Source organism: Schistocerca cancellata, chromosome 8, assembly GCF_023864275.1.
Source record: "Schistocerca cancellata isolate TAMUIC-IGC-003103 chromosome 8, iqSchCanc2.1, whole genome shotgun sequence".
Taxonomy (NCBI): Eukaryota; Metazoa; Arthropoda; class Insecta; order Orthoptera; family Acrididae; genus Schistocerca; species Schistocerca cancellata.
This window is the reverse complement of record NC_064633.1, coordinates 599,931,740-600,003,828: the sequence shown is the minus strand read 5'-3', so window position 1 is coordinate 600,003,828 and position 72,089 is coordinate 599,931,740. Positions and strand designations below refer to the sequence as shown.

At 43.1% G+C, this 72,089-nt stretch overlaps 1 protein-coding gene across 1 annotated transcript; it reads right to left on the bottom strand.

The window, feature by feature from the left end:
- Nucleotides 1-18,011: 18,011 nt before the first annotated feature.
- On the bottom strand, nucleotides 18,012-64,017 carry LOC126095704 (acetylcholinesterase-like). The gene is made up of 5 exons (XM_049910455.1): nucleotides 63,894-64,017; nucleotides 54,778-55,115; nucleotides 34,948-35,265; nucleotides 28,964-29,310; nucleotides 18,012-20,485 (listed from the first exon to the last, which is right to left on the bottom strand). Exons 1-5 carry the CDS (start codon nucleotides 64,015-64,017, stop codon nucleotides 20,107-20,109), a joined length of 1,506 nt encoding a protein of 501 aa, XP_049766412.1. The 3' UTR covers nucleotides 18,012-20,106.
- Between the last annotated feature and the right edge of the window lie 8,072 nt (nucleotides 64,018-72,089).

The following is a 72,089-nucleotide window of genomic DNA, read 5'->3' as shown; positions in this document are numbered from 1 at the left end:
AGGAACCAACTCAGCATTTGCCTGAAACAATTTAGGGAAATCATGGAAAACCTAAATCAGGATGGCTGAAGACAGGTTTGAACCATGCTCCTGAATGTGAGTCCAGTGTGCTAACCACTGCGCAACCTTGCTTGGTGGAAGTTTACGCCTTGGGGATTGTGAGAGTATAGGACATGCCGGAGAGACAATCGGCATCTATATTCTGCAATCCACAGTCATGTGCATGGCAGAGGATATGTACCATTGTCCCATTTATTAGGGTATTTTCCTGCTCCATTCGCATATGGAGTGCAGAAAGAATGACTGTTTAAATGCCTCTGTGCATGCAATAGTAATTCTAGTCTTATCCTCATGATCCCTATTGAGCAATACTAGGAGGTTGCAGTGTATTCCTAGAGTCATCATTTAAAGCTGGTTCTTGAAGCTTTGTTAACAGACTTTCTCAGAATAGTTTATTTCCATCTTCAAGAGTCTTCCATCTTCGAGAGTCTTCCACTTCAGTTCCTTCAGTATCCCTATGACACTCTCCCATGGATTAAGCAAACCTGTGAGCACTATGCTGCCCTTTTAGATTAGATTAGATTTACTTTCATTCCAATTGATCCGTAGTGAGGAGGTCCTCCAGGATGTGGAACACGTCACAAAAACAACAATACATGATAAATATTTACAACTAAAACAAATAAGCTAATGTACCATTCCACAGGTCCCAAGTGGAATGATCGTCATTTTTTAATGAACACTAAGAGTCATTTTACAAATACTAATGCACTGAATTTAAAATAAAAAAGTTTTTTATTTATTTATAAGGTAATAAACATGTAATACAACTACTGTAATACTTATTTACAATAAACACATTACTGCACTGAAATGGTGCAGAAGTTAGATTATACTTACACACACACACACACACACACACACACACACAGATACAGACACAGACACACAAATTTTCAGTGAACACATTACTGCACTGAAATTGTGCAGAAGTTATATTGTACTTATATACAAATCAGTTGGTTTTACTAAGAAATTCATCAATGGAGTAGAAAGAGTTGGCCACCAATAAATCCTTTAGGCTTCTCTTAAACTGAATTTCATTGGTTGTTAAGCTTTTTATGGCTGCTGGCAAGTTATTGAATATGTGTGTTCCTGAATAATGCACACCTTTTTGTACAAGACTAAGTGACTTTAAATCCTTGTGAAGATTATTCTTATTTCTAGTATTGATTCCATGAATTGAGCTGTTGGTTTGAAAAAGTGATATATTTTTAATGACAAATTTCATTAAGGAATAAATATATTGGGAAGCTGTAGTTAGTATCCCTAGTTCCCTAAACAGGCTTCTGCAGGATGTTCTTGAGTTCACACCACATATAATTCTTACTGCACGTTTTTGTGCCCGGAAAACTTTAGCTTGGCTTGATGAATTACCTCAAAAAATAATCCCATATGACATTATGGAATGAAAGTAAGCATAGTATGCCAGCTTTTTCATTTTTATATCCCCTATGTCTGACAAAATTCGCATTGCAAACAGAGATTTGTTAAGACGCTTCAGCAGTTCTGTGGTGTGCTCCTCCCAGTTGAATTTATTATCAAGCTGTAATCCCAAGAATTTAACACTGTCCACTTCTTCTATCTTCTTGTCATCATATGTCAGACATATACTCTTTGGACACCCCTTACAAGTTCTGAACTGCATGTAGTGTGTTTTTTCAAAGTTTAGTGACAAAGAATTGGCTAGGAACCAGTGATTAATGTCCACAAATATTTTATTGGCTGATCTTTCTAAGACTACACTTGATTTGCTATTTATTGCAATGTTTGTATCATCGGCAAACAAAACAAACTTGGCATCTGGTAATGTTACTGATGAAAGGTCATTGATATACGCAAGAAAAAGTAAGGACCCCAAAATGGAACCTTGTGGAACCCCACATGTAATTAGTTCCCAGTTGGATGATGCCTGATAGCTTGATACATGTCTCTTTCCTAATAACACCCTTTGTTTCCTGCCTTCTCTGTATACATTCAATATCTCCTATTAGTCCTATTTGGTATGGGTCCCACACATCTGAGAAGTATTCTAGGATGGGTGACATAAGTGATTTGTAAACAATGTTTTTTTCCAAACTGATTGCACTTCTCCAGTATTCTACCAATAAACTGAAGTCCATCGCTTGCTTTATCCCCAAATGAGCCTATGTGATCATTTCATTTCATATCACTGCAAAATGTTCATCCACGTATTTGTAGGAGTTGACTGATTCCAGCAGTGAGTCACTGATATTATAGTCATAGGATACTACACTTTTTGGTTTTGTGAAGTGCACAATTTTATATTTCTGAACATTTAAAGCATGTTGCTAATTTGCACTACTTTGAAATCTTATCAAGTTCAGACTGAATATTTATGCAGCTTCTTTCATATAGTACTTCACTATCTGCAAAAAGCCTGATGTTACTATTAAAATTGTCTGCAACATCATCAGTATACAACATGAACAACAAGGGTTCCCCCCCCCCCCCCCCCCCCCCCCCCCCCCCCCCCACACACACACACACACACACCAGAATGTCCTCAGTCCAGTCACAAATTTCACTTGATGCCCTACATAATCATACTTTTGGTAATAAGTGTAGGAGTGGTACTCAGTCAAATGCTTTACGGAAATCAAGAAATATTGCATCTACACGATTGCCTCGATACAAAGCTTTCAATATGCCACGCGAAAAAAATGCAAGATGGGTTTCACATGATTGATTTTTCAGAATCCATGCTGATTGGCATTGAGGAGGTTATTCTGTTCAAGATGCCTCATTGAGTTTGAGTTCAGAATATTTTCTAAGATTCTATAACAAATTGATGACCAGGATATTGGATGGTATTTTTTTCGATCACTTCTGCTACCCTTCTTGTATCTGGGTGTGATCTGTGCTTTTTTCCAAGATCTGGGCATGATTTTTTGTCTGAGGGATCTATGACTGATTATAGTTAGAACAGGAACTAACTCAGTTGTAAATTCAGTACAGAATCTGACAGGGATTGCATCAGGCCCTGGAGCTTTATTCAGTTTTAATAATTTCAGCTCTTTCTCAACACTACTGACACTAATACTTATTTCATTCTCCTTTTCAGTGGAAAAAGAATTGAAGTGGGGCAATTCTCCTGGATTTTCCTTTGTAAAGGAACATTTGAAAACATTTCACTTGCTACGGACTGGACACTAACTTTGGTGCCACTAACCGCCTTTACATATGACCAGAATTTCTTTAGGTTCTGGAAAGATCATTCGACAATACTCTGCTGCGGTAGTCACTGAAGGCATCACGCATTGCTCTCTTGACAGCCCAACGTCTTTCATTCAGGATATATATATATATATATATATATATATATATATCCTCCCCACTCCACCAAGAGTGTCTTTCCGCCGTCCACCTAACCTTCGTAACCTCTTAGTTCATCCCTATGAAATCCCCAAACCACCTTCCCTACCCTCTGGCTCCTACCCTTGTAACCGCCCCCAGTGTAAAACCTGTCCCATGCACCCTCCCACCACCACCTACTCCAGTCCTGTAACCCGGAAGGTGTACACAATCAAAGGCAGAGCCACGTGTGAAAGCACCCACGTGATCTACCAACTGACCTGCCTACACTGTGATGCATTCTATGTGGGAATGACCAGCAACAAACTGTCCATTCGCATGAATGGACACAGGCAGACAGTGTTTGTTGGTAATGAGGAACACCCTGTGGCTAAACATGCCTTGGTGCACGACCAGCACATCTTGGCGCAGTGTTACACCGTCCGGGTTATCTGGATACTTCCTACTAACACCAACCTATCCGAACTCCGGAGATGGGAACTTGCTCTTCAATATATCCTCTCTTCCCGTTATCCACCAGGCCTCAATCTCCGCTAATTTCAAGTTGCCGCCACTCATACCTCACCTGTCATTCAACAACATCTTTGCCTCTGCACTTCTGCCTCGACTGACATCTCTGCCCAAACTCTTTGTCTTTAAATATGTCTGCTTGTGTCTGTATATGTGTGGATGGATATGTGCGTGTGTGCGAGTGTATACCCGTCCTTTTTTCCCCCTAAGGTAAGTCTTTCCGCTCCCGGGACTGGAATGACTCCTTACCCTCTTCCTTAAAACCCACATCCTTTCGTCTTTCCCTCTCCTTCCCTCTTTCCTGATGAGGCAACAGTTTGTTGCGAAAGCTTGAATTTTGTGTGTATGTTTGTGTTCGTTTGTGTGTCTGTCGACCTGCCAGCACTTTCATTTGGTAAGTCACATCATCTTTGTTTTTAGGTATATTTTTCCTTCGTGGAATGTTTCCTTCTATTATATATATATGTGTGTGTGGATGGATATGTGTGTGTGTGCGAGTGTATACCCGTCCTTTTTTCCCCCTAAGGTAAGTCTTTCCGCTCCCGGGACTGGAATGACTCCTTACCCTCTCCCTTAAAACCCAAATCCTTTTGTCTTTCCCTCTCCTTCCTTCTTTCCTGACGAGGCAACCGTTGGTTGCGAAAGCTAGAATTTTGTGTGTATGTTTGTGTTCGTTTGTGTGTCTGTCGACCTGCCAGCACTTTCATTTGGTAAGTCTCATCATCTTTCTTTTTAGATATATTTTTCCCACGTGGAATGTTTCCTTCTATTATAACTATATATATACCCATATCCTTTTGTCTTTCCTTCTCCTTCCCTCTTTCCTGACGAGGTTTTTAGGTATATTTTTCCTTCGTGGAATGTTTCCTTCTATTATAACTATATATATATATATATATATACTCCTGGAAATTGAAATAAGAACACTGTGAATTCATTGTCCCAGGAAGGGGAAACTTTATTGACACATTCCTGGGGTCAGATACATCACATGATCACACTGACAGAACCACAGGCACATAGACACAGGCAACAGAGCATGCACAATGTCGGCACTAGTACAGTGTATATCCACCTTTCGCAGCAATGCAGGCTGCTATTCTCCCATGGAGATGATCGTAGAGATGCTGGATGTAGTCCTGTGGAACGGCTTGCCATGCCATTTCCACCTGGCGCCTCAGTTGGACCAGCGTTCATGCTGGACGTGCAGACCGCGTGAGACGACGCTTCATCCAGTCCCGGGGATCTTGCTGGCCAGGGTGGCACGGGATACATGCGGATGTGCATTGTCCTGTTGGAACAGCAAGTTCCCTTGCCGGTCTAGGAATGGTAGAACGATGGGTTCGATGATGATTTGGATGTACCGTGCACTATTCAGTGTCCCCTCGACGATCACCAGTGGTGTACGGCCAGTGTAGGAGATCGCTCCCCACACCATGATGCCGGGTGTTGGCCCTGTGTGCCTCGGTCGTATGCAGTCCTGATTGTGGCGCTCACCTGCACGGCGCCAAACACGCATACGACCATCATTGGCACCAAGGCAGAAGCGACTCTCATCGCTGAAGACGACACGTCTCCATTCGTCCCTCCATTCACGCCTGTCGCGACACCACTGGAGGCGGGCTGCACGATGTTGGGGCGTGAGCGGAAGACTGCCTAACGGTGTGCGGGACCGTAGCCCAACTTCATGGAGACGGTTGCGAATGGTCCTCGCCGATACCCCAGGAGCAACAGTGTCCCTAATTTGCTGGGAAGTGGCGGTGCGGTCCCCTACGGCACTGCGTAGGACCCTACGGTCTTGGCGTGCATCCGTGCATCGCTGCGGTCCGGTCCCAGGTCGACGGGCACGTGCACCTTCCGCCGACCACTGGCGACAACATCGATGTACTGTGGAAACCTCACGCCCCACGTGTTGAGCAATTCGGCGGTACGTCCACCCGGCCTCCCGCTTGCCCACTATACGCCCTCGCTCAAAGTCCGTCAACTGCACATACGGTTCACGTCCACACTGTCGCGGCATGCTACCAGTGTTAAAGACTGCGATGGAGCTCCGTATGCCACGGCAAACTGGCTGACACTGACGGCGGCGGTGCACAAATGCTGCGCAGCTAGTGCCATTCGACGGCCAACACCACGGTTCCTGGTGTGTCCGCTGTGCCGTGCGTGTGATCATTGCTTGTACAGCCCTCTCGCAGTGTCCGGAGCAAGTATGGTGGGTCTGACACACCGGTGTCAATGTGTTCTTTTTTCCATTTCCAGGAGTGTATATGGTTATAATAGAAGGAAACATTCCACGTAGGAAAAATATACCTAAAAACAAAGATGATGTGACTTACCAAATGAAAGTGCTGGCAGGTCGACAGACACACAAACAAACACGAACATACACACAAAATTCAAGCTTTCGCAACAAAGTGTTGCCTCATCAGGAAAGAGGGAAGGAGAGGGAAAGACGAAAGGATGTGGGTTTTAAGGGAGAGGGTAAGGAGTCACTCCAGTCCCGGGAGCGGAAAGACTTACCTTAGGGGGAAAAAGGGACAGGTATACACTCGCGCACACACATATCCATCCACACATATACAGACACAAGCAGACATATTTAAAGACAAAGAGTTTGGGCAGAGATGTCAGTCGAAGCAGAAGTGCAGAGGCAAAGATGTTGTTGAATGACAGGTGAGGTATGAGTGGCGGCAACTTGAAATTAGCGGAGATTGAGGCCTGGTGGATAACGGGAAGAGAGGATATATTGAAGAGCAAGTTCCCATCTCCGGAGTTCGGATAGGTTGGTGTTGGTGGAAGTATCCAGATAACCCAGACGGTGTAACACTGCGCCAAGATGTGCTGGCCGTGCACCAAGGCATGTTTAGCCACAGGGTGATCCTCATTACCAACAAACACTGTCTGCCTGTGTCCATTCATGCGAATGGACAGTTTGTTGCTGGTCATTCCCACATAGAATGCATCACAGTGTAGGCAGGTCAGTTGGTAGATCACGTGGGTGCTTTCACACGTGGCTCTGCCTTTTATTGTGTACACCTTCCGGGTTACAGGACTGGAGTAGGTGGTGGTGGGAGGGTGCATGGGACAGGTTTTACACCGGGTGCGGTTACAAGGGTAGGAGCCAGAGAGTAGGGAAGGTGGTTTGGGGATTTCATAGGGATGAACTAAGAGGTTACAAAGGTTAGGTGGACGGCGGAAAGACACTCTTGGTGGAGTGGGGAGGATTTCATGAAGGATGGATCTCATTTCAGGGCAGGATTTGAGGAAGTCGTATTCCTGCTGGAGAGCCACATTCAGAATCTGATCCAGTCCCGGAAAGTATCCTGTCACAAGTGGGGCACTTTTGTGGTTCTTCTGTGGGAGGTTCTGGGTTTGAGAGGATGAGGAAGTGGCTCTGGTTATTTGCTTTTGTACCAGGTCGGGAGGGTAGTTGCAGGATGCGAAAGCTGTTGTAAGGTTGTTGGTGTAATGCTTCAGGGATTCCAGACTGGAGCAGATTCGTTTGCCACGAAGACCTAGGCTGTAGGGAAGGGACCGTTTGATGTGGAATGGGTGGCAGCTGTCGTAATGGAGGTACTGTTGCTTGTTGGTGGGTTTGATGTGGACGGACGTGTGAAGCTGGCCATTGGACAGGTGAAGGTCAACATCAAGGAAAGTGGCATGGGATTTGGAGTAGGACCAGGTGAATCTGATGGAACCAAAGGAGTTGAGGTTGGAGAGGAAATTCTGGAGTTCTTCTTCACTGTGAGTCCAGATCATGAAGATGTCATCAATAAATCTGGACCAAACTTTGGGTTGGCAGGCCTGGGTAACCAAGAAGGCTTCCTCTAAGCGACCCATGAATAGGTTGGCGTACGAAGGGGCCATCCTGGTACCCATGGCTGTTCCCTTTAATTGTTGGTATGTCTGGTCTTCAAAAGTGAAGAAGTTGTGGGTCAGGATGAAGCTGGCTAAGGTAATGAGGAAAGAGGTTTTAGGTAGGGTGGCAGGTGATCGGCGTGAAAGGAAGTGCTCCATCGCAGCGAGGCCCTGGACGTGCGGGATATTTGTGTATAAGGAAGTGGCATCAATGGTTACAAGGATGGTTTCTGGGGGTAACGGATTGGGTAAGGCTTCCAGGCGTTCGAGAAAGTGGTTGGTGTCTTTGATGAAGGATGGGAGACTGCATGTAATGGGTTGAAGGTGTTGGTCTACGTAGGCAGAGATACGTTCTGTGGGGGCTTGGTAACCAGCTACAATGGGGCGGCCGGGATGATTGGGTTTGTGAATTTTAGGAAGAAGGTTGAAGGTAGGGGTGCGGGGTGTCGGTGGGGTCAGGAGGTTGATGGAGTCAGGTGAAAGGTTTTGTAGGGGGCCTAAGGTTCTGAGGATTCCTTGAAGCTCTGCCTGGACATATATATCAAGCTTGGAACATAACCCATTCACCAAAAAACTGCTTGCAAATTCTGTAAATGCTGTACTGTTGTGAGCCAATAATCCAGATGTCATCCAGATAGTTGACGCTGTGTGGACTGTCTTTGATACATTGCTAAGGAAATGCTATAATATTCATGGAGCTGATCTCCCCAAATGGCAACCAGTTAAACTGGTACATCCCAAAAGGAGAATTCAACACTAAAATCTACTGAGACTCAGAGTCCAATGATTGTTGCAAGTAGGCATCTCAGAGGTCAATTTTGGAAGAACACTGACCACTGGCTAACATAGCAAACAACTCTTTAGGACATGGTAAGGAATAAGCATCTGTTTAACTTTGTGCAGTGATCATATGCTTGAAATCACCACAAAGTCTACCATCACCATTGGGTTTCTGTATCATGACCATGGGGATGACCTAGTGGCTTGATGAAACATGTGGCACCACTGTGAGATTCTGTCATCTGTTGAGTTCTGCCCTTACTTTATCTTACATAGCAAAGGGCAAGCAGCAGGCTTGACAAAACTTAGGAACCGCTGACAGAATCAATATAATGTGGGCCGCAAAATTGTTGGCTCTACTCTGATCCTTACAAAAGTCTGTGTAAATAACTGTCGCAGTGCCTCCAGATTCTGAAATGGCACTACCTGAAAAACTAGATCCACTCTGTAACTATTCACGCTTTCCTGGCGAGATCTTGACATGCAAAATAATCGGGTCTAGTGCCGGATGTTTGTGTCGCTCTGGCACAATATTTTGGCCACGTAACTCGTTGCCTTCTTCAGGTGCTACCTGAGACTGCTGTATTGAATGGGCCTCAGACAGCTGCCACAACTGCAGCTGGTGGACGAGGCGGGCGCAGACATCCGTCGGAGCACCAGGGAAGTGCCAACACTTCAGGAGCAGTGCCAAACAGGCGCAAACCATGAACAGAATGCCAAACGTGGGTCCAGCCCCAGACAGCTGCCATGACCAGAGATGGTGGACGAGCTGGGCGCGGATGTCCATGGGGGCACCAGGGAAGGGTGAAAACCTCAGGAGGAGCACCAGGCAGGCACGGACAGCAAAGAGAGCACCCAGCGCCCTCTGGGCATAAATACTGGACAAGATCCTCCAATACGGCAGTCTCAGGTAGCACCTGAAGAAGGCAACGAGTTACGTGGCTGAAATATTGTGCTAGAGTGACACAAACATCCGGCAGTAGACCCGATTATTCCACATGTCTAGATCCACTCTGTCAAATACAAAAATATTTTTGCCAATTGTGAATTGGCAACCAGAAATTCAAGATAGCATTTCACATTTTTGTATTTGGCTGTGAATAGTAGTTGTCCCCACAAGGGAATCTGCTGTCCACTATCAGATACTACTTGGTGCTGAAGGCACTGTAAGGGAGGGTACCCTAACCAGTGATAAGCAAATTGATTAGAGTGGTCAAAGCCCCTGTGTCTAATTTGAAACTTTGTGCTTCACCCAACAATCTCCAAGTCTACAAGGATAATGTGCACCTGCAGGTCTACTGATGTGCTTGTGGAATCGATTGTGAACCGGAAATATTGTCCCTTGGTGCAGCTTGCAAATGTTATCCACACATGGCTGCTAAATGTCCTGGCATCCACAATAGGTTGCAAAGGAATGGAGGCATTATAGTGACCATTAGTCTGGGCAAGACTACTTCACTTGCAGTGATGTGTCTGGTGCCATGGTAGAAATGTTGTGAACTTGATGGAAGACTCATGCTGCAGTGACAGAGTGATCAGGTGTGGGACCCATCGCCATAGCAGACCTGCACTGGAATGCTGGAGTACCAATTCTGATACTAAGCCCATCCAGTCACCTCAACAACAAGATCTCTGAAGCTTGAACTACTTCTGATGTGGACCCATCTGTATGGTGTGATTCATCATGTTTTGCCACATGATCACATATCGCCAATGTGCATTTTAACTGAAGACATTGAAATATCTTGAAAACTGACATTGGATCAAAAAAATTATAATTCCAATCTGTTTGTCTCAGAGGGGGCATAAAATGACACCACACACAACCCCTCACTCCACCCTGTGCATTGGTGGCAGGAGGTAACTTCAAAATCTTCGTTGGGAAAGCCCATTTTTTACTGCAGATTATGATTCTATAACAAAATCTAAATATGGTTTTATCTGAAGCATTTTCTTCATTTTGCCACAGATGACACTGATGTGGGTGTGCTAACTGTAAAAATTGTTAGTTCGCCTAAACAGATCATTCCGAAGGATTTAAATATGCTAAATCTCATGTTAGTAAATTGTTGAAGTGTTTGTAGCAAGAACCCCAATTTACTCTCTGAAATAAACAATAGTAATGCCAATATTGTATTAGGTACCAAAAGCTGGTTGAAACCAGACATAAATAGCAGTGAAATTTTGAACTAAGATTGGACAATATTTAGGAAGGATAGGACTGATGCTATGGGAGGTGGTGTGTTCATTGCACATAAAAGCTATTTAAATGCAGTTGATATCAATACTGGATCAGACTGTGAAATAGTCTGGATAAAGCTGTTGTCAATTAAGGAGTGACCATTGTGTTAGGATGTCTTTATAGATCACCAGCATCTGCAACAAATGTCACAGAACATTTCAGAGAAAGTCTTGAGTATATAGGAAATAAATATCCAAATTATCCATTAGTTGTAGGTGGAGATGTTAATTTGGCATCCATTGACTGGAAATATTACACATTTATCAGAGGAGGCAGAAGCAAAGCCTCGTGTGAAGTTATCCTAGGAGTGTTCTCAACATACAACGTTGAGCAATTGGTTAGAAAACCAACTCAAGATGGGAACATATTAGATACCTTGGTGACAAACAGGCCTGATCTTTTTGAGGAAATTAATCTAGAAGAAGGTATTAGCAAACATAATGTCACTGTGGCTTCTATGTCAGTGGAAGTTGCAAAAAAACCAAAGAAACAGCGTAGAGTTTTCTTGTTTGGGAAAGCAGATAAAAGTGTCATTAATGAATATCTTCATAGTCAGCGCCATGCATTCACCGCGGGACACAAATATATTGAGCATCTTTAGTCAGAATTTAATGGTATTGTCCACCACATGCAAGAGAAATATGTGCCTAGCAAAAATATAGGGGAGGGAAAGGATCCACCTTGGTTAAACATACGTTTTAGGAAGTTGCTGAGAAAGCAGAGAATTTTGCACAGTTGTTTTATACATAGTCGCCGCCCCATTGACAAACAGAAATTATGCAAAATGACAGAAGCTGTCAAAAGATCAATGAGAGATTCTTTTAATGAATTTGAAAGCAGTATTTTATATGCAGATTCTAAAAATAACCCCAAAAAATTTTGGTCATACATAAAATCTATGAATGCTACAAATAATTCAATGCCTTGTCTTGCTAATGGTATGGGTAATGTAATGGACGATGATAAATTGAAGGCACAAATCTAAACCTAGCTTTCAAAAACTCATTTATGGTAGAGGGCTGCAGCACCATTCCCCCTTTCAATTATCCAACAAATGCAAGGACGGCTGACATAGTGTTCAGTGTATCTGGGATAGTAAAACAGTTATGATCTGTGGATGCCAGGAAGGTATCTGGCCCAAATGGTATCCCCATAAGATTTTAAGTTGACTATGCTACAAATATAGCACCATTTTTATCCATCAACTATCAGAGATCATTGGAACAACAGAAAGTTCCACAGGACTGGAAGAAGGCCCAGGTCATAGCAGAAAATTGGATTTACATAATTACCGGCCAATTTCAGACATCGATTTGTTGTAGAATCATGGAACATATTTTGTGTTCAGACATAATGACCTTACTAGGCTCTGAGAAGCTCATCTGCAGAAACCAGCACAGATTTGGAGGAGCAGCAGTCATGCGAGACATAGCTGGTCCTCTTTGTGCACGATGTACAACAGGCTCTAGATACCAGCTCCCAGGTAGATGCCATATTCCTCGACTTTCAAAAGGCGTTTGACTCGGTTCCACACTGTCACTTGCTCCAAAAGGTGCATGCTTATGGTCTATCTAATGACATATGCAGTTGGATAGAAAGTTTTCTAACAGACAGAGAGCAGTATGTCATCCTGAATGGGGACTTCAACAGAAACAAGCGTAGCATCAGGTGTGCCCCAGGGCAGCATAATAGGTCCACTGCTTTTTACGATTTACGCAACGATCTGGTTGATGGTATTGAAAGCAGCATTAGACTGTTTCCCGATGATGCTGTGGTCTACAGGAAAGTAGTATCACGTGAAAGTTGTGAACAAATCAATGAGGATTTGCAGATAATAAATGTGTGGTGTAATGACGGGCAGTTATCTCTCAATATTAGTAAGTGTAACCTACTGCATATAACAAAGCAAAAAGCCCCATTAATGTAAGAGTACAAAATAAATGCGCAGTCTTTGGAAGTGGTAACTTCTGTCAAGTATCTGGGTGTGACTATTCGAAATGATCTCAAATGGAAAGATCAGATTACACAAGTAACGGGTAAGGCGAACTCTAGATTGTGGTTTATCGGTAGAATCCTGAAGCGATGCAGTCCTTCAACAAAGGAAATTGCTTACAATATGTTAGTTCGTCCAGTCTCCGAGTATTGTTCATCTGTATGGGACCCTTACCAGTTGGGTCAGATTCAAGAGATTGAGAAGGTCCAAAGAAGAGCGGCACGACTGGTACATTTAGCCACTGTGAGAACATTAAAAATCTCATAGAAAGTTTGAAGTGGGACGCACTTGCAGATAGACGACACGCTAAATGGAAGGGGCCGCTCAGTAAATTCCAAAATCCAATCTTTGCCGAGGATGTAGAGCGTATATTATTACCGCCAACTTTCAAATTGCGCAGTGATCACCATTCAAAGATAAGGGAAATTAGAGCTCGTACAGACGCGTTTAGACAGTTGTTTATCCCTCGCACGATCTGTGAGTGGAACAGAGGGGGGGAAAAATGATTTTGGCGCAAATAGTGCCCACCGCCACACACCACTTGGTGGTTAGTGGAGTATATATGTAGACGTAGATGGCACTGTAGTACGAGTCATAGAAATGGGTACACAATCATAATTTACGACATGCTACTCAATGGCCCCTGAATATCCGATGGCACACGAGACCCCGACTCCATGCTGCGAGGGTAGGACACGCCAGCAGGAAACCCCATTTGCAACGTCGTATTCCTCTGACATATCAAACAGGGAACTACTCGACAGGGCACTGTAGCCATAGGTCAAGGAGAACACTACTCTACTTTTCCAGTTACAGTAAGTGTTCAAACGTAGTACTGCCAATGTCAATAAACTTAGTGATCAACTTTTCAGATGACTACACAGGACAGAAGCGTACCTGTGGAATGACAGTAAAGGCATCACTGACGTGGCTGGCCACATCTTCACAGCCTGTCGGCACTTGCTGGTACACCTCATCTTTTTAATATCCCCACAGAAAGAAATCCAGCGATACAATGGCCCAATTAATAGGATCACCTCTGTCAATCCACTGACCGGTGTAAACACAGTGGAACACTCCCTTTGCTTCAGTTGTGTAATGTACTGGGCAATTGTCATGCTGAAACAACTTACACTGTTGAATGTCCACGGCAATGTTCCGCAACAGTACCGGTAGTTCCTGTTCCAAAAATTTTCAACATTTGTGTCCATCCAACATGTAAATAAAATACAGACCATTGAATTTTTTCTCCACGATGCCACACCATTTGTTAACTGACCGAGGACATTGATGGTCAGCTTGTCATAACCAGTGGGGATTGTCTACACTCTGTGATGAAGCAAACTAGGATAATTTTTACTTCCCCTCTCATTTTGCCATCTGCCTCCTTAAAATTCATTTTGTTCTTAACTAATTACCATTAACATGCGTGAGTATAATCTGCATTTTCATAAAAGAGAATGGTTGGCCCTCAGTCTACATCTGTATCTACATTTATACTCTGCAAGTTACCCAACGGTGTGTGGCGGAGGGCACTTTACGTGTCACTGTCATTAGCTCCCTTTCCTGTTCCAGTCGCGTACGGTTCGCGGGAAGAACGACTGCCAGAAAGCCTCCGTGCATGCTCGAATCTCTCTAATTTTACATTCGTGATCTCCTCGGGAGGTATAAGTAGGGGGAAGCAATATATTCGATACCTCATCCAGAAACACACCCTCTCGAAACATGGACAGCAAGCTACACCGTGATGCAGAGCGCTTCTCTTGCAGAGTCTGCCACTTGAGTTTGCTAAACATCTCCGTAACGCTATCACGGTTACCAAATAACCCTGTGACAAAATGCGCCACCCTTCTTTGTATCTTCTCTATCTCCTCTGTCAACCCGACCTGGTACGGATCCCACACTGATGAGCAATACTCGAGTATAGGTCGAATGAGTGTTTTGTAAGCCACCTCCTTTGTTGATGGACTACATTTTCTAAGGACTCTCCCAATGAATCTCAACCTGGCACCTGCCTTACCAACAATTAATTTTATATGATCATTCCACTTCAAATCGTTCCGTACGCATACTCTCAGATATTTTATAGAAGTAACTGCTACCAGTGATTGTTCCACTATCATATAATCATACAATAAAGGATCCTTCTTTCTATTATTCGCAATACATTACATTTGTCTATGTTAATGGTCAGTTGCCACTCCCAGCACCAAGTGCCTATCCACTGCAGATCTTCCTGCATTTCGCAGAAATTTTCCAATGCTGCAACTTCTCTGTATACTACAGCATCATCTGCGCAAAGCCGCATGGAACTTCCAACACTATCTACTAGGTCATTTATAACAGTCCCCTGTGGCACGCCAGAGGTTACTTTAACGTCTGTAGACGTTTTAAAGAACATACCATCAGATCTAATTTTGTGCTTAGTTTTATGTATGTAATTGATTTTCTAATTTTTTTTACTATTGTTAAAGGGTGAAACAGTAATTGTTTCGTAACTTAAATTCTATTGTTGACATATAAACAAATATAAATTCCGTACTAATTATAAACATTTGTGAGATGAACTTATAGTATTCTTAAAGTATTTATTTGGCTCTATTCGAAAACATGTTAATTCGGAATTAATTCGGAAGTAATTCCCAATTTCATTGAAAGTGTTGTTTGTGTAACTATATATGTTAATTTCATCATTTAAACAATTAATTTGACCTAAACCTTGCAGTAGAAGAAATTGTTAAAAAGACAGAAGTTTTCAATGTATTCAGTTAATTTAATGAGTTAAGTTTTAATTGTAATTTTGTAAATTAAACATCGAACAATGTATAGTTTCAGCACCTATTATGTGAGTGTTTATATAAGGGCCCAATTTTTGGTCCAGAGACAGTCCATGGCCGAGTTTCAGACAAGAAACCTGTGTTAGAACCACAACAATGCATCAACGTAACTGTGAAATAAGTGTAACACAATTAAGCCATGTGTTAAAACAATGACAGTGTCTGTTCCATGCGTACCTGATTATTCCAAAATAACTGTGAATTATGTGGTTACATTTTTTTTACTGCTCGTAGATATTCAACAGTAAATTATTGTAGCAGTATGTGGATGTTCACCTGAAAACTATCAATGAGGCTTATTGAAAGTTAAACAATAGTGCACTGGCAATGTTAAATGTGTATATGGGGGATTGCGAAAAGTGACAGTAAACAACTTTGAAACACAAAAGTGCACCTGTTGGTTACATCATTTACAGTAGACAGTACTGCACTTCCACCCCCTATTTTTCCAGCCAGTACATCGACACCGAGGATGATCAATGACGAGATAAAGCAGGAAAACATCACAACTACAGTAATGCACTTTATGCTGGTTAACACTATCATGGTTTGTGAATGTAGACTCATCAGAAAATAGTACCTCAGCAAAGAACCTGGGTGTTGTTCGCGTTTGCTGATGTGCCCATTCACAAAACACTATTCGGTTATAGAAATCAGAGCCATGAAGTTCTTGATGCAGTGACATGTGGTATGGATGATACTTATCATGATGCAGTATTGTGACTGTCCTGCCTATGACATACCAAAGCTATTTCATTAGCTTCTTCTCAACATGTTTGCTTTATTTCCCTTTGCCAGTCTGTATGCTGCCATCAGACATAAAGGCATTCACAACCTTGTAGAAGAACAAATGAGATTGAGCTTTCTCTGGAAAATGCTCAGTATACAAACAATAGTGGACTCATCATTTCTCCTACATTCTCCGTAAATCAGAATCATTTCAAGTTTTTCTTCTGTGGTTGCATCATTCATCATCCACTTGCATGTCTGTTCTCTAAATGATAGGTAGGTGAGCAGGCAATAAACACTGTGCAAGTATTGTAATGTGTCAGGCCACTATCTGTTCTACGTCTGCATGTCATGTGAGCTCCGGTTGCAGTGTACTGCCTGTTATGATACGTCGAGGGTCGCTATACAGCCATGGTGGTACACGAGTTGTCCCCTGTTCGATATGTCAGAGGTATACAACATTGCAACTGGTATTTCGAATTAGAAGTTATGAAATACTGGCCTGTCATATCCTCACAGCATGGAGGTGGGGTCTCCCTCGCCGTTCGATATTCAATGACCATTCAGCAGCACATAATAAATTACTATTGTGTTACCATTACTATTCCTCTGATTACAGTGTGCCATCTGTGGCATAACAAAGAAAATGCTTCAAACAAAACTTACATAGATTTTGCTGTAGAATCGTACTCCGCAATAAAAAATGGGGGTTCCCATTGATGATTTCAAAGTTGCTCCCTCCACCCATGCAAAGGGTGAGGTAGTGGGTCGAGTGTGGTATCGTTGGATGTCCCCCTCTGATACAAACAAACTAGAATTATGACTTTTTCTGATCCAATGTGTAGTTTTCGAGATATTTCAATGTATTCAATTAAAATAAATATGCTGAATACCAAGTATTTAGAAACAGTTCATAGAAGAAAAGTATTGTATCACAGAATCATAAACAATGACTCAATCACACAGTTTTAGAAAAAAAAAATTATGAGGAACACTGGATAGAAATTTAAAAAAGCAGATTGCACTTTCTTACACATATTTCTACAGCATAATGAGTCTCATTCTTCCTTTTTAAAAAAAAAAAAAGAGGAGGAGGAGGAGGAAAAACAGGAAAAAAGAATACAGGAAAAAAGGTAGTAACATTGAACAAAGCAAGGATAAGTGATGGGTAACTTCTAGGGTTAAATTATCTTATGCTACAACAACTGTAAATCTCCTGCAATTGGACATTTCTTTTGCCTTGAAATGGTCATAAAATGAAATGTTGCAGTGCATCTCCACTTTATGAGAGGGTTGCACCTTTTGTTTTGACAATTCTAGTGGCATTCTATGACACTATGGAATGGGCTTTTCAAAATGTACGTGGATGGCAGATGAGTATCTACAAACAAACAAAAAAATTAGTTTATAACTTTATTTTTTTAAGCTGATAATTAAAACTTCGAGACTGTAGCTCATAATTATTCTTAACTCTTACCTGAACTTTTTACTTTACTTTTCAGGAACACGTTCATTCATCAACATTAAAATATAACATTAAGTATGAAGCCATATTTATTTCATAACAAATGCTGTACAATATGAACATACATACAGTAACATAAATATAAAAATGCACGCTGTGCCTTCAGGTACTTTTAATACATCAAATTAATGATACCCCGCAAGTTTTTCTTTTTTTTTTTTTTTGTGATTTCTCACAGCCACTGTGAAATGATGATGTGAAATATTTTATGCCTTCTTCAGAAAGAAATGGCACACTCATTGTTTATGTATGATATTTCAGTACACCAAATTTTGTGAATTTTACAGTTCTTTAGTGTTTGCAATATTATTGATTTTCCAATTCTACCCAAAGTGTGTAAACTGCTTGAATTTGAAAGAAGTCTCAGCGCTAAAGGCTACAAATAACAGTATTAGAATGAAAATAGGATGAAACATAATAGAATATCACAGCCCATGTTAAAATGATGTATGTCTCAAAAACCCACGTAAAAGTACAAGGTTTTAAGTATGCTTCATTTCTAATTATTGTAATAGTCAGTGGGCAAGCAGACTGTGGTTCACATTTTCAACAATGTATCATGACTCTGTTCCACAGTGCTTTTTCAATTGATGCTGGTAATTGTCATAACAGATTTTCAAACAGAGACTCACATGGTAATGGCAGAAAACCAAGTTCGACACCTCATGGACAGCACTTTTCTGACCCCAATGAACACTGCCATGTTCTGTAACTTCAGATGCTATCCACTTCTGAGCATAAAATTTTCATAAAAGGGCTGTTTTATAACCTCCTTTGATTTCTGCAACTTGTGCCATATTTTACAAATCTTTTATAGCATTTGTCAGTCAACACTGTTCAGGACTTGTGGAAAGTCTGTGTAATAGTGATGAAGATTGGACCAAGAGAATTAATTCTTTGTGTCAAGCACAATACTGTGAATAAGATCGCCAGTATAGCCTTACCCTCATAGCTACTAGTCTCACAGGAGAGTAGGAGATACTCAGCAGAATTTAAAAGGAAGGGAGAGAAGTCTGTGGCAAGTTGAGACTTTCAGTTGGTTCATGAGACATGCTCAGATCCTGCTTCACCACACAGCCTTAACTTGTCACATGCAGTTGAGGTACTAGATGTCAGCAGGGCAAAGGTGAGAGGCCAACTGAAAGAAAATACATGAAAGAAATGTAATTGAAAACTAGAGAAAGGCAAAGAAACAAGTGAAAAACAGCACAGAGTCTGATACGGGCAGAGGGTGGGAGGGGGGCAGTGGAGGCAGAAAGGATTATGTTATACTGATAGGCAAGCAGCTCTAGATTGGGATGTAGGTGAAACAAGTGGTGGAAAAATTATCCAAATCCTTGTTACTTTATGCAAAATGCTCACAAACAGTACGTTGTACATCACTAATGTACAGTTATCAGCAGCCATTCATTCCAAAAGTATTTTTCTTTTCTTCTTTCCTTCCTTTTTTCCCTCCACATGTCTGTTTACTGTGCTGCAGTATTTCATATTTCATTATGCTTCTTCAAATAGTATGCCAATGCCCTTGCCACAGTGGTAACACTGGTTCCCATCGGATCATAGAAGTTAAGCACTGTCATGCTTGTCTAGCACTCGGACGGTCACAGTCTAGGTCTGCCGAGAGCTGCTGGCAAGCTGGCTGCACTCAGACCTCGTGAGGCCAACTGAGGAACTACACGACTGAGAAGTAGTGGCACTGGTCACAAAAACTGACAACAGCCGGGAGAGCGGTGTGCTGACCACGTGCCCATCTGTATCTGCACCTGGAGACACCTCAGGTCTGAGGATGACATGGCAGCTGGTTTATACTGTTGGGCCTTCAGGGCCTGTTCAAATGGTGTTTGTTTTTTATTTGTTCTTCAAATACTGTTAAGATTCATTACTAAAGTTTATTCTGAGACATTTACAAAATAAATGGAATGAGGCAGTTGCCTTCTGCCTTTATTATGGTGTACAAATTATTTTCAGCAGCACTATCTCACTTTGTTACTCACATTTTATCCACGAAACATTCATCTTGTAGTAAGAGTTATTAAGTCAATCATAACAATGGAACTAATGCATTAGTTATCCGTCATGTAGGTAGCATATTTCAGACTAACACTGTCTGAATCTTCTTCACACTACTGCAGACATAACATTCTCATTAAATTGGTCAGATCTTACAATATCTCTGAGGATGGATGCAACAGACTGAAAATCACACAGAGAGAAGGGCTATCTGGCAGACTTCTCACTACTGTGGCATGTGTTCATTGGCAAGCAGTCCCTTCGATTTCCTTATGTACTGGAGGAAAAAGTAGCTAATCGTGACTAGAGCTACCCCGAGGACGACAGTGAACGCAATGAGGACACTTATGGCAGGACAGCGAGCTGTTGTGCAAATATTCATTCTCGGCTGGTTCTTCTTTCTTCCGCAACTGCACCCTTTTTTGAGAGAGGCCCGTAACAGACTCGGAACGACTGTTCCCCAGAAGTCGGCATCCCGTGACAAGAACTCGGTGTTCTTTGTTCGTGAACCGTTCAGTGTGAATACGTACATTTGTCTTGAGCTGTCAACAAATGGTGGCCAAATTTGTGTGGTGGTTGAATTATCTTCATCTAGATTTGGATTCCTGAAAAATAATACAAAGCATTTATTAATTAATTGAATTCGCCACACTGTTCAATTAATCAGTGAAGTTATTTGTAATTTATACATAAAAATTATCATTCTAAGGAATGTAGTTCATTATGCTATTTATGTGTGGTTCAGGGGTCAGCTGAAAATCCAAACGTTTAGCTCTGACTAATTGTAGAATTTGTTGCATCACATATCACTTCTCTTACGCCATGTAATGGTTTGTGTCTGGAAAATTATTAAATGGCTCCATGATATGGAATCCATATGAAAAGTGACAAAATAATACACACGAACAGTCAGATGTTGGTGTCCAATGGGCACAATGTTTTGGCAAGTGACGGCACTGCCATCAGTAATTATGTTGATGAGCTGACTGCTTAAGGGTTGGCACAGCACTTTGATCTCTTGGCCCCTCCTTCCAGGCTGTTGCTATGTTGGCTGTCCATGCCCAGCATATCCCCCCCCCCCCACCCTCCTCCTCCTCCTCCTCCCTGCTGACACTCTGTTCTGCCCTCGATTTGCCCCTTGGGACACGTGCTCGTGGCACCTCTGATGTTGCTCCACTTGCCCTGAGATTTAGTTCATCTAGGTTAAGAGGATGGAATATTTCCTTCCTCTTCTTAATAAGACTAAGTACAGGTTCAACGGCCTTACTAATGATGTAGCCACTACCATGATTGATCAGTGGTTCCCTTACTCTAATCTCAATAGATTCTTTAAAGGCACAGTCCCTGAAGTTACATCTGTGTCAGAACCTTAGTATGGTCATAATCCATTCCTTGTACATCCAGTAGGCAATGTTCAGTAACTGTTGACTTGTTAGGCTGCTAAAACCTGATGTGCAGTTGATGTTCTCAGCAACAATATTCTACAGTACATACTGTCTAACCTACACGTCTTGCCTCATTGGCGGGGCATTTGATAGACCCTGGATTCCTGTAGTCTAGGTCACGTTTGACACTACCAATCTGTGTCCCTATTTTAGCTGTTGGCCAGAAGACTATCTTGAGTTCATACTTCGGGAGAATTCATCCTACCCTTCTGGCTAATGAATCACAAAATGGAATAAATGCCATGGCTGTATCCTGCTGAGGCTACAAGGAGTAGCATCACCCACTGTAAAACTGACAGAAACAGAAGAGGAACCCCAGGAGGGAGTGGCCATTACATTTATTCCATTTGATGGCACATTATATTTCCCTAGTATTCTGCCAATGAACCAAAGACTTCCGCATGCTTCGCTGTGACTGAGCCCACATTATCATTCTCTTTCACGTCGTTGCAAATTTTTATGCTCAGGTATTTGTAGGAGTTAACTGATTACAATTGTGACTCATTGATATTGTAGTCATAGGCTAATATGAAACTTCCTGGCAGATTAAAACTGTGTGCTGGACTGAGACTCAAATTTGGGACTTTGCCTTTCGCTGGCAAGTGCTTCTGTGAAGTTTGGAAGGTAGGAGATGAGGTATTGGCAGAACTGAAGCTGTGAGGATGGGTCGTGAGCCGTGCTTGGGTAGCTCAGTTGGTAGAACATTTGCCTCTGAAAGGCAAAGGTCCCTAGTTCGAGTCTCAGTCCAGCACACAGTTTAAATATGCCAGAAAGTTTCATATCACCACACACTCCACTGCAGAGTGAAAATATCATTCTGGATAGGCTAACATTTTTTTTTTTTTTTTTTTTTTTGGGAAGTGCATAATTTTACACTTCTAAACATTTAATTTAAAGTCTTTGCACCACTTTGAAGTGTTATCAAGAGACAACTGAATGTTTTTTGTAGCTTCTTACAGACAGAACTTCATTACAGATAACTGCCCACCTGTGACAAGATTAAAGCTACTATTTACATTGTACAGAAAGTCATTAACATACAACATGAACAGCCACAGTCCCAACACATATATCTATCGACACCTCTCCATCTGAGGTAACATGTGGCATCTTTCCTACCCAGAAATTGTCAATCTAGTGACAAATTTCACTTGATAACCCATACAACGGTACTTTTGATAATCCTGTTTTTCAGAAATCATATGCTGCAACTCTGTGCTGTGGCTTTCAGGATGTCATGTGAGAAAAGTGAGAGTTGGGTTTCACATGATCAATGTTTTCAGAATCCATTCTGATTGGCATGGAGGAGGTCGTTCTGTACAAGATACTCCACTGCATTTGAAAATAGCTGTCTCAGTTGATAGTCAGCAGAGGGGAGTGACAGGTCTACAGTTGCTTGGTTTGACAGCTGAAGTAGAGCACCACTTCAGGTGGCACAGTGAGACTCAGTAATATTGTGATGGCAACACCAGTGAGAACCATATTTCGACTGCAGCAAACGTAATTTCATCTCAACATCCTGAATGAGACATCCCTAGTTCTGTGCCAGCTGGAAATGGTAGAAGTCAGCTGACATCAGCCCACAGGTGTTGTGTGTCCAGCCTATTTAAACATTGGTCACCTAACAATAGAGTGCCTGTGTGCTCTGTAGCCATTATGAAGCAATTCTTGTGTTGTGCCACGCCAAACCAGTAAACATTTGTGCAGCGTGAACACGGTGTGGTGATAGTGCAGCTAGCGTGAACATGATGTGATAGTGCAGCTTGTTCCCCTCTTAACGCCACTCTCCCTGTGGTTTGCTGTGTTGTGCTTTGGTATGAGAGCTCATTTCCTTCACTCCTTGCACCCACATAAAATCTTATTCAACCTGAATCATATAGTATATCCACAGGAGTTGTGGATTTGAGAATCTGTGGATGGGGGTTCAGTTATATGTCAGAAAGTAAAGAAAGTAGATCTCGGCACATGCAGTATGTCCAAAGGAGTTGTGGATTTGAGAATCTATGGATGACGGCTCAGTTACATGGCACAAAGTAAACAAAGTAATCCTCATTATGTTCTACTAATTGTGTACTTCAAGAGGACACTTAGCAAGGTGGCTGATGATACAACCAGAATCAACCAGTCACAAGAGAGCGTGAGGTGACTTGACTGATATTCCCAAACACAGAAAACACTGATATCAGTCACAGGATACAACATTTTTTTGGTTTTGTGAAGGGCACGGTCTTACATCTGCTACAATTTTACGTCTGCTTTCGTATAAAAATGCATATGACATGGTAAACTTGGTGCTGTCTGCTAACAATGCCAGGTTACGTTAGCAGTGAGGGAAAGCTGTAAGTGCTGGTTGCATACCTTCAGTTTGTATCAATTCAAGTAGCCCCCATCAGACAACATGCCAAGTGCCCTACAAAGGGACTGTGACCACTGTTCTTCGATATTTCCAAATTAATGGTACACATAGAGCGTGGCCAGAAATGAAAGTGAGAGAAGTGAGAGCTTCAGATGGCCGGGGGCTTAGAAAAAAATAGCATTTCTTGCACAAGTTGGATTTATACTACCATAGGTTCCTGGCAGCAGTTGGTGCAGTGGAAATTGTTTGTAATGGTAATCCAAAAGATCATTGGGTCAAGTCCCTATGCAGAAGTTGTTTTCAGTTTTTATGGTACATTGCAAATAAAGTGAAATAAAGCACAATAAATTGTTTGTTAATCTATATACATAAACATCAGTTGCCCCATGTATGAAAGTTCATCACTGGAGAATGGCTCAACCAATTTGGATGACCTTTTTTTTCCATAATTTTCAGGACAAGGTTTGTATGAAATTTTTTTTGGAAAATCCACTGAAAGAGTCAGAGATTTGAATGGTATTCTTGTATGAAAATCTCAATGAAAGAAATGTGATAGTCAATTTGACAGTTCAGCTGTCACATGTTTTCATAACAGTGGCAAATTCGGCATTGAATCTTGATTTTTGTGAAAAGAATACAATTGAAAGCAATATTTCAGTGTGTTCTGGGTGATGATCTCTGGTGTTTTGCAAAGATTGGATTGATGTCAGTTCATGGTATTTGATGTGTTGCAAATATTTAACTGATTTCAATTTGTGGTTTATTTCTTTGGGGAAAAAAATGCCATCAGTGAGACATCGAAATATTGATGAGCATACAAGCAGTGAAAGCCAGCTACACGTATGTCGAGTCAATGAGACTGGCAAAGAGCATACAGAGTGTTTGGAGACAAATCGAATAAGAATTTTTTGGGTGCTGGGAGGAAATAGATGTAAAGAAGGGGAAAGAGATTATGGACAGAGAGATGAGAGAGGAGGAGATGGATAGAGAGAGTGTGCAGTAAGAGATATACAGTGAGTGGGAGGAAGGGAATGGACAGAGATAGGGGGAGGAGGAGGATGTGGGCAAAGGGAGGTATAGAGCAGAGAGAGGAGGAGGTTAGGACACATATCCAATAGCCATACATATCCAGCAATTGTGCAGCATTGCTGGGTTTACTAGTATTTTCATAAATGGCACAAAGAGGAAAGGCAGCAGAATATTTGGGATTGCAAGTAAATTTCCTGGACGGGATTGTAAGGCATACATGAGAACTTCCTACATAAAATTACATACTTTTATTACTTAACACTTAATTATGTTGGGGTGATATTCTTCACAAAAAATCAGAGGAAGCAATAATTTTCTTGGCATCTTGCACACATTACAAACACCGTATTTTCACTATTACCTGGAGTCTTTAAAGTTTATATAGAAAAATAAATCTTGTTTATATTCATAGAAACTTCTCTCTCATTGCACAATTTGGCAGCACATTAGTAAAGTAAAAAATTGTATAAGGTTCTGATTTTGTGAAGTAGAGACGACATACCCGTATTTTATCACGTACTTATCCAGTGTTTTTTTGAATGCTCTGTCCAAAATGAAGCTCTGCCTTTTCTTTTCATGTCATATGAAAATTTTTATAAATATTTGAGTATTATTTCATTTAATTTGCAGTGTTAGTAACATAAAAATTCAACGTAAAAAAAATGTTTCCACATAGACACTCAAACTCATGACCTTCCAGTTACCATTCTGCGCTCTTTCTGTTGCGTCAACTGGTACCTGGAAACTATGGTAAGAGAAATGGTTCATGCCTTGCCTGTGGCAAAAATGTTATTTTTTCAAAATACTTTGCCACCTGGACTCCCACTTCTGTCATTTTCATTTCTAACCAACTCCTGCATATACCACAAACTTGGAGAAAATAGGTCATGAACCATGGACCTTGCCGTTGGTGGGGAGGCTTGCATGCCTCAGCGATACAGATAGTCGTACCGTAGGTGCAACCACAACGGAGGGGTATCTGTTGAGAGGCCAGACAAACGTGTGGTTCCTGAAGAGGGGCAGCAGCCTTTTCAGTAGTTGCAAGGGCAACAGTCTGGATGATTGACTGATCTGGCCTTGTAACAATAACCAAAACGGCCTTGCTGTGCTGGTACTGCAAACGGCTGAAAGCAAGGGGAAACTACGGCCGTAATTTTTCCCGAGGGCATGCAGCTTTACTGTATGATTAAATGATGATGGCGTCCTCTTGGGTAAAATATTCCGGAGGTAAAATAGTCCCCCATTCGGATCTCCGGGCGGGGACTACTCAGGAGGATGTCGTTATCAGGAGAAAGAAAACTGGCGTTCTACGGATCGGAGCGTGGAATGTCAGATCCCTTAATCGGGCAGGTAGGTTAGAAAATTTAAAAAGGGAAATGGATAGGTTAAAGTTAGATATAGTGGGAATTAGTGGAGTTCGGTGGCAGGAGGAACAAGACGTCTGGTCAGGTGACTGCAGGGTTATAAACACAAAGTCAAATAGGGGTAATGCAGGAGTAGGTTTAATAATGAATAGGAAAATAGGAATGCGGGTAAGCTACTACAAACAGCATAGTGAACGCATTATTGTGGCCAAGATAGATATGAAGCCCACACCTACTACAGTAGTACAAGTTTATATGCCAACTAGCTCTGCAGATGACGAAGAAATTGAAGAAATGTATGATGAAATAAAGGAGATTATTCAGATAGTGAAAGGAGACGAAAATTTAATAGTCATGGGTGACTGGAATTCGAGTGTAGGAAGAGGGAGAGAAGGAAACGTAGTAGGTGAATATGGATTGGGGCTAAGAAATGAAAGAGGAAGCCGCCTGGTAGAATTTTGCACAGAGCACAACTTAATCATAGCTAACACTTGGTTTAAGAATCATGATAGAAGGTTGTATACATGGAAGAACCCTGGAGATACTAAAAGGTATCAGATAGATTATATAATGGTAAGACAGAGATTTAGGAATCAGGTTTTAAATTGTAAGACATTTCCAGGGGCAGATGTGGACTCTGACCACAATCTATTGGTTATAACCTGTAGATTAAAACTGAAGAAACTGCAAAAAGGTGGGAATTTAAGGAGAGGGGACCTGGATAAACTGAAAGAACCAGAGGTTGTACAGAGTTTCAGGGAGAGCATAAGGGAACAATTGACAGGAATGGGGGAAAGAAATACAGTAGAAGAGGAATGGGTAGCTTTGAGGGATGAAGTAGTGAAGGCAGCAGAGGATCAAGTAGGTAAAAAGACGAGGGCTAGTAGAAATCCTTGGGTAACAGAAGAAATATTGAATTTAATTGATGAAAGGAGAAAATATAAAAATGCAGTAAATGAAGCAGGCAAAAAGGAATACAAACGTCTCAAAAATGAGATCGACAGGAAGTGCAAAATGGCTAAGCAGGCATGGATAGAGGACAAATGTAAGGATGTAGAGGCTTATCTCACTAGGGGTAAGATAGATACTGCCTACAGGAAAATTAAAGAGACCTTTGGAGATAAGAGAACCACTTGTATGAACATCAAGAGCTCAGATGGAAACCCAGTTCTAAGCAAATAAGGGAAAGCAGAAAGGTGGAAGGAGTATATAGAGGGTCTATACAAGGGCGATGTACTTGAGGACAATATTATGGAAATGGAAGAGGATGTAGATGAAGATGAAATGGGAGATACGATACTGCGTGAAGAGTTTGACAGAGCACTGAAAGACCTGAGTCGAAACAAGGCCCCCGGAGTAGACAACATTCCATTGGAACTTCTGACGGCCTTGGGAGAGCCAGTCCTGACAAAACTCTACCATCTGGTGAGCAAGATGTATGAGACAGGTGAAATACCCTTAGACTTCAAGAAGAATATAATAATTCCAATCCCAAAGAAAGCAGGTGTTGACAGATGTGAAAATTACCGAACAATCAGTTTAATAAGCCACAGCTGCAAAATACTAACACGAATTCTTTACAGACGAATGGAAAAACTAGTAGAAGCCGACCTCAGGGAAGATCAGTTTGGATTCCGTAGAAATACTGGAACACGTGAGGCAATACTGACCTTACGACTTATCTTAGAAGAAAGATTAAGGAAAGGCAAACCTACGTTTCTAGCATTTGTAGACTTAGAGAAAGCTTTTGACAATGTTGACTGGAATACTCTCTTTCAAATTCTAAAGTTGGCAGGGGTAAAATACAAGGAGCGAAAGGCTGTTTACAATTTGTACAGAAACCAGATGGCAGTTATAAGAGTCGAGGGACATGAAAGGGAAGGAGTGGTTGGGAAGGGAGTGAGACAGGGTTGTAGCCTCTCCCCGATGTTATTCAATCTGTATATTGAGCAAACAGTGAAGGAAACAGAAGAAAAATTCGGAGTAGGTATTAAAATCCATGGAGAAGGAATAAAAACTTTGAGGTTCGCCGATGACATTGTAATTCTGTCAGAGACAGCAAAGGACTTGGAAGAGCAGTTGAACGGAATGGATGGTGTCTTGAAGGGAGGATATAAGATGAACATCAACAAAAGCAAAACGAGGATAATGGAATGTAGTCTAATTAAGTCGGGTGATGCTGAGGGAATTAGATTAGGAAATGAGACACTTAAAGTAGTAAAGGAGTTTTGCTATTTGGGGAGCAAAATAACTGATGATGGTCGAAGTAGAGAGGATATAAAATGTAGACTGGCAATGGCAAGGAAAACGCTTCTGAAGAAGAAAAATTTGTTAACATCGAGTATAGATTTAAGTGTCAGGAAGTCATTTCTGAAAGTATTTGTATGGAGTGTAGCCATGTATGGAAGTGAAACATGGATGGTAAATAGTTTGGACAAGAAGAGAATAGAAGCTTTCGAAATGTGGTGCTACAGAAGAATGCTGAAGATTAGATGGGTAGATCACATAACTAATGAGGAAGTATTGAATAGGATTGGGGAGAAGAGAAGTTTGTGGCACAACTTGACCAGAAGAAGGGATCGGTTGGTAGGACATGTTCTGAGGCATCAAGGGATCACCAATTTGGTATTGGAGGGCAGCGTGGAGGGTAAAAATCGTAGAGGGAGACCAAGAGATGAATACACTAAGCAGATTCAGAAGGATGTATGTTGCAGTAGGTACTGGGAGATGAAGAAGCTTGCACAGGATAGAGTAGCATGGAGAGCTGCATCAAACCAGTCTCAGGACTGAAGAGCACAACAACAACAACAACAACAACAGGTCATGTCGAGTAGATATGGGCCCCTCGTTAGAGGAGTGTGCAGAGTGAAGCCGGTCTCGTGTTCTCACCCAGTCTTGACGAAGTTGGCCCACATGTGCAGCATCTCGTCGGCCAAGTGGCGCTCTTCATCAGATTCGTCATCGCCACCATCGGCCGGGAAGAGCGCCGGTAGCTCGTCGCCAGGCACGGCACCCATGAAGGCGGGATGGGGGGATCGTGCGGGCCGCACCGCCACCTCGAAGCGCCAGATGGTGGCGCCACGCTTGGCGAGCGCACGAGACAGCTGCTCGGCACGGCCTCGCCCGTACAGCAGCCCGCAGAAGCGCAGTGCCGCCTCCCGGAAGCCGCCGCCCCCGGCCTGCCCCCACGGCCGGTACTCGTGCACCGCCGCGTCTATCACCGACTGGTCGCGGATCTGTGCAGCAAACGTCTCTGTCAAAACCACTCGTTATAGGCCTATTCAGCTGGATGTTACTGGAATGGATTGAAAAGCAACACCACTGTGTGTAGTGTTCACACTGGATGGAATGTTGGCTTAGCACAGTACTGAATGGTGAAAGTGAGGGTATGAAGTACCAGCCATGATGCAAAATGTCAGAAAAAAGTAACTGAATTAAGTAATTGGCCTTTCCCCTGTCTGCAATAGGCTGAACATGTTGTGCAGGCTCTACTTGGGGAATTTAGTGACGACTAACCCAGAAATTGTACAGGAATTTTTGGTTTAAATTGTACAATGTAGTAGTAAAGATTGATTATTTAATTTTAAATTTTACTACAAAATTTACAATTTAATGAATTGAAGAAAATATAAAACAAAAAGCGTTGATATCATTAAGGTACTCAACATGATGTCCAAAAGAGCAGACGCCATTTTTATCCAGCATGCCACTATGAATCAAGATGAAAATGAATTAAAGACATTAGCTGCCAGTGGGCAGTGATTTATATCAATGGGGCGAGCTGAAAATTTGTGCTGGATCAAGATTTACACTGTGTCTCCTACTTACTAGGCAGATGTGCTGACCACTACACCATCCAGACTCAGTGGTCACCACAACCGCACTGACTACCCCAACATGCTTCCTGTCAGACCCAAATTCTCAACTTATATCACACACTACTGATGTAGTGCCCCTGAGCCTCATGAGAATTTATCCCACTGATATACAGGGTTATTCCAAATGATGGACCCTTTTTCAAAAATTAGTATGTATTCAAGTACAAATCCAAAATGAACAAGCATTATACCAATGAAAATAGGAAGTTTCGAAGTTTTTGGCGGGTGGCGGTGGGTGGGCAGTGACGGTTTCAGAAGTGGCTGGTAGAGTTCGCATGGCAATAGGGCCATTATTCTGTTTCACTGTCAGTTATGAGTGAGATGGCGACTGTGGAGCACAAGGTTTTCTGCATTTTTGAGTTCCTGAAAAGTGAGTCGCAAATTGCAGTACAGTGGGCATTTCATACCAAATTCGGTATTCGACCACCAACTTGCAAAACCATTAGCCGTCGGTTTAAGCAGACTGGGAGTGTGTGCAAAGGGAAAACTAAAGGCCAACCGCACGTGTCAGAGGATGATGTCCGACAGATTCGAGAAAGTTTTGTGTGCAGTCCCAGTAAGTTTACCAATAGAGCCAGCCGAGAATTTGAAATATGCCAACGAACTGTACGGAAAGTTCTGAGATGGCATTTGCTGTACAGGCCCTACTGGTAACAACTTGTCCGGGCTCTCAACCCCAATGACAAAGAGAAGCATCTCGCAATTTGTGGATATGTGCTGGCCAAGATGGAGGATGACGCATCTACAGCATGTAATTTTTAGCAATGAAACAGTGTTCCACCTTAGTGAAAAATTCAGCAGACACAATGATAGCATATGGGGCTCGGAAAGTCTACATTCACCGTTGCAACACGAAAGGGATCCACCGAAGATCGACATGTCGTGTGCCTTATCCCGTACAAAGGCTTATGGACCATTTTTCTTTGTAGAAAGAACTGTAACTGGAATGGCGTACATGTTGGAACAACACGTTATGTAAGATTCCCAGGACTTCATTTTCCAACAGCTTTGCCCCATTGGTACTGTGACGTACGAGGCTTTTCAAACTAATCCTTCCTCAGGGCTGGATCAGTGACAGGCGACTTGAGGGCCTGGCTCTGCACTACTGGCCACCGAGATCTCCCGATCTCACACCCTGCGACTATTTCTTATGGGGTTGTTTGAAGGAAGCTGTTTGTGACCCGCCTCTACCAACCACACTGAATGATCTGCGGAACCGGATCACTGCTGCCGTGCACTCGGTAACGGCAGATACACTTTCGTGTGTCTAGGACACGTTTGGCTACCACGTCGATGTTTGCTGTGCAGCCAACAGTGGCCACATTAACACTTATAGCATTTATAAGTATTAACTAATTATTAAAAATTATTAATTACAAATTACGAAATTTATTACATTAATATCAAACATTATGAAAAAAAACTTTGAAACTTCCTCTTTTCATTGGTATAAAGCTTGTCCATTTTGGATTTGTATTTGAATACATACAAAGTTTTGAAAAAAAGTCCATCACTTGGAATAATCCTGGAAATCAATGCCCACTGGCAGCTACTGTCTTTAATTCCTTTGTGTCTTTATTCACGGTGGCTGCAGGATCGAAATGGTGGTGAAGACCAATGATCCTTTGTGCAGATGCACATCAAGCTCAAACTCTTGCAGTAATTGGCGAGATGGGGCTAATGACCAGGGCAGATGTGATTTGAGAATTTCGATCTGACAGCAGGCATGCCAGGGTAGTCCATGTGGCTATGTGGCGTAGTGGTCAGCATATCTGCCTAGTAAGCAGGAGACCTGCTTTCGAATCCTGGTCTGACACAAATTTTCAGCTTGCCCCATTGATATAAATCAATGCCACCTGGCAGCTAACATCTTTAATTCCTTTGTGTCTTGGATAAGTATTTTAATACTGTGAAGCTGACCTCGGGGAAGATCAATTTGTGTTTCATAGAAATTCAGGACCACTTGAGGTAGTACCGACTCTACGGCTTATCTAAGAAGAATAGGTCTTTTCTATTCTCTCCTCATCCGTGTTGGACAACATGCATGTTTTGCTCTCCAATTACAATTTTTACCTGTCCCACACCATACTTCCATCCACCGCCAAACTGAGGATCCCTCGGTCACTCTGATTTGTTCTATCACCCCTTCTTTCTTTGACTCCAGTTGTGCCATAAATTTCTTTTCCCCCTATATGTGTTAGTAACTCTTCGTCAATTAATCTATCGATCCATTCAGTCCACAGTATTCCTCTTTAACACAACATTTCACACATGTATGCTCTTCTCTCATTCGAATATCATTCAAGTATTACTTCCGCATAGATATAAATGCCAGACAAATATTTTGAAAAAAAAAGCTTCTTTTTTACACTTAAATTTATATCCGATGTTAAAAAATTTTCCACTGTCAGGAACGCTTTTCTTGCTATTGTCAGTCTGCATTTTATTAGGTGCAACAATAGAGTAATTACACTGATATGAAAAAAAAATGTTGCTCACCATTTTAGTCAAGTTTAGTGTTGTCTCCTTCAGAGTAGTTCCCTACTAAGTGCACACAGTTTTTCCAGCGCTTCTGCCGTTGATGGTAACATTTCTGGAACTCATCTTCTGTAATATCCTCCAACACCCTCGTCACAGCTTTTTGTACATCTTGTGTTGTTTGAAAATGGTGTCCCTGGACCACCGTTTTGACTCTTGAAAATAGAAAAAAGTCGCAAGGAGCGATATCTGGCGAATAATGTGGCTGTGGTAGTACTGAAATTTGGTTTGAGGTTAAAAATTGCTGTACTGACAGAGCAGCACGGGATGGCGCATTATCGTGATGCAGAATCCAATTATCAGCAATGTTAGCTCAGACACGAAGAACTCTTTTACGAAGCTTTCTAAAATTTATTTGTAGTAATATTGGTTAACTGTTTGTCCAGGAGGCATCCACTGTTTATGGATAATTCCCTTGGAATCAAAGACGCACACAAGCATGCATTTCACATTTGACTTTGACATGTGAGCTTTTTTTGGTCTGGGTGAACCCTTTGAGCACCACTGCGAACTTGAGCTCTTGACATAACCGACTCTCCAAAAGGCTTCTGAGGCTTACTGTAAGTTGTCGTCACGTTTTCACCCAATTTAACTCAAAGAGAAATGGCATACCAATGCGCAATATTATGTGGTTCCATTTGTGCGACAAGAGATACAAACACGTGTTAACTTATTGCAGTACAACTTACGATTGAGCAGTTGCATCGATGTGCCGCTTGGACTAGAACAGCTTATAGACCGAGGTCAAAGATATTGTGCCTACGCAAGCCTGCAGGGTTGCCACACCTTGCAAAGAAAATCAGTCTCATTAGTTTATTGTCACACCTACTTCGGTCATCATCAGTTATTTTGCTGTCCAAATAGCAAGATTCATCTACTATTTCTAATTTGTTATTTCCTACTTAATTCTCTCAGCACTGATTTCACTCGCTTAATTTCCACTATGCTTGTTTTACTTTTGTCAATGTTCTTCTCATGACCTCCTTTCAACGTAATATCCTTTAAATTCGAGTTCCCGACGGTAGTACAATTTCATTGGTTTTTATTCCTTCACAATTAACTCAACGTACAGATTGGAAAGAAAAATAACAGGGATAGGCTACAACCCTATATCACTCATTTCTCAACTACTGCTTTCATTTCATGTCGTTCAACTACTATAATTGTAATCTAATTTCCCTACAAATTGCTGAATACGTCTGACTCACTGAATTTTATTCCCGATAGTTTCAGAATAAATGAGCTTAGACCAGAAGACCTTGTCAAAAGTTTAATCTAAATCTACAAATGCTGTAAGCGTAGGTTCGCCTATCTCCAATCTATCTTCTACGGTAAACTGCAGGCTGGAGACTGCATCGTGAGTTTTTCCATTTCTCCAGAAGCAAAACTAATCTTCTCTTGAAGCTGACTCCTACCAATCTTTCCATTCCTCTCCAAATAGTTTGTGTCAGTGATTCAAAACTATAACTGATTAAAATGATGGTTCAGGAATATGCACATTTCTCAGCACCTGCACTCTATGGAAATGGTATTACTACATTCTTTTTTTTAAGTTGGAAATATCTTGAATACCAGGTGGAATAGTTTTGTCATGGTTTGTTCTACAAATAATCTCACTAATTCTGAGGGAATGTCAAGTACTCCAGGACATCTTGTTTCGACTTAACTGTCCAATGTTCTACCAAATTCTTGTAGCAATATCAAATATTTAATTTCTTCCTCACATGCTTCCCTTTCCATTTCTACAATATCTGTTTCTACAACATCTATCTGTCGAGCAGTGTCTGGAGAATAGTGTGAGTATTAATTGCCAAGTTTTGTAATTAGGGTCAAGCGTTGTCATGCTGCAAAATCACCTTCTCATGTCTGTCGCCGTATTGAGGAACTTTGTCTTTCAGTGCTCGGCTCAAAAGTATCGACTGCTTCCGATAACAGTCACCAGTGATTGTTTCTGTGAGTTTCAGTAGTGTCGAAAACCTTCTCTCTTCAAGCGCCAAAATCCGGAAGTTTTGAAACCATTCTCTGTACGTTCTTTCACTAATAGGTGCCTCACCATAGGTTTCAGCCAGTATTTTTTGAGCCTCAGCCGCAGATATCTTGATGTTGAAGCAAAAAACTAAAACCTCCCACAAATGACGAGTGGCTTTTAATTTGACATATTCAGTCAAGAATAGCTTTATGATGCAATCACGAATCGACTAATATTTTGATGGCGTTACGTTTAGAAATTTCTACGCTTACTGTATGACACGACCCACCACCACCTGCACCACCATTTGCCACTACTGCCATCTATTGCAAAACGGTGGAAGCAAAGTTGAAGACCCGGTGTTACGTAACCCATATGAAAGCTTACAGTCTACCCGAGCCTCTTCCAAGTACACAGCCACCATTTGCGATTCTTAAAACGAATGATAGCAGTGATTAAATCGTGCCCCGTGAGCAGAGAGTACTCACGTTGGCGAAGTCGAACAGGTGTTCAGCGACGAGGTCGGCGAAGTCCCTCCTGGTGAGGTTGTCGGCGGCGATGGCGGGCCAGAGGCGGCGCTCCAGCAGGAAGTGCCGCAGCAGGCAGAGCGCGCCCTCGCCCGCCGCCTCGCCCACCATGAGCGCCGCCCCCGCCGCCCCCGCGGCGCCGCCCATCCAGCGGCGCACCGCGCGCAGCGGCTCTGCGCTGAAGAGCTCCCCGTCCAGCACAGGCCGCCAGCGCCGCCCAGAGGCCTGCGCCGCCTCCGTCAGCGCCTCTAGCGGCGCCTGACGCAGGCACGACACCGCCTGCAACCACAGCAGCGCAGCTCACTGACAACATGCCGGACAGTTCGCCATATGCCAGAGAAAGCTAGTAGTAGTAGTAGCAGTAGCAGTAGCAGCAGCTTTATTCATCCGTAGATCTCTTTTTACAAGGATATTACCGCAGTCTGAACATAACAGTCGCGAAACTTCGCCTCGATTTTGTTGCCTACCGCGCCAGCAACGCCCCAAGCGGCCAGTAATTTAAACTGTGAGTTCGGCGCGATCGTGAAAGCCAATAGTGGTTGTTTATTTTGATTTCTACAACGGTTTTTACAAGCGGGAGCTTTTGTAGCGCAATAAATTGCAGCAACAACAGGAAGAAGACACCACAGCTGTCTTCTTTAGGTTTCCTAAGGATCCTGAGAGGTATATACTATAATGTTACTAAACTGTATCGTCAGGATTCACTTACAAACTACATGTGTATTAATGATTAATGTTTCGTTTTAGGAGCAGAAAATGACTAGTTAATAGCAGACGAGAAGACCTTTTCGAACAAAACCAGTTCATGAACCCAGACAATAATAAAGTCGTGTGGAATGCAGTATCCACACTGTTTGACATCCCAAATAAGCCACCACAACTGACGATGAAGAGGAAACTGCCACAAAGATTCGACAATCCATCTAAAGCTGTAAAACAGTCCTGTGACACAGGAAGCAGCCAGTTCAGATCTCCATGTATCAGTGCCAGATTAGTGTGAATCGTCAAAACAGACCTGCTTTGACGATGAAGTGGTTAGATTAAGTGCAGTTATTCGTGTCTTACAAAATCGTAATTTTTGGTATGTATTTCATTCACTTCTGTTGTTAGTCACATAATTTTCCTTGCTTCCTTTGTGTGATGACATTTTGTTAGCACCTTGTTCACTGACAGATTGTTTCAAAATTATTCAAATATTTGGTTTTGCATGAAATGTAATGTAATGTAATCAGCTAATTATAATGTTTTCAACATATTTCACCCACTATTTGGCAGTTGCTTGTTCCACTTAGAATAATATAAAGATGAAGGTCGTACTTGTAGCAACAGGCGACAATGACAAACACAGTAGGCCTACAGAACGATAAATGAGCTGTCGATCGCTTTTGCATGTAGAGGTACATGTCTGTGCTTCTCACATGTGAATCTGTGTGTTTATATTCTTTTGATATCAACAAGGTAAGCTGTAATTCTATCCAACGTCACAAGTGTGTCTTCACGAATTCACTCGATTCATGGTTTTTGTCCATTATTGCGCTTATTTTAGAATAATTTTTCCTAACATATATGCCTTATGATACTAGAAAAACCCTTGGAGGCAAGAAAATAACTCAACTATTTCGTAAATTACGTAGGAAATGGATGCAAAATAAACATTATGCTTACAACGCGTCTGATGTTCACCTTACTCGCCGCTTAGAGCGCTATTGTCGTTCATCTGTCAAACGGTAACAACTTTTATAGCAGTGACTGTCGCGACTGTTATGTTAGACTGTGATATTACCTCGTAACAGACTGACGAGTCTGTTTTAGAAAAATTCAACAACAAACCCCATAGTCAGTTTATGTAATGGCATAACAGAAACCCGTTTTATACAAGTGACTTTCTTGTTTCAATCGAATACTCTTTCTTCCCGTTGCAAGTGACTCTGCTTCAGCGCCACTGGCGTTCTATTGCTGTGCTGTGTAAGCATATTATAATATCGCTGCCTATCCCGCATGCTGATATCGATAATAGTCTCTCTGGTGACCAGCACAAAATACAAATATCAACTTCGTACAGATGGCTCAAAAATGGGAACGTAAACTCATAACCGGATGCGCTTCCTTCTGTTCAGAATCTACAGAAGAGAAACATTCAATTACCATGCGATGTTTCCATACTTCTCACTGAAACTTTCGCTATTATTGAAGCAATCAAGTACGCAAGAGCTCTAAAAATACCCAAGGGCGTAATAATCACCGATTCTCCAAGCATTCTGACAATTAGTTACAGGACAAATGTTACCGTGCACCAATACATTTAAATTGTGATGGCTAAAAAGTTTCTATGGTAGAAGCCAATAAAATAATAAAATATATAAGTATCTACGGAGTGAGCATTAGGAAGCACATAACGAGAATTCCGCCCCCAGCTTCTCCTCCAGCTCGAATCACGTGATTTTGAAACTTCTTATTTTTGACCGCGTAGCGGAGGAGGAGGAGATTAGTGTTTAACGTCCCGTCGACAACGAGGTCATTAGAGACGGAGCACAAGCTCGGATTAGGGAAGGATGGGGAAGGAAATCAGCCGTGCCCTTTCTAAGGAACCATCCCGGCATTTGCCTGAAGCGATTTAGGGAAATCACGGAAAACCTAAATCAGGATGGCCGGGCGCGGGATTGAACCGTCGTCCTCCCGAATGCGATCCGCGTAGCGCTTAGCGTATTTTGAGAGTGTTACCTCGCTGCTACAGATAAGTCACCTTCAGAAGCACTGCGAAACTTTGTATATGCGTTTTACAGATGTCTTAACAATTTTATACCGAGAAGTGAAGTTCGCTTAAAGGTGTGAAGAGTAATGGTATTGTCCTTTTTTGCCACACTAACGTAGCTCAGATTCCACTTTATTTACGTTTTTTCGGTAACGTGTTAACAAATGACAGCCAGTAACCTTTTTTTTATTGCACTTACTCATAGTGTCGGATCTCTGTTCTAGTTAATTATGCTAAAAGACACTGTATGGAAAACTGTCTCATACAAGAATATTTAGATACACAAAAGGGGTTGAGAGGCTGCATAAATTGGTGGAAATTAATCAGACCGTTATGTATAAATTTTATGTCCATATGAACATAGCACCAGTATGTATACAGTGACTCGCACATCACTCAAGCACATTTGCAAATCTATCTAGTACTTGTCTCGTAAACACATGGCCATCTTTACATCGGAAGAAACTACGGATAAATTCTAGTGTCCAATTCCAATCGTCGGCTTTGAGCAAGAGCCGGTCGTTGTTTCCGAGCGGTTCTAGGCGCTTCAGTCCGGAACCGCGGGATTGCTACGGTCGCAGGATAGAATCCTGCCTTGGGCATGGATGTGTGTGATGTCCTTAGGGTAGTTAGGTTTAAGTAGTCCTAAGTTCTAGGGGAATGATGACCACATACGTTAAGTGCCATAGTGCTCAGAGCCATTTGAACCATTTTTGAGCAAGGGATTTACACAGAGGCAACCTTTGAAAGCAGCGGATGATATTAGCAAACAAACGAATGTAGCAAACAATAAAATTATGATCACAATTCACGCGATTTATTTATTGAGCCACGAATTATACCAGAACAAACAGAAGGTAACGGAAGTAAATAAGAACAAAACAAAAGGGAAACATGCCGTATACATGTGCGTGTGAAATAAATTATTGCGGTAAGTTATGTAAGAAAAGCATAGATAACCTTTACATTCCTCTGAAGTACAGCATTAATTTATTATAACAATAATTATTGAATCTAAGGCACTACCGCGGGAAAGTGGGGGTTTTGTACGGGGAGAAAGTGCAATCTAACCCACCAACGCGAAAATTAAGTAAATGATAACGCATTTGAAACAATAGCATAAAATGTTGAAAAACCGACTCAGAAATCCTAAAAAATTTAGACAAATAATGAAAACTCACAAAAATTAACAAATATTGGAATCGATAGCCAGAATTGACATATACACTCCTGGAAATGCAAAAAGAACACATTGACACCGGTGTGTCAGACCCACCATACTTGCTCCGGACACTGCGAGAGGGCTGTACAAGCAATGATCACACGCACGGCACAGCGGACACACCAGGAACCGCGGTGTTGGCCGTCGAATGGCGCTAGCTGCGCAGCATTTGTGCACCGCCGCCGTCAGTGTCAGCCAGTTTGCCGTGGCATACGGAGCTCCATCGCAGTCTTTAACACTGGTAGCATGCCGCGACAGCGTGGACGTGAACCGTATGTGCAGTTGACGGACTTTGAGCGAGGGCGTATAGTGGGCATGCGGGAGGCCGGGTGGACGTACCGCCGAATTGCTCAACACGTGGGGCGTGAGGTCTCCACAGTACATCGATGTTGTCGCCAGTGGTCGGCGGAAGGTGCACGTGCCTGTCGACCTGGGACCGGACCGCAGCGACGCACGGATGCACGCCAAGACCGTAGGATCCTACGCAGTGCCGTAGGGGACCGCACCGCCACTTCCCAGCAAATTAGGGACACTGTTGCTCCTGGGGTATCGGCGAGGACCATTCGCAACCGTCTCCATGAAGCTGGGCTACGGTCCCGCACACCGTTAGGCCGTCTTCCGCTCACGCCCCAACATCGTGCAGCCCGCCTCCAGTGGTGTCGCGACAGGCGTGAATGGAGGGACGAATGGAGACGTGTCGTCTTCAGCGATGAGAGTCGCTTCTGCCTTGGTGCCAATGATGGTCGTATGCGTGTTTGGCGCCGTGCAGGTGAGCGCCACAATCAGGACTGCATACGACCGAGGCACACAGGGCCAACACCCGGAATCATGGTGTGGGGAGCGATCTCCTACACTGGCCGTACACCACTGGTGATCGTCGAGGGGACACTGAATAGTGCACGGTACATCCAAACCGTCATCGAACCCATCGTTCTACCATTCCTAGACCGGCAAGGGAACTTGCTGTTCCAACAGGACAATGCACGTCCGCATGTATCCCGTGCCACCCAACGTGCTCTAGAAGGTGTAAGTCAACTACCCTGGCCAGCAAGATCTCCGGATCTGTCCCCCATTGAGCATGTTTGGGACTGGATGAAGCGTCGTCTCACGCGGTCTGCACGTCCAGCACGAACGCTGGTCCAACTGAGGCGCCAGGTGGAAATGGCATGGCAAGCCGTTCCACAGGACTACATCCAGCATCTCTACGATCGTCTCCATGGGAGAATAGCAGCCTGCATTGCTGCGAAAGGTGGATATACACTGTACTAGTGCCGAATTGTGCATGCTCTGTTGCCTGTGTCTATGTGCCTGTGGTTCTGTCAGTGTGATCATGTGATGTATCTGACCCCAGGAATGTGTCAATAAAGTTTCCCCTTCCTGGGACAATGAATTCACGGTGTTCTTATTTCAATTTCCAGGAGTGTATAATTTAATTCTAAGTATCGAGCCCATATCAGTTACTTTTTCGCTGTAGTTCACAGAGCAGTTACAAGTGCAGAAATCTTATTACATTTCAGTGTACGCACCTGCCGTAAAAACCACCCAAATAATGAACCAATGAATAGTTGGAAATGGTAACTAGAACTGAAATGTATAGGAGGCCATTTCTATTTACCGTTTCCAACCATACCAGGGTTCATAATGTTGTACGTGTTAGCAGTAAATTTCTAGAGTTCTTATTGATCTCTGAACCACTGCGAAAAGGTTACAAATATTGTAGGTAGCGATTACAAGTTGCTTTTCCTTTTTCACAATATTGAAGAGTGTAATACCAAACATAGAAATCCTTAACACTGCAGTGCACACAATTCTTGCGAAAATTGTCTAAATAACGAACCTGGATGGTGGGAAGCGGTAGCTAGAATTATTCTATAAAGGACAGTCCTAGTTACCGCTTCCAACATTCGTTACCTTTTCACAGTAGTTCAGAGAGCAATTACAAATGCTGAAACCTTATTACATTTCAGTGCACAAACTTTATTGAAAAAGATCAACCATGAAATGATTGGAATTGGTAACTAGAACTGACATGCAGTATATAGCGGAATTCTAGTTACCTATTCCAACATTTGTTACTTTTTGTGAATTTTCTTTACTTGTGTAGGCCCTACTGCCTGTTCTTTTAGGATTGCTCCTCATTTCATGCTGCTGTTCTTGTTGTGTATCTTGTATGTTATTATTTATTTCATATTCTGTTGTTGTGTTATGTTTTAGTTTCTCCCCGCCCACAGCCTCTACTTTTCCGCAGTAGTCACGTTATTGTTATTAGAAATCAACGTTATTTTACAATACTGTGACTTTACCAAAAGCTATACCATTATAGCTATACCATAATAAACTGCGATAGTAATTTATTTCAGACAAACATTTCATTTTATTGTTATTCATTTTTGTGATCTTCAATACTTTTCGATATAATTCGTGAGTACGTAATTAATCAGGGGACCTGTGTTTGTAATGTTAGCGTACACAACAGTTGTACAGCAACAAGGGCGCCAGTCCGTTGTTTGTTCGGGTTGCCTACATCAAGGGTAGGTACGCACTCAGGGGCAAGCCTATCGTTCTCCTTTGATTGACACATACTTAACCTATTGTTCCCTCTCCCCCAATCCCCACACCTCTCAGGACCCCCCCCCCCCCTACATCCCTCACTGCTACAAGTACACTTTCAGGTCTGAGTTATTGGAATAGCCCCATTCACTCTTATCAATTTGATTGACTACTTAATTAAATTGATCAATTAATTAACCACTACCCCCCCCAGAAATTGGTGGGAAGTTCAAATTAAATCAGGACAATGCAACACACCACAGCTTCCTGTACTAACCTAAGAAAATGGCGGGGAAAAAGGTCACTTGGGCTATCTCCACTAACTAAAGAAAAAGAAGGTGGACAGTGCTTCAACACCGGCGGTATCAGTAATTTGGCGGGTAAATTCAATAAGAGCCAATCATAATACTCCATTCATTCGCAAGACGGAGGCAAGGTACCTACGGAAAGTTCTGAGAGAAAAGCACTCCGTCTTTAGGCCACGAGTGGCCTACCGGGACTATCCGACCGCCGTGTCATCCTCAGGGAGGATGCGGATAGGAGGGGCGTGGGGTCAGCACACTGCTCTCCCGGCCGTTTTGATGGTGTTCTTGACCGAAGCCGCTACTATTCGGTCGAGTAGCTCCTCAATTGGCATCATGAGGCTGAGTGCACCCTGTAAAATGGCAACAGCGCATGGCGGCCTGGATGGTCACCCATCTAAGTGCCGACCATGCCCGACAGCACTTAACTTTGGTGATCTCACGGGAACCGGTGTAGCCACTGCAGCAAGGCTGTTGCCAAAGTTCTGAGGAAGTAAGTGTTCAAAGACAAGTTGAGGCAGACCGTCCATCTCTGGCAGGGATGTCATCACTCATCTGCCACTGTGGCATCAGGACATCTCCAGACCAGTAACTGTAGGATACCGAAAATTACCACCATTTTTCTCTTCTGCAAGACAGTGTTACAAATCCTGTTTGCATAATTGTTCTGATTCCCCCACTCCCCCCCTGTCTGTGCTTAGACAGTGCTCTCTTTCCAAACAACAAGAATGCTTTTATGATTAACAGTGTTTTCGCGAATGTGCACAGTCATGATGAAGGCTTTTAGCGGTGAGAACGTTTAATGTTTCTCAGATGTATGTTGACACCACGACTAACATTTCATGGTGATGCGTCAGCCACACTGGGCAGGTAAGCACGCGTGCACGGCTAGACTTAGCTCACATGTCCTGTTAGGATCGCTAGGTACAATGCACTCTGTGCTATTCTGGGAAGCATTGGAAAATATTTCTATAGCGCAACCTGCGACGTTAGTATCCACAGGTTTTGCACTCGTGGGCTAAATGCGTCTCACATGTCCCATTAGAACTGCAAGGTAGAAAAAGCAGTTGATGTTATTCTGGAACAGATTTCTATAGCGTATTCTGTGACGTCAGTATAACATTGCAAACCTTTTAGCTGCTATGCAAAACATCACTCTCGGTGCTGGACCCACACCGCAGCTATGCGTCATTGCATCAGCAACGGTGCCTAGGTGAACACTTATTTCAGCAGGAATTTCTCAGGTGTCAAGTATGAAAGGGATGTCACTGCCTCACACTTGCGGGACCCAAATGTACACCTGTCAGTGGCTTAGCAGCTGACAGCCGCATCGTCACTTTGCGGGGGCTACCGGTGTATCCCGGCTGCTGGGAGCGTGCGCGGTAGCATCCTGTGCAGTCCAGTGGACAGGGGGTGTCAGGCAGTGTGTGTGCACGTTTGAGTTCTGTGATGCGTTTTTAACATGCACTGAGTGTTTGTGCAGTACATTATTTTCGGCTGTTTACGCATTGTGAGCGTGTTTACATAGCGGTACACATCAATTATTTTTTGACAATTTATGAGTTACTTGTACGTCTGTATGCTGTGTACTGAATTATTTCACTAATTTACGAGTTGTTCGCATGCACACACGTCAGTGTACTGCATTATTTTGGTGATTTACGAGTAGTTTGCAGGCCTGTAGGCTGCGAATTGCAACCCCAAGCATGTCAGAGCCTCTGTTTAGTATCAGTGCAATAAATAAACTACATGAAATCCCGACCTAAATACTTTGTTCCAAAATAAATAAAGTACACTCCTTCTTTCCAGCAGCTCAGCACAGGCTGAGTCCTTTTCCCCATTTTTCTCCCTCCAGACCGCCATCTTTGATTACGTTGCAGAAGGGACGACAGCACCCTCCGGTGGTAGTATTGTGTACTAGGTCAGTTGGACTCTGGACCTCGTGGTGGACAGACTAGATGGAGGTACTGACTCTAACTGTTTAAATAAAGACTGCCTGCAAAATAAAGTACACTCTTTCCTCTCGCCAGCAGCCCAGAACAGGCTGTCCTTTTCCCGCCATTTTTCCCTTCCAGACCGCCATCTTGGATTACACCATGGGAGGGATGACAATGCCCTCTGGTGGCAACAGTATGTACTAGGTCAGTTGGACACCTGATCTCATGGTGAACACACTGGAATGAGGTCCTGCTTCAAATTGTTTGAATAAAGACTGAAAATAAAGACTTACATCCATCCTCTACAGCACAGGATGAGTCCATTTCCCGCTAATTCCTAGGAAGAGGTGGTGGTCGGATGACTTAGGTTAGTGGAGATAGCCCAAGTGACCTTTTTTCCTGCCATTTTCTAAGGTTAGTAGAGGTAGCCATGGTGCATTGCATTGTCCTGATGGAATTTTAACTTTCCACCATTTTCTGTAGTGGGAATGGAGGGGGAAGCAGAGTGGTTAATTAATTGATCAATTTAATTAAGTAGTCAATGAAATTGAAAAGAGTGGGAGGGCTATTCCGATAACTCAAACCTGAAAGTGTACTTGTAGCAGCGAGGGTGGGGGGGGGGGCTTTCCTCAGAGGTGGGGTGGGTGGGAGAGGGGGAAAATAGGTTCAGTGCCTGTCAATCAAAAGGAAATATCATTTTAGCAGAACAATAGGTTAAGTACCTGCCAATCAAAGGAGAACAATCGGTTAAGTACCTGTAAATCAAAGGAGAACAATCGGTTTGCCCCTGAGTGCATACCTGCGCCTGATTTAGGCAACCCGCAATAACAAAGTGGACTGGCGTCCTTGTTGCTCCACTACTCGCAACATTCGTTTGGGTACAAATATGATCAGTTGGTTTCAAAGATTGCCTCTATGAGCGTCTTTGCTTTAGATACTACATTACTGCTCAAAGTCGATTGGTGGAATCAGACACCAGAATTGACCCATATCGACAATACTGAACCATAGCTGTTCCTAAAACTGAAATTTGCAGAAATGTATATAAAAGAAGGTGAATACGTGTAATATTCAAATTTCGCTATTACTGCAAATTATATATGAGCCGCATCGTTCCAAAATCACGGGACTAAACTGCTTTAATGTTCAGAACATGTGCAGTAGATTGTGCTCACTTCACATATATACCTACTCTATGGCGTCCTCACCATGGAAGTAAAAAAAAAGAAGATGACACTATAGACTTACGTTGTTTTGAAGCCAGATTGGGAGGAGCCCGCCGCCATTTTAAGTTGCCCAAAACATTAGGAGACCATTGATATTCATTACTTCTGTCGTGTGCTTGTAACACCTGTTTTACAAACTAAAACCTGTGGAGCTTACACGAATAAAATAACGTCAGAAAGGCAATTTCGAGCGTTTGCCTGTTCTTGAATGTGTATTTGTTCTAGTAGTATGACAAGTTTGGCCTCCTTAACTTTCATTTTGCGGCTATATTTTGGATAACCAGACGGAGAAGGTATCATACTTTCGTAATCCATTTCATTCCACTTTTACTGTATTTGTATCGATAGCAAATAAAACTGGAACTCCGAAACCAAAGCTTGTTTGCTTATTGGTATCGGTACTGCTTTTTGTTCGTTAGATTTTCAACTTGCAACTCGTATGCACATTTTTAGCGTTCAAGCTAGCAAATAAAAAAAAACTCAATTACCTGGTCTTTGCTTGCCCATAAACATGTGCGAATAGGAAAGAAGCAAGGCATTCTATCTTATCTTGTGCATGTCAACAAAGTTAATGATTATTGAAGCGCCAAGGAAACAGAACTGCATACAGGTATACCTCCATGCAGAAGACAGTTCTTGCTTTGATAGATCGTCAGTGCATTAGTCTCACTGTAGTTTACCAATCTTCTCGCTTTCAAATCTTACTTAGGTGTGTCATTCAGTGTGTGACCAGTAGTAGTAACTTACAGGGTAATACACACACACACACATATATATATATAAAATTTGTTAAACATCTTCCAGCATTCTGGAATGCTATAAATCGATTAAGGGAATGATCTCAAATGCTAAAGGCCCCTTAAAATTGATATTTTGCTTTAACATGTATGGAAGTAAGTTTTTAGTAATGGTAGTCTAACATGTGTAAGAGGTAAGCTTACCTTTCCAACAGCAGGCGTATTATCTTCTTTCCCAGTAATATTTCCCTGCAGTAAATCTGTCAGTTTTTCAATAATAAACAAACATAGCACAACTGGAATGTACGTCTACTTTTAATATCTGCTTGATTTTACTTTTCAGTTTCATTTTGTAGCTTTCAAAGTGTGTAAGTATATATCATGCTTTCTGATGTATCAGTAGTTGGCTAGTTTCATGTATCATTTGTGCGATAAATCGTGGTAATATGGACTAAGCTGTTATACATTATGATTTTTTAAATTTATTTATTTATTTATTTATTTGTAAATATGCCTCCGTGCTGATCATTTATTAGCTTTTACGTTTTTTAATTACAGACGGACAGATGTTAGTAATTCCTACCCATCACCAATTACACGACAGTAATAGATAGTCTTCTGCGTCTGCCCCAATAGCTGAACGGTCAGCGCGTTGGAATGCCACGCACGGAGGCCCGGGTTCGATTCCCAGCTGGGGTGGGAGATTCTCTCTCCTCAGGGTCTGGGTGTTGTGCTGTCCTCATCATCATTGCATCCCCACTGTCGACGCGAAAGTCGCCGAATGTGGCGTCGCACTCAGTAAGACCTGCACTTGTCGGCCGGACTTCCCCTCCAGGGAACTCCCGGCCACTGACGCCATACGCTCATTCCCATTTCCCGAATATTCTGCGGCATAGGAGGAGTTATCAAAGAGAAACGTTTTCAGTTTAGTTTCAAATTTTACTTTGCCGTCCGTCAGGCGTTTTATATCAACGTGTAAGTGATCAAAACTTTTGGTTTCAGCATTTTGAACCCCTGTTTGCGCTACAGACAACCTTAATGTGGCGTAATGAATGACATTTTTTTCCTTCTGATATTGTAGTTATCGTCTCAAAAATGAGATCGACAGGAAGCGCAAAATGGCTAAGCAGCGATGGCTAGAGGATAAATGTAAGGATGTAGAGGCTTATCTCACTAGGGGTAAGATAGATACTGCCTACAGGAAAATTAAAGAGACCTTTGGAGAAAAGAGAACCACTTGTATGAATATCAAGAGCTCAGATGGAAACCCAGCAAAGAAGGGAAAGCAGAAAGGTGGAAGGAGTATTTAGAGGGTCTATACAAGGGCGAGGTACTTGAGGGCAATATTATGGAAATGGAAGAGGATGTAGATGAAGATGAAATGGGAGATATGATACTGCGTGAAGAGTTTGACAGAGCACAGAAAGACCTGAGTCGAGACAAGGCCCCGGGAGTAGACAACATTCCATTAGAACAACTGACGGCGTTGGGAGAGCCAGTCCTGACAAAATTCTACCATCTGGTGAGCAAGATGTATGAGACAGGCGAAATACCCACATACTTCGAGAAGAATATAATAATTCCAATCTCAAAGAAAGCAAGTGATGACAGATGTGAAAATTACCGAACTATCAGTTTAATAAGTCACGACTGCAAAATACTAACGTGTATTCTTTACAGATGAATGGAAAAACTGGTAAAAGCCGACCTCGGGGAAGATCAGTTTGGATTCCGTAGAAATATTGACCCTACGAGTTATCTTAGAAGCTAGATTAAGAAAAGGCAAACCTACGTTTCTAGCATTTGTAGACTTGGAGAAAGTTTTTGACAATGTTGACTGGAATACTATCTTTCAAATTCTGAAGGTGGCAGGGGTAAAATACAGGGAGCCAAAGGCTATTTACAATTTGTACAGAAACCAGACGGCAGTTATAAGAGTCGAGGGACATGAAAGGGAAGCAGTGGTTAGGAAGGGAGTAAGACAGGGTTGTAGCCTCTCCCCGATGTTATTCAATCTGTATATTGAGCAAGCAATAAAGGAAACAAAAGAAAAATTCGGAGTAGGTATTAAAATCCACGAAGAAGAAATAAAAACTTTAAGGTTCGCCGATGATATTGCAATTCTGTCTTGGAAGAGTACTTGAACGGAATGGACAGTGTCTGGAAAGGAGGATATAAGATGAACATCAACCAAAGCAAAACCAGGGTAATGGAATGTAGTCTAGTTAATTTGGGTGATGCTGAGGGAATTAGATTAGGGAATGAGACGCTTAAAGTAGTAAATTAGTTTTGTTATTTGGGGAGCAAAATAACTGATGATGGTCGAAGTAGAGAGGATATAAAATGTAGACTGGCAATGGCAAGGAAAGCTTTTCTGAAGAAGAGAAATTTGTTAACATCGAGTATAGATTTAAGAGTCAGGAAGTAGTTTCTGGGAGTATTTGTATGGAGTGTAGCCATGTATGGAAGTGAAACATGGACAATAAATAGTTTGTACAAGAAGAGAATAAAAGCTTTCGAAATGTGGTGCTACAGAGGAATGCTTAAGATTAGATGGGTAGATCACGTAACTAATGAAGAGGTATTGAATAGAAGTGGGGAGAAGAGGATTTTGTGGCACAACTTGACTAGAAGAAGGGATCGGTTGGTAGGAAATGTTTACAGGCATCAAGAGATCATCAATTTAGTATTGGAGGGCAGCGTGGAGGGTAAAAATCGTAGAGGGAGACCAAGAGATGAATACACTAAGCAGATTCAGAAGGATGTAGGCTGCAGTAGGTACTGGGAGATGAAGAAGCTTGCACAGGATAGCGTAGCATGGAGAGCTGCATCAAACCAGTCTCAGGACTGAAGACCACAACAACAACAACATTGTAGTTATGTAGGTACATCATTGTTCCTGTTGAATTGCAGTGGATTACGTACAACAAACTTCATGAGGGAGTAACTATACTGTGGAACGGAGAAATTGCTGCTCAAACGCCGAGCACAAGACAGGCACGACGAAAAGATTGTTCACAAATTTTCAGCCAAAGCCGTGTTCAGAAAGCGCGCGCGTCTACGTATACGTACACACGCACGCATGACCGCTGTCTGCGGCTGTTCTAGCCAGAATTTTTTTTTAAAGGGGAGGAAATGTCAACAATTTAGGGCATCAGATGCTGCCCAACAATCAGCACATTTACGTAGCCGTCTGTTGTGCGTGAGGGAGACCGTTGCTCAGTGTGACTCGAAATGTCGGAGCGTTTTCGACTGGGAAGGCAGTGAAAAACACAGGAAAGAAGAGAAAGAACGGACACTAAGTAAAGTAAAGGAAATCTAAAGTCAAATGATAAAAATAAAACGGTTACAATAAAAGTAAACAGTACAACAATAATTCGTGTATCATCATCATCATCAGTTATCTGCTATATTAGCAGGTCCTTTGCCTCTCCATTTTCTGCGATCCATTGCTTCCTTCTTAAGGCTGCTGTATGTTGTACCGTCCATCATGTCATCCAGTATCTGGAATCTCTTCCTTCCTCGCTTCCTTTTCCCTTCTACATAACCTTCTAAAACTGTTTTTATCAGTCCGTCATTCTTTCTTAATATATGCCCAATCCAATTTCTTTTTCTTCTCTTTATTACCTCTAGTAACTGCCTTTTCTCTCCCACTCTTCTCAGTACCTCTTCATTTTTTACTCTGTCCATCCAACTTATTCTTTCCATCTTCCGCCATGTCCAGATCTCAAAAGCCTCCAGCCTTTCTCTGTCTTTTTTCCTCATAGTCCATGTTCCTCCATACAAGACATTTTATGAGTCTCTTTCTGAGTTCTCTGTCCAGACCGCTGCAGAAGATTATCCTTTTCTTATAAAACGCCTCTTTTGCCATTGCTATCCTAGTTTTAATTTCTGTGGTGCACTTCCAGTCGGTGTCTATCCTGCTTCCAAGATACTTAAAATTTTGTACCTGTTCTAGTGTTTCTCCATTCAGCACAATTTTTATTTCCTTATTTCCTCCTATTGCCAATACTTTTGTTTTAATTGTGTTAATTTTCATTCCATATTTTTTCCATTAGTTGCAATGGTGTCCACCAAATCCTGTAATTCTTTTTCCCCTGTGGCTAGAAGGACCATGTCATCAGCAAATCTCAAGCACCCTACTCTTCTTCCTCCAATTTCTACTCCTTTGTCATCTAATGAGCATTGGTCAATCATATTTTCCAAGTACAGGTTGAAAAGAGTAGGTGATAAACAGCATCCTTGTCTTACTCCTTTCCCTAGTCTGATCCAGTTTGTACTTTCTCCTCTCACTTTAACTGAAACTTTTTGATTAAGGTATAATGAGTTAATAAGTCTTCTGGTTTTCCAGTCCACTCTCTTTTCCCTCATAATAGTCGCCAGCTTGTCCCAAACCACATTGTCAAATGCCTTTTCTAAATCGATGAAGCACAAATATAGGTCTCTTCCTTTTTCAATAAACCTTTCTCCCAAGATTCGTAGGAGCCCTATTGCATCTCTGGTGCCCGTATTCCGTCAAAAGCCAAACTGCTCCTCGCCGAGATCATTCGTGTATACAAAGGAAAATATTGCTTTAATTGCTTCAGTTACGAATGGGACGAGATTCCTTTAAACTTTAGATTACGATCGGATCGATTGGTACACCCACAAACAACGCAAGCTGGTATTTTTGATGAAACAATTACTTCTCCACAGGGCCGCCTAGGGGACGGCAAATTCAGCCAAATCGCTTTGATCTGATTCGTTTCAATGTCTCCATATCTGCGTCACACAATTATTTAATCCTCTCCTAAGAGTGCAATGAATATCTAACTGTTCGAATGAAAATACGAAACCTCTCTTTGCTGTAACCACATTAACAACGGCAGGTATTCTTACTTGCGAAGGAACTTCCCCAATGGATATATTACTCGTATTAAGCAGAAGCCTGTTCCCGTACAGGGAACCCCGTGGCTTCCCGGCAGGTGCATTTGACTAACGAAACTCCCCATTCTCTTATTCCGAGCCGTTAGCGTGATACAGACAGCCGCACATTGTTCGTTGATTGTTTACTGCAACTTCAGTGTGCTATCAGCGCACATTATTTTTAGTTTTATAAAATATGGGCGGAGAAAAAAGCGTCCATGTGGTGGGTACGGTTTTCTATTTTAATCGTATTAATTTCTAATACTAAATATTCTCTGTATTACAGTCGCTGTTTTAGCGCGTTAATTGCTGATAGCAGTGTCTCTACAGAATTTTGAACCCTCGATCGAACATAACGTTGTCCCAAAGCGGCCGCAGTTCACCTTTGACATTAAAAATTAATTTTTCGCTGAAGTTTATAAAATTTGTGCAGCGATCAGTTATAATTTACTCTAATTTCCTTTCCTATTGCCTTTTCGGAGTGGGAATATTTTTATTAGTTACGCCACTTGGAAAACGTCATTTATACCCAGTAAGTAACTATACAAAGGAAGGACTTTTAAGCAATAATAACACAGTTAATTCTCAAAATAATGTAGGCATCTTTATCTCCTTTTAAGGAAGGATGTAACGCCGGAAATGCATATCCTCCTTTTCCATCTATTGTACTATAAATTTTTTCCTTATTTTGTTACCTGAATATATGACATTTCTGTGCCTTTATATATCGTAATTTTTTTACTATTTGTATATATAATTATGCATCTGTGTCGATGTATAATTGGTTTGTTTTGTAAATATTATTTGTATTTTACGCTGGGTCTTGCCTAGGGAAAACTATGTTGTCGAACGAATACATCGATAGGTCGTGTGGAGAACCAAAGTGTTTAGGATCTTTGGTAGTGTTAACTCTGCCGCGTGGAGCGCGGGCAGAGCAGGGAGAGTCTGGCTGGAGTAGTGCGGTGGAGCAGGTGTGTTGTGTGAAGCTCCCGCGAGTTGCCGCGCTTTCGGGGTTTGGCAGCATGTAATTGCGCTCGACTTGCGATGATAGTTTCTGACATGGTGTCGCGGACGGGAAGCATTAGTTGGCGCACATCAAGAGCCCGTTTCGTCAGGTGACCGTGTCGAGAAGAAGGCGCGCCAACATCCAGCTTCTGCAACAGCGACGGCCGACAATGAGTGACTGTCGCCACATCCTCGATCGACGGCTTCAAACCTTCAATCAACCGACAAGGAAGACTGGAAGCACGTAAAGTTTTAGAACTGTATGGAAGACCTCAGCTTTTCAAACTTTTAAAATTATTGCATCACAAAATTACAGCAACTTAGCATGAACCTTTGTTGCTCATTGTTCCAATTGCATTGCCAAGCAAGGTCCCTTCCTTTTCCGAAATGAACCCGAGTGTCGTTGAAATTCAAACGCCAGCATTAACGTAATATAATTCAATTTCGCTGCTTTAATTTCAAAGTTCAGTTAAAGTATTCATAGCTGGCTACAATAGTTAGATTACACTAGCACAAATTAAGAGTGCGAGTTTTGTTACCGTATTTTAGCTTACCTGTGACTGCAGCTCAGCTTGGTATGTACTAAATTTTACTATTGTTAATTGTTCAGAATCATTTAATTCAAGTTCAAAGTTAAATCTCTTATTTCTAAATTGTGTAGATTCAAGTAGCTTTTGAAATGATTGTTGAGGTAGTCCAAGACTAACCGCATTTTACTGAATTTCGTTGTGCTTCAGAAACAAAGCTCACTGTTAATTTCAGTCACTAAATTAACTTTCAATTTTCCGGTTTTATTAATTCTTTTGCTAAATTAAGTCAGAGTGTAGCGAAATTTATTACTTCTGACAAACTTTCAGTTTTCACACTACACTCGTCAACCTTCAGTTGCCACGCTTCTAGTGCTAATTATATGTGTAATAATCTTTCTTTTTCAGTTAGTGTAGTAATTGTCCTTAGGACTGGCGACCGTAATTTTCCCCAAATCTCAAATATCTAATTACCGCTAGTTTATTGTTAACGTAACGGCCGCACATTTACTTTCTTTATTAACTTTACCCCTTTTTCAAAATTAATTTCCAACAGTGTCATTAGCATTTTTCCTTTCATTTAGATGTAACCCTTTCCTCCCTCTTTACCGACAAATTAACCTCGGTGACGATTGCTTTTCCCAAATTTCCATTAGGTACACACGGTTTAATTTTCCACTGTCATTAAGGTCGATAAGTGAGGGGGAGGTTACAAGGAGGACGTAATTTTGTGCCAATACACATTTGATTCTTGTGGTAAACTGACTTTATTAAATTTTGTCAGTAATGTAATCATTATTTCTAACTTTCTGATTTCTAATCTGTCATAAAAAGGTTCTTACATAAGCTCAGTTATCTTGACGAATTTTGCCGCCCTGTAGGATCAATTCAATGCCCCCGCCCCATACAGCTACAAATATTTTGTAAATTTCATTCGTTGTGTCATTGATACATGACCTGCTACTTTCTCATATTACACTGCCTGACACAAGCTAGTTTTTGATGTCACTGGCCTACGTCATTAGTATCAGAATGAATATCCAAAACGAGTTGTTCTCAGTTTTATTTACATACCAACACGCGTTGGAAAAGAATTGACATAATGTTAGTGCGATTTCCGGCCCCCAATCGAGGAGAAATACCGTAATTTTACTGCGATTTATGGCTTTCATTCGAAGATAGATGCCGTAATTTTCGTACGATATTTACCGTGTGATGTAGCACAGTAGCGTATGTTCACCAGCCGCGACTGACTGTAACCTCATAATGCGGCAGCGCATTCAAAGGACAGGTGACGTCCTTAACAGACAGTTAACAGCAGAGAAACATTACGTCGCACCTTTTCCCTGGTTGCTTATCATCTCCAGTTGTTGTTGTTGTTGTTGTGGTCTTCAGTCCTGAGACTGGTTTGATACAGGTCTCCATGCTACTCTATCCTGTGCAAGCTTCTTCATCTCCCAGTACCTACTGCAACCTACATCCTTCTGAATCTGCTTAGTGTATTCATCTCTTGGTTCATCTCTTCTCATCCATCTCAGCATCACGCAAATTAACTAGACTGCATTCCATTATCATCGTTTTGCTTTTGTTGATGTTCATCTTATATCCTCCTTTCAAGACACTGTCCATTCCATTCAACTGCTCTTCCAATTCCTTTGCTGTCTATGACAGAATGACAATGTCATCGGCGAACCTCAAAGTTATTATTTCTTCTCCATGCATTTTAATACCTACTCCGAATTTTTTCTTTTGTTTCCTTTACTGCTTGCTCAATATACAGATTGAATAGCATTGGGGAGAGGCTACAACCCTGTCTCACTCCCTTCCCAACCACTGCTTCCCTTTCATGTCCCTCGACTTTTATAACTGCCATCTGGTTTCTGTACAAATTGTAAATAGCCTTTCGCTACCTGTAGTTTACCCCTGCCACCTTTAGAATTTGAAAGAGAGCATTCCAGTCAACATTGTCAAAAGCTTTCTCTAAGTCTACAAATGCTAGAAACGGAGGTTTGCCTTTCCTTGCCGGCCGCGGTGGTCTAGCGGTTCTGGCGCTGCAGTCCGGAACCGCGGGACTGCTACGGTCGCAGGTTCGAATCCTGCCTCGGGCATGGGTGTGTGTGATGTCCTTAGGTTAGTTAGGTTTAAGTAGTTCTAAGTTCTAGGGGACTTATGACCTAAGATGTTGAGTCCCATAGTGCTCAGAGCCATCGTTTGCCTTTCCTTAATCTTTCTTCTAAGATAAGTCGTAAGGTCAGTATTGCCTCACGTCTTCCAGTATTTCTACGGAATCCAAAGTGATCTTCCCCGAGGTCGGCTTCTACCAGTTTTTCCATTCGTCTGTAAAGAATTCGTGTTAGTATTTTGCAGCTGTGACTTATTAAACTGATAGTTGGGTAATTTTCACATCTGTCAACACCTGCTTTCTTTGGGATTGGAATTATTATATTCTTCTTGAAGTCTGAGGGTATTTCGCCTGTCTCATACTTCTTGCTCACCAGATGGTAGAGTTTTGTCAGGACTGGCTCTCCCAACGCCGTCAGTAGTTCTAATGGAATGTTGTCTACTGTCTGAGATAGTAAGTTGGATAAAATCAGTGAGCTGGGCATTGCGGCGAGGCTGCGTGTTTACCTTGGTGGCCGGCCCGGAGCAGCCGAGGCTGGCGGCCAGCGCGCCGGTGGCGTTGGCGGGGTCCGCGTCGATGTGGAACCGGGCGGAGGCGACGCCGCTCTGCAGCACGAAGCGCACCGCCAGCGGGGGTTCCCCGGCGGCTGGCGCCAGCGCGGGCGCCGTCAGCAGCAGCGACGCCAGCGCCGCCCCCTCGGCGCGGCCGGCCAGCGTCACCCGGGCGGGGTCGCCGCCCACCGCGGGGGCGTTGCGGCGCACCCAGCGCAGCGCCTCCAGCACGTCCAGCGCCCCCCAGTTGCCCGCCGCCGCCGAGCTGCCCGTGCTCAGGAAGCCCAGCACGCCTGCCGACCGAACCCTGCCGCTTCAGGCCGCCGCGTGTATTTTGTAAAGGAAGTCATATTTACGTACAAATCTATTTCCTGCGTCAGTCTTTCATTTATGAGTTTATATGATTGCAACCATTTCCTACGGGTTCTTCTCCAGATCTTGGCTGTGAGAGCCCATACACTGATGAGCGACAACATTACGACCACTGTCCACTGCGAGGTTGAATGCCTCCTAGTGTTGCTGCAGGCACACGAGGTGGTAAGGAAAAAATGTAAGCGCAAGAGAGGCGAATGGGCAGTCATTATAGTGGAAAAATGGCTCTGAGCACCATGGGACTCAACTTCTGAGGTCATCAGTCCCCTAGAACTCAGAACTACGTAAACCAAACTAACCTAAGAATATAGCTGCCTGCTCAATCGCACATTACTGCAACTGTAAAATTGTTTTAAAAATAAAAGTGCTGTGACATACTACATTTATATTATTACTACTGTCACATCATTCATGTATCTCGTCTATATGTTGTCACCTGTTTGTTGCACTGTATTTACACAATACCATATAAGTAACATTCATACAACTGCCCATCACATTTTCCCAATTTACTTGTAATTAATGCTCACTGAATATGGTATTCTTTGTAATATAAATACTTGTAATGTACTCGTAATGCTACCTCGATTCTTTAAAAAAAATCACTGCTACCATACTTGATTCAAAATTTCAGTGTACCATAGATAGATGTTAATACAATTGTTACTGTCAGATTATTCATTTTATCTCACCTCTATGTTGCTCCTTGTATATAGCACAGTATTTACATAATACCATATAATAGCATTCACACAAGCTGTTTACTACATCTGTCAACTTCATTTGTAATATTATACGCTCATAATGTAAGGTTTATCTTTGTGTTTTAATTTTCATTAAGTTATGTCATTCTTTAAAAACAGTCATTCTGTGAAACCAAAGCAACCTGTATATTGTGATGTCTCTGAGAGAGAACGTCTCTGACACTGTTGAGTTTGTAAATCTGCAATCTCTGTGATAACTTCACATGTGGCAAATTCTTTTTGGTGTGTGTGTGTGTGTGTGTGTGTGTGTGTGTGTGTGTGTGTGTGTGTGTGGCGCTTTGCACAATATAGCGATGTACAAGTTACGTAAGTGCTGGATATATTTAGCAATATGTGAAAAATACAATCCTGCAACTTCGCAACAAAATCGCGCGGAATTTTCGACGTAAGTACCAGAACCACTTCTTGTTGTTGTTGTTGTTGTCTTCAGTCCTCTTGAAAATGCCTCTGGGCGCTATGGCACGCAACATCTTAGGTCATAAGTACCCTAGAACTTAGAACTACTTAAACCTAACTAACCTAAGGACATCACACACACCCATGCCCGAGGCAGGATTCGAACCTGCAACCGTAGAAGTCCCGCGGTTCCGGACTGCAGCGGCAGAACCGCACGGCCACCGCGGCCGGCTCTTCAGTCCTGAGACTGGTTTGATGCAGCTCTCCATGCTACTCTATCCTGTGCAGGCATCTTCATCTCCCAGTACCTACTGCAACCTACATCCTTCTGAATCTGCTTGGTGTATTCATCTCTTGGTCTCCCTCTACAATTTTTACCCTCTACACTGCCCTCCAATACTAAATTGGTGATCCCTCGATGTCTCAGAACATGTCCTACCAACCGATCCCTTCTTCTAGTCAAGTTGTGCCACAAACTCCTCTTCTCCCCAATTCTATTCAATACCTCCTCATTAGTTATGTGATCTACCCATCTAATCTTCAGCATTCTTCTGTAGGATCCTTTATTGTATGATTATATGATAGCGGAACAAACACTGGTAGCAGTTACTTCTGTAAAATATCTGGGAGTATGCGTGCGGAACGATTTGAAGTGGAATGATCATATAAAATTAATTGTTGGTAAGGCAGGTACCAGGTTGAGATTCATTGGGAGAGTCCTTAGAAAATGTAGTCCATCAACAAAGGAGGTGGCTTACAAAACACTCGTTCGACCTATACTTGAGTATTGCTCATCAGTGTGGGATCCGCACCAGATCGGGTTGACGGAGGAGATAGAGAAGATCCAAAGAAGAGCGGCGCGTTTCGTCACAGGGTTATTTGGTAACCGTGATAGCGTTACGGAGATGTTTAACAAACTCAAGTGGCAGACTCTGCAAGAGAGGCGCTCTGCATCGCGGTGTAGCTTGCTCGCCAGGTTTCGAGAGAGTGCGTTTCTGGATGAGGTATCGAATATATTGCTTCCCCCTACTTATACCTCCCGAGGAGATCACGAATGTAAAATTAGAGAGATTAGAGCGCGCACAGAGGCTTTCAGACAGTCGTTCTTCCCGCGAACCATACGCCACTGGAACAGGAAAGGGAGGTAATGACAATGGCACGTAAAGTGCCCTCCGCCACACACCGCTGGGTGGCTTGCGGAGTATAAATGTAGATGTAGATTTCAAAAGCTTCTATTCTTTTCTTGTCTAAACTATTTATCGTCCAGGTTTCACTTCCATACATGGCTACACTCCATACAAATACTTTCAGAAACGACTTCCTGACACTTAAATCCATACTCGATGTTAACAAATTTCTCTTCTTCAGAAACGCTTTCCTTCCCATTGCCAGTCTACATTTTATATTCTCTCTACTTCGACCATCATCAGTTATTTTGCTCCCCAAAGAGCAAAACTCCTTTACTACTTTAAGTGTCTCATTTCCTAATCTAATACCCTCAGCATCACCCGACTTGATTCGACTACATTCCATTATTCTCGTTTTGCTTTTGTTGATGTTCATCTTATATCCTCCTTTCAAGACACTATCCATTCCGTTCAACTGCTCTTCCAAGTCCTTTGCTGTCTCTGACAGAATTACAATGTCATCGGCCAACCTCAAATTTTTTATTTCTTCTCCGTGCATTTTAATACCTACTCCGAATTTTTCTTTTGTTTCCTTCACTGCTTTCTCAATATACAGATTGAATAACGTCGGGGACAGGCTACAACCCCGTCTCACTCCCTTACCAACCACTGCTTCCCTTTCATGCCCCTCAACTCTTATAACTGCCATTTGGTTTCTGTACAAATCGTAAATAGCCCTTCGTTCCCTGTATTTTACCCCTGCCACCTTCAGAATCTGAAAGAGAGTATTCCAGTTAACATTATCAAAAGCTTTCTCTAAGTCTACAAATGCTAGAAACGGAGGTTTGCCTTTCCTTAATCTAGCTTCTAAGATAAGTCGTAGGGTCAGTATTGCCTCACGTGTTCCAACATTTCTACGGAATCCTAACTGATCTTCCCCTACGTCGGCTTCTACTAGTTTTTCCATTCGTCTGTAAAGAATTCGCGTTAGTATTTTGCAACCGTGACCTATTAAGCTGATAGTTCGGTAATTTTCACATCTGTCCACACCTGCGTTCTTTGGGATTGGAATTATTATATTCTTCTTGAAGTCTGAGGGTATTTCGCCTGTTTCATACATCTTGCTCACCAGATGGTAGATTTTTGTCAGGACTGGCTCTCCCAAGGCCGTCAGTAGTTCCAATGGAATGTTGTCTACTCCCGGGGCCTTGTTTCGACTTAGGTCTTTCAGTGCTCTGTCAAACTCTTCACGCAGTAGCATATCTCCCATTTCATCTTCATCCACATCATCTTCCATTTCCGTAATATTGTCCTCAAGTACATCGCCCTTGTATAGACCCTCTATATACTCCTTCCACCTTTCTGCTTTCCCTTCTTTGATTAGAACTGGGTTTCCATCTGAGCTCTTAATATTCATACAAGTGGTTCTCTTTTCTCCAAAGGTCTCTTTAATTTTCCTGTAGGCAGTATCTTTCTTACCCCTAGTGAGATAAGCCTCTACATCCTTACATTTATCCTGTAACCATCCCTTCTTAGCCATTTTGCACTTCCTGTCGATCTCATTTACTGCATTTTTATATTTTCTCCTTTCGTCAATTAAATTCAATATTTCTTCAGTTACCTAAGGATTTCTACTAGCCCTCGGTTTTTTACCTACTTGATCCTCTGCTGCCTCTACTACTTCATCCCTCAAAGCTAGCCATTCTTCTTCTACTGTATTTCTTTCCCCCATTCCTGCCATTTGTTCCCTTATGCTCTCTCTGAAACTCTGTACAACATCTGGTTTAGTCAGTTTATCCAGGTCCCATCTCCTTAAACTCCCACCTTTTTGCAGTTTCTTCAGTTTTAATCTACAGTTCATAACCAATAGATTGTGGTCAGAGCCCACATCTGCCCCTGGAAATGTCTTACAACATAAACCCTGGTTCCTAAATCTCTGTCTTACCATTATGTAATCTATCTGAAATCTGTCAGTATCTCCAGGCTTCTTCCATGTATACAACCTTATTTTATGATTCTTGAACCAAGTTTTAGCTATGATTAAGTTGTGCTCTGTGCAAAATTCTACCAGTCGGCTTCCTCTTTCATTTCTTAGCCCCAATCCACATTCATCTACTACGTTTCCTTCTCTCCCTTTTCCTACTACCGAATTCCAGTCACCCATGACTATTAAATTTTCGGCTCCCTTCATTATCTGAATAATTTCTTTCATTTCCTCATACATTCCTTCAATTTCTTCGTCACCTGCAGAGCTAGTTGGCATATAAACTTGTACTACTGTAGTAGGCGTGGGCGTCGTGTCTATCTTGGCCACAATAATGCGTTCACTATGCTGTTTGTAGTAGTTTACCTGCATTCCTATTTTTTATTCATTATTAAACCTACTCCTGCATTACCCCTATTTGACTTTGTATTTATAACCCTGTATTCGCCTGACCTAAAGTCTTGTTCCTCCTGCCACCGAACTTCACTAATACCCACTATATCTAACTTTAACCTATCCATTTCCCTTTTTAAATTTTCTAACCTACCTGCTCGATTAAGGGATCTGACATTCCACGCTCCGATCCGTAGAACGCCAGTTTTCTTTCTCCTAATAACGACGTCCTCTTGAGTAGTCCCCGCCCGGAGATCAGAATGGGGGACTATTTTACCTCCGGAATATTTTACCCAAGAGGACGCCATCATCATTAACCATACAGTAAGCTGCATGCCCTCGGGAAAATAACGGCTGTAGTTTCCCCTTGCTTTCAACCGTTCGCAGTACCAGCACAGCGAGGCTGTTTTGGTTAGTGTTACAAGGCCAGATCAGTCAATCATCCAGACTGTTGCCCCTGCAACTACTGAAAAGGCTGCTGCCCCTCTTCAGGAACCACGCGTTTGTCTGGCCTCTCAACAGATGCCACTCCGTTGAGGTTGCACCTACGGTACGGCTATCTGTATCGCTGAGGCACGCAAGCCTCCCCACCAACGGCAAGGTCCATGGTTCAACCTCACATATTTATTTACGCTGTATTTCATCGTTTGGAGGTTAATTATTTTCACACAGGGCGCTTCTAACTCTGTTTTTATACCGTAGGGCAACAACACACCAATAATACTTCGCCACAGTGGCATAATAAAAATCGAAAACGGACGATGTGGTGTCACCGCCAGACACCACACTTGCTAGGTGGTAGCTTTAAATCGGCCGCGGTCCATTAGTACATGTCGGACCCGCGTGTCGCCACTGTCAGTAATTGCAGACCGAGCGCCACCACACGGCAGGTCTAGAGAGACGTACTAGGACTCGCCCCAGTTGTACGACGACTTTGCTAGAGACTACACTGACGAAGCCTTTCTCTCATTTGCCGAGAGATAGTTAGAATAGTCTTCAGCTAAGTCCAAGGCTACGACCTAGCAAGGCGCCATTAACCATTTCTAGAGAGAGAGTCTCACTTGTATCATCCAGAATGCTGTATACAATGATGGGTTAAAGTTAAGTATTCCAGCAGCTACGTACTTTCCTTTATAGCATTCATTAGGTATCCTGTTTCAGACCTAACGCCAGCCGGCGTGTGTAAACGCGTGCCTTTCGGTTACCCGTCACTGTGGACTGGCTGTCTTGTCAGTCCACAACAGACGATAATGTAAAGTGTATCTTGAAAATCTTGTGAACTGCCGTCTGATGATGAACTTGCCAGTTCGAAACCGGTAACGGCGCTATTTACCTAAATAAATAGCAGTATTAATAGTGGCTGGTTGCTGTTTTCTTCTCTGTAGGAATTAACCTACATTAACCTAAGGACATCACACACATCCATGCCCGAGGCAGAATTCGAACCTGCGACCGTATCGGGCTCGCGGTTCCAGACTATAGCGCCTAGAACCGCACGGCCACTACGGCCGGCCATTATAGTGAAGATACCGGCCACAAATACGGAAATCCACTGATACAAGCGGGTTTGCCAAAGCGCACATTCTTGAGGCGCTGCGGCTGCAAACGGGAATCTCTGAAATGGCGAAGCTGGTCACCTATGGAAAGTGGTTGAAGGATGTGAAATAACGACTAGGCCGTGTGGTACTGGAGGACCACGTCTCATCACAAAACGCAGACGTTCGATGATCCCCCACTGCGTAATCCAAGATAGTCAGCTATCTGTGGCAGATCTGACGACAGAGTACAATGCTGCTGAAGGCTCACACCGTTCAAAGGCCACTGTTGAACATGGAGCTCCTGTGTCGACCCAATAACATCGTCAGTTATGGTTGCAGTGAGCACAGCATCGCTGAGTTTTCACTATGGATTGATAGAAACGTGTCGCCTGTCGAATGAATCTTGGTAGACCACGTTAATGGATGGATCCTTACAGGCTGTCATCCAGGCGAATGGTTGCACGAAACATGCACTGCATTATAAATGCAGGCCAGTGAGGGCAGTACCATGCTATGAGGTACGCTGATTTGGGCTTCCGTGATATCTTTGGTGGTAATCGAAGGCATCATGACAGCATATTGTGGACCACCTGCATCGCTATATGCTTGAAGTCACCCTCTATGGCGACGACATCTTCCAGCAGAATAACTCTTCGTGTTGCGAGGCAATAATCGTGCTACAGTGGTTTGAGGGTCACTATAGTGAACTGACATTGATGTATTGTCCAGCAAATATGCTGATCTGTACCCTCTCGAACATTACTGGGCGCCAGCTGCATGCCCATGAACTACCAACCTGTAATTTGTGGGAACTGCTTGACCTGTACATAGACGTCTGGTGCCGCGTACTTCTGGAATCCAGTGAAGGACTTGCAGAATCCATGCCAAGCAGGATCTCTGATGTACTGTGTTTGAAAAGCGGAACAACACGCAACTGGTGGTCATAATGTTTTGGCTCATCGGTGCATATTATTACATCCACTGATCAAGAACACAAGTTGCAAAAACTGCAACGGTTTTCAAGTACTATTTATCGTCCTCTCCCCAAAAATTCCAAGAAAGAGACGATACTAAAATTCTATAATAAGATGGCGGTGCTGCACTAACGTAAGGGACAGAGACTTGGACTCTACCAGCCAGTTGAACGAGAAAAATTGAAGCAAAGGAGTTGAGACTTCTAAGGAGACTAGCTGGTCACAAACTCGAATTGGATACAAAATAACGAACTGGGGAATGAACTGGGCGTCGAAAGCATTCTTCAGAAAATAGAGGTGGGCAGAAACAAATGGCATAATCACATTCAGAGGATATGGTATGAACGAGCACCTAAATTAATATAAAAATACACTCCTGGAAATTGAAATAAGAACACCGTGAATTCATTGTCCCAGGAAGGGGAAACTTTATTGACACATTCCTGGGGTCAGATACATCACATGATCACACTGACAGAACCACAGGCACATAGACACAGGCAACAGAGCATGCACAATGTCGGCACTAGTACAGTGTATATCCACCTTTCGCAGCAATGCAGGCTGCTATTCTCCCATGGAGACGATCGTAGAGATGCTGGATGTAGTCCTGTGGAACGGCTTGCCATGCCATTTCCACCTGGCGCCTCAGTTGGACCAGCGTTCGTGCTGGACGTGCAGACCGCGTGAGACGACGCTTCATCCAGTCCCAAACATGCTCACTGGGGGACAGATCCGGAGATCTTGCTGGCCAGGGTAGTTGACTTACACCTTCTAGAGCGCGTTGGGTGGCACGGGATACATGCGGACGTGCATTGTCCCGTTGGAACAGCAAGTTCCCTTGCCGGTCTAGGAATGGTAGAACGATGGGTTCGCTGACGGTTTGGATGTACCGTGCACTATTCAGTGTCCCCTCGACGATCACCAGTGGTGTACGGCCAGTGTAGGAGATCGCTCCCCACACCATGATCCCGGGGGTTGGCACTGTGTGCCTCGGTCGTATGCAGTCCTGATTGTGAAGCTCACCTGCACGGCGCCAAACACGCCTACGACCATCATTGGCACCAAGGCAGAAGCGACTCTCATCGCTGAAGACGACACGTCTCCATTCGTCCCTCCATTCACGGCTGTCGCGACACCACTGGAGGCGGGCTGCACGATGTTGGGGCGTGAGCGGAAGACGGCCTAACGGTGTGCGGGACCGTAGCCCAGCTTCATGGAGACGGTTGCGAATGGTCCTCGCCGATACCCCAGGAACAACAGTGTCCCTAATTTGCTGGGAAGTGGCGGTGCGGTCCCCTACGGCACTGCGTAGGATCCTACGGTCTTGGCGTGCATCCGTGCGTCGCTGCGGTCCGGTCCCAGGTCGACGGGCACGTGCACCTTCCGCCGACCACTGGCGACAACATCGATGTACTGTGGAGACCTCACGCCCCACGTGTTGAGCAATTCGGCGGTACGTCCACCCGGCCTCCCGCATGCCCACTATACGCCCTCGCTCAAAGTCCGTCAACTGCACATACGGTTCACGTCCACGCTGTCGCGGCATGCTACCAGTGTTAAAGACTGCGATGGAGCTCCGTATGCCACGGCAAACTGGCTGACACTGACGGCGGCGGTGCACAAATGCTGCGCAGCTAGCGCCATTCGACGGCCGACACCGCGGTTCCTGGTGTGTGCGCTGTGCCGTGCGTGTGATCATTGCTTGTACAGCCCTCTCGCAGTGTCCGGAGCAAGTATGGTGGGTCTGACACACCGGTGTCTATGTGTTCTTTTTTCCATTTCCAGGAGTGTATACATCTCAAGGGAAAATAAATGTTGGGTGTCCTAAGGAGAGATGGAAAGATCAGCTGCAATCTACTTGAAGTTGGAACAGGCAAGAAGGCCTAAACCAAAATTGGATATGACTGTGACGATGAAAATCAGTTTCCTAATATACCACGTTTTTAAATCAGAATAAAAAAGTATATCATTATTTCTCAATCCCATAAATGTCTAAGCTAATGCAGACAGTCCTGCAAAATAAGAGGAAGACCATGAAAAGGGTGTCTAAGGGGTATCCGAGAACCGACGGAGAGAAGAGCAATAGAAGAGGATGAGGAACATTGGCGAAATAGAGACGTTCGGCAACAGAGCAGGGCGATGTGTTGACAGCTGTGACATGCCTGCGACACTGAGAAGAATGTTTCAGTAGTTACGACAGTTTCTTGCAGGATTTAAAACACAAGGTAAAAGGAAGAAATACACGATGACACGAATATATATGACACTTTTATTCAAAGACAACAATTACTCTGAAGTAGCTGCAGTTGCTGATGGTTGCCTGGATATTACAGAAGGAGGGACGTCGATCTAAACAGGGTGTGTGATCTCCAACGCGTGCTGTCCAGCGTGCCCCCACGGTGGCCACAAGTTTTGCAAGGAGTCCCTGTGGTAGGGCGTCCCATTCATCCACCAGCGCGGTTCAACAACTGCTGGATGATTCTTGGTGCAGGTCAAACACCTTGTAAAAAATGGCGCTGCAGTCGCGGGATAATTTGAACCTTCGGCTGGTCGCCATTATAGTGGTTGTAGTCTGATGTGTTGTGTAGTACTGTTGTTTATGAAGACCCTGATTCAATGTTGTATATTTGTTGGGGCGTACATGTAGTATTTGTTGGCTCTGAGTACTATGGGACTCAACTGCTGTGGTCATCAGTCTCCTAGAACTCAGAACTAATTAAACCTAACTAACCTAAGAACATCACACACACTCATGCCCGAGGCAGGATTCGAACCTGCGACCGTAGCAGCAGCGCGGCTCCGGACTGGAGCGCCTAGAACCGCACAGCCACCGCGGCCGGCTATAGTATTTGTTACTCGTAATTCTACTGTCTGCACGTACCAATCAAAAGAAGTACAATGGTGAAGAGTTGTGCAGCGATTAATTGTACAAATAAATTCGAGAAAGGAACGAATATTACATTTCACAGGTATGTGTATATTTTAAGTTGTGTTGTATGTCAGTGCACTTGCTTAATAAATGTTTTCGTAACACGGTATTAGCATAATGTCTGTGCATCTTTTTGCAGGTTTCCTTTCTCAAAACCACAGCTGTTACAAAAATGGTTACACGCTGTCAGGAGGCAAGATTTCCGACCGACAGAATACCATTTTATATGTTCTGATCATTTTGAAGAAAGTTGGCTGATCGGTAGTGTTTTCATGGTCTAGGTTAGGTTGAAACTTGATAATTTGGTCGTAAATTGCCAAAGCACTATGCCATATATAACGCACTTCTCGACATAAAATCTTTGGTAGCGTCAGAAAATATCTATTAATATAGTGGGCAAATCTTCGAGTATTTTGATGCATTTTGCGTACATCTATCGTAAATGAACTACGAAAAATGCTAGGGGTCCAGTACATAACTTTTAGCTACGGCAGATTCCATGTAGTACGTAAGATAAATTCATAAACAGTGACTAGTTGCTGTTTGTTCATAAGTTAAAAAGTATATTGTAGTAACGTATTTAAATGAGGCATTATATTTGCGACCTAACTCAAGGGAAGGCATTTTATAACCAAAAGCGATGTATAAACATTCGAACTCCGCGCGTCAGTTTACCACTCTAATGGCCGCCGGCCAGCTATTCAATTTGTCCGCTCTTTACAGTCGACCACTAGTGCGGTTGTGGGGGTCTGGTGAAGGTGGACACTCCAACGTATCCCACAAGTGCTCAATGGGATTTAAGTCGGAGGGGGGGGGGGGGGGCGGGAAGGGCAGGCCATTCGCCGAATGTCCCCTCCTACCATGAGCTCCTCCATCCTCGCTGTTCAATGCAGTCATATATTGTCTTCTACAAACACGAATGCATTCCTGACGAGACGCACATTGGGAAGAAGAACGGCGTCACGATAACGCTGCCCGTTGAATGCACCGTGTTCAAAGGTCTGGAGGTCAGCATGCTCGTGCAGTACGATGCCTCCCCACAGCACACTACCTGGACCAACAAAACGATCATTTTCGGGAAAACCTAAGGACGAGATAGGTAAAGTAATGTGACATATACACAACTCGTTGAGGTGAGGTCTGACAGAGTATAGCACGAAATGGGGCTGGCCCCATGACACGAGATAATGGGAAAAGACAATGTGTGTCAATGAGTGAGCAGTTATGGTGCACTGTGACGGTCTTCCTCATGATAACATGTCCCGGAGACAACATTTGGATGACTTCACAAAGGGTAGAGTTATCGGGTAAGTGGAAGAAGAACGAAGTGTGACGAGTGTAGTCCATGAGTTTGGTATTGCTCACAGCACTGTTTCACGTGCATGGGAAGCGTTCCAAACCACGGGCACAACTGTCCAAAGGAGTGGGATGGTCGACCACGGTGAGCTACAGCAGATGAATGCTGGGCCTAAACTGTGTAACAAGCAGAAAGGGATCCTCATCGAACAGCTAGTGAAATTGCAGCCACATATAACAGAACTGCAAGGCACTGAATCTCGCCCTACATAGTGCCACGGCGATTGTATGGAGGTGGTCTCTTTGCCCAAAGTCTCGTATGGTGTGTTCTGTTGAGACCCGCACAGTGGTGGCACCGTATGCGACGGTGCCAAATAGCATAGTGACTAGGCCAACAAGGAACGGGGTCACGTGCCCTACACAGAGGAGAGCAGGTTCAGTCTGAGTTGTAATTCTGGACGTGCCCCTCATACGGCAAGAGGTGGAAACACGTAATGAACCCAGGAACCTTGTCGAACGTGATCATTTGTGTGGCCCTGATCTTATGGTGTCGGGAGGCACAATGTTGCATGGCCGCACTGACTTCCAAATCCTTGAACAAGATGCACTCACCGATCGACGTTATTGTGACACTGTACTTTTCCCCAGTGTGCGTCTTTTCACAATGCTTTCCGCACTGGCTTCATTTTAATGGATGGAAAAGCGGTACCGCATCAAACAGCGCAGGCGAAGCAGCTCTTGGAAAGAGAGGATATTTTCTGGGTTGTCCAGAACTCGGATTTTAATCCCATTGAGAACTTAGCGGATGCGTTGGTGAGACGTAACGCAGTACGTCCACGTGACCGACGACCATCTAAAGCCGTCGGCACACGGACCCAGCATCCGAACGTTCAGTGTGCCGAGTTTCTGACGTCATAGCGTGGAATGGCACGTTCGGCAGTCTTTCCGAACGTGCAGAGCATCTGGCATGTCAGATATTCTGAGCGTGCGTCTGAGCGTTGACCAATGAGATGTCACAACGCCACCTCCGTCACAAGCACGCCGTCTCCCTTCAGTAGAGAGTTGTGAGGCGCCATATTGGCATTCGTTTCAAGCCTATATGTATATGTGCCGTTTCTGAGCACCAGAAAACTGAGAATCACTGGAAAACCCGTTGTTAACTGTGTGATTCGTTTCAATAAAATAATGAGAAACATCATACTCGTGGCAAAAGAATTATTGTAACTTGCATATTATGAGAGTAGGCTATTTGAAAGCCGGCACGGTAGCTCAGCGTATTCGGCCAGAGAGCTGGTTGGCATCTGCAATAAAAAAAACTGATTGGAAGGATCAACAAACAAACTTGAATGGATGTCAGGCGACGTCCGCAACGACCAAACACGACGGAAAAAAAGAAGGAAAAAAGAAAATTGCGTAATGATTAGTGTCACTGTCCTGTATGGAGTTGTTTGTTAGGGCGGTGGTTCGCGTCTTGATGCTTCCAATTTTTTTTCTTAACATTCGCGTTTTTATTAGGTTCTGATACTTTATTATTAGTTTAATATAAGTATATACTACGAAGGCAGTTCAATAAGTAATGCAACACATTTTTTTTCTCGGCCAATTTTGGTTGAAAAAACCGGAAATTTCTTGTGGAATATTTTCAAACATTCCCGCTTCGTCTCGTATAGTTTCATTGACTTCCGACAGGTGGCAGCGCTGTACGGAGCTGTTAAAATGGCGTCTGTAACGGATGTGCGTTGCAAACAACGGGCAGCGATCGAGTTTCTTTTGGCGGAAAACCAGGGCATCTCAGATATTCATAGGCGCTTGCAGAATGTCTACGGTGATCTGGCAGTGGACAAAAGCACGGTGAGTCGTAGGGCAAAGCGTGTGCCATCATCGCCGCAAGGTCAGGCAAGACTGTCTGATCGCCCGCGTGCGGGCCGGCCGTGCACAGCTGTGACTCCTGCAATGGCGGAGCGTGCGAACACACTCGTTCGAGATGATCGACGGATCACCATCAAACAACTCAGAGCTCAACTTGACATCTCTGTTGGTAGTGCTGTCACAATTGTTCACCAGTTGGGATATTCAAAGGTTTGTTCCCGCTGGGTCCCTCGTTGTCTAACTGAACACCATAAAGAGCAAAGGAGAACCATCTGCGCGGAATTGCTTGCTCGTCATGTGGCTGAGGGTGACAATTTCTTGTCAAAGATTGTTACAGGCGATGAAACATGGGTTCATCACTTCGAACCTGAAACAAAACGGCAATCAATGGAGTTGGCTCCGACATCGACCAGTGGAATGGTACCGTGCAGGCATACAGGCCCTCATTTCAAGGTGGCGTAAGGCTGTAGCATTGAATGGAGATTACGTTGAAAAATAGTGTTGTGTAGCTAAAAGATTGGGGAATAACCTGGTGTATTTCAATGCTGAATAAAACAACCCCTGTTTCAGAAAAAAATGTGTTGCATTACTTATTGAACTGCCCTCGTATAATATTTGATGTTATGTAAACCTTTTTTTGAAGGGTGACTTTGTTCGATTGGTTTAATCTACAGGACAGCTTGCACTACTTGTATAGATATTTTGCTCCTTTTTCTTTTACGCTTCGTAATTCACATGTTGCAAAGATTCTGCTACTGGGTAGGAACAGTGATCAAATAAGACTGACCTTAGTGTTTTACTAAAATGTGGGAATGATGAAATAATGTTTATCTTATGCGGAGAAATATTCCAAATTTGTACCGCACTGTTTGTAATGGAACTTTTATAAGCCTGTGTCCTTATTGATTGGATATGGTACTTTCGTTTTCGTGGACGATGGAGGAAATGTGCGTTTTAATAGAGCTAACGTGGGAATTTTACAGACGCCCGTTGAGTAAACAGTGTGATTTACGAACTAGAAACATCCCTCAACTGCCGCTGGAATGCGTTGCGATCGCGTATACCACGTTGGGGCCCACGTACCGTATGCACAAGTCGCATTGTTCCTGAGCGTTCAGCAGCACGTTGAACTTGGCACGCTCAACGTTAACGTTCGACAGCACGGTCCGTGTGCCAACGTCTTAACAGTTGTCAACCGCGATGTTGAATGAGTGGAACGCCGTGCCACAAGAATTTATTACCAACGTGGTGGATAGCAAGGAAGCACATTGCAGAGTATGCATTGCTATCCGAGGCAATCCCGTATCCTATTAAGAACCATGGCCCACCTTCTGTAATGTCTAGTGGATCATCATAAATGGCGGTGACTTCGGTGTAATTATTCTCTTTGAAGAAAAGTATTGTTTCTGTTCGTATCCTTGCGTATTCCCTTCAGTCCCCTTGTGTACTATACTGCAGCAGGTTTTTCTACGTGTGGTCGAGCTGTGTTACTTGTCAGTGGCAAATCATGCGAAAGTTACTTTCGTCCTTAAGTTTTGCAAACCAGTGTATTTTATTGCGAAAGTGTACTGCTATGGTGAAGGACTGACAAAAGAACTCAGCGAAATGACGCATTCTTTAAGGCACTGAACACGCATGCACGGAGAATGAGATTGAAACTTCAGTTTACCGTAAAGATTATAGGATTTTCTCATTAATTCAACAGAAGTTTGTTGTGCGATATTCGACGTTATCCTGATGTAAGAACGCTCTCTCTTGGGAGCGAGTTTGTTCTATTTTTCGACCTCAGTCTGATTAAAAATGAATGATCCAGTTGCTGCGAGTGAAATCAGCACTACTGGCAGGTACTCGTGGCAAGTACTCGTCTCAAATATTTGGCTCTTTTTGCCCCGGAATAAGTAGCATTTTCCGAAGAATCGGTCACGCACCTTGCTTCCGTAAAATTCGACGTGACAACGAAACAGAATAGCAGTCGACAAATATGTTAGAGAATTACAAATCATTTTGACGCCACGAGTCCAGCAAGATTCAGGTGAAACTTGCTTCTACAAGGAAACATTCAAGCAATGAAACGTTTCGGGTAGTAATGGAATGGTACTCCGAGTCTCGTCGAATACTTGTTGCTCAGTAACGCACCACGAAAACCCCGATTTTTTACAGAATTTAACTCCCTTGTACAAAACAGCTTCATAAATCTGATTACTTTACAAATTGAGTAATGTGTTAAATATTTGACTTCGTGCGTGTAAGCGAGAAAAAGTTTAATAAAAGGTTTGAAATTACGTTTAAAGTGGACGAATACAGTCGGAGAAATTTGCTTAAATTTTGAATAAAAATCATCAGCAATGGCGGCCGAAATCTTCCAGTATAAGTCACCCTCGTTCTGCCAACAGCCTTGTCAAAGACGGCGCAGGAGCGGACAGAGGTTCAGGGCACCCTCTTGTCCTTGGGGTGGGAAACTATCCCTAAAGGTGGTCTAGCGGTTCTAGGCGCTCAGTCCGGAACCGCGCGACCGCTACGGTCGCAGGTTCGAATCCTGCCTCGGGCATGGATGTGTGTGATGTCCTTGGGTTGGTTGGGTTTGAGTAGTGGTAGTGGTGGTGGTGGTGGTGTGTTGGGGCTTATGGGCGCTCAACATCGAGGTCATCAGCGCCCTGACACAGATTAAAAGGAAAGAATGTGGACAGACCTAAGAAAACTAAAGCACACACTCAAAGAAAGCAGGAAAAGAAGGAAAATACTACATAAGAAAGTAAAACCTAAGGAAAGGGAAAACATAGCAACAAGAATGTCACAGGAAATTGTTATTGGCTGGCCACTTACATAAAATATGGGCGAGCTTGTCACACAGTGAGCAAATTAAAATCCTCTCCCTAAAATCTTTGTAAAAACATTTGACAGGGCACAGAACTTTAAAACTTTAGCCACATTCGTCCGAGTGTTGCCTAAAAGAGACGGCAGGTCCGCTGGCAAGTCAGCCGCGACCCGCTGGTCAGAAAATAAAAACGCAATCCAATAAAACGTGGCGCACAGTGACCTGGACGCCGCAAGCACCACACATTGGAGGGTCCTCTCGCCGGAGAAGGAAGCCATGCGTCATAGGGCTGTGGCCTATTCGAAGCCGAGTGAGGAGAACCTCGTCCCGTCGATGGGGCTGAAAGGAAGTACACCACACACGGGTTGTGGGCTCGACTATACGGAGCTTATTGTCAGTCACTTCCAGCCACTCATCCTCCCACCGACGCGTGACCCGTGAGCTCAACAGCGAGGTGAGTGCGTGCAAGGGGATAGCACACTGAGGTACTTGTGGGGCGAGACACGCCTCCTCGGCTGCGAGATCTGCCCTTTCATTCCCAGCAATGCCGACATGCCCCGGAACCCAGCAGAAAGCTACAGCCTTCCCCAGTCGCTGTAGTCGGAGGAGGGCATCCTGGATGGTCTGGACAATTTTGAGTAGTTCTAAGTTCTAGGGGACTTATGACCACAGATGTTGAGTCCCATAGTGCTCAGAGCCATTTGAACCATTTTTATCCCTAAAGCAGGAAAAATCGACAATGAACAACGGCATAAGGATGCAGAGGGTAATGGAAACCAATTTATTTAAGACACACAATGGGTATCC

Excerpts from the sequence above, each read along its gene's own strand:
- LOC126095704 (XM_049910455.1), bottom strand. The coding sequence starts at position 64,017 with ATGGCGCTAGCTGCGCAGCATTTGTGCACCGCCGCCGTCAGTGTCAGC. Across the intron at positions 55,116-63,893 it reads CGACAGCGTGGACGTGAACC|GCGTGCTGGGCTTCCTGAGC; the intron begins GTATGTGCAGTT and ends TTCGGTCGGCAG. Across the intron at positions 29,311-34,947 it reads ACCTGTTCGACTTCGCCAAC|ATCCGCGACCAGTCGGTGAT; the intron begins GTGAGTACTCTC and ends TTTGCTGCACAG.